This window comes from Pan paniscus, chromosome 6, assembly GCF_029289425.2.
Source record: "Pan paniscus chromosome 6, NHGRI_mPanPan1-v2.0_pri, whole genome shotgun sequence".
Taxonomy (NCBI): Eukaryota; Metazoa; Chordata; class Mammalia; order Primates; family Hominidae; genus Pan; species Pan paniscus.
The window spans coordinates 77394665-77466753 of NC_073255.2; the positions used below are offsets into that span (position 1 = coordinate 77394665).

General features: G+C 38.2%; 2 protein-coding genes and 2 pseudogenes across 2 annotated transcripts; 1 reads left to right on the forward strand and 3 right to left on the reverse strand.

Moving 5' to 3' along the window:
* Positions 1 to 26081: 26081 nt before the first annotated feature.
* Positions 26082 to 26322, reverse strand: LOC117980973 (short transmembrane mitochondrial protein 1-like). The gene has a single exon (XM_034964183.3). The coding sequence runs from the start codon at positions 26239 to 26241 to the stop codon at positions 26098 to 26100; it is 144 nt and encodes a 47-aa protein (XP_034820074.1). The 5' UTR covers positions 26242 to 26322; the 3' UTR covers positions 26082 to 26097.
* Positions 26323 to 31104: 4782 nt separating this feature from the next.
* LOC117981228 (insulin-like growth factor 2 mRNA-binding protein 3) lies at positions 31105 to 32136 on the reverse strand (annotated as a pseudogene).
* Positions 32137 to 49618: 17482 nt separating this feature from the next.
* Positions 49619 to 55695, forward strand: LOC117980975 (14-3-3 protein epsilon-like; annotated as a pseudogene).
* A 5263-nt stretch (positions 55696 to 60958) lies between these two features.
* Positions 60959 to 64458, reverse strand: LOC106634680 (vomeronasal type-1 receptor 48-like). Its single transcript, XM_034964163.3, has one exon. The coding sequence runs from the start codon at positions 64456 to 64458 to the stop codon at positions 63538 to 63540; it is 921 nt and encodes a 306-aa protein (XP_034820054.2). The 3' UTR covers positions 60959 to 63537.
* Between the last annotated feature and the right edge of the window lie 7631 nt (positions 64459 to 72089).

Here is a 72089-nt window from a genome sequence, read left to right on the forward strand (position 1 = left end):
AATAGTGGAACTGAAGCCCCAGAATAGTCAAGGTCCAATGAAAAAGTGGAGAAGGGGCACCTCAGCAGCCTGTCACCCTGTAACAGAAACAGACCCTATCAACTAAGAAACCATCTCATAAACTTAGACAACTGTACCAGCAATGTGCACACACATCAGGCCTTTTAGTAAACTGTCAACCCAACGATTGAAGAAAAAGCAAAAGCTTTTTTGAATCGAGTCTTAGGAAGAACCTCCACTGCCTGAACCAGCCTGTATAATGGATGCAACTGACAGTGTTCACTTGACTTGGGCATACCTGGAGACTGACCCTGTATTAAAAAATGCTTCTGAGTGTTCAGAGTTCCAAGCTAAAAACTCTAGTAGAGGCCAATCTGGAGATTATTTTGTATCTATGAGGAACATCTGAGCCCCTGGTCTGTCCCATTCTGTGGAATGGAATACAGGCCACACGGGATTGAGGCCATTCCTTTTTTGTTAAATGAAGGCTGATAGGTGGAAGGCTGTTCAGAAAAAAATGTGCTAAATAAAAATGCTATACAAACTACACACTTTTTGCAAGTGGGTGTGGTTATCCTGCTAAGCCCACAGACACTGGACATTCTCCCCTCTATGTAAAAGTCCCCAGTAAAACTCCACATCTCATTCACTGGTTCTGAGTTTCTTCTTTGACATCTTGAACATGGTGCCATTTCCATGGGAGTCGAATTTGACACAACTTACCCCATAGTGAGGAAGGATTTCAGACTGCTCAATGTGCTTCAAAGCTCACCTTCCAAAGGCATCAGCTGTGGAAGGATGCATTTGTTGTCTTTACCGCTCTCATCCAGGCGTCTTAGGTGCACAATCAGTGGAACACCAAAAAACATGACTAAGAAACACATCGTGGTCAGAAGCAAGATTAATGCCAGAATAAGCAGTGACCATTTGGAAAGAAAAGGGAACATTTTGCTTTCTCCTCTGGCAGCCCTCAACTTCTGTCATCATGTTCTGGCTTCATTGATGGTTTTTAAGCTCATCCTGCCTCTGGAGGAACCATGGGCCCTGGGTGGTAAACACCTTCACTTAATCTTCGTGCAACAAAGCTTTCTCTTGACAAATATGACCTCTGTGATCATGAGCTTCTAAGCAATCTGAACAATGCACAACCTGAAAACCTATGAAAGGGAGATGAGTAGGTCTGAGGGAAACTATTTTCCACTTTTTCCTTTGGCTATTCTAAAAGTTGTGACGGTAGACAAATGTGCAGAAGAGGACAGCATAGTATAACTCCTCATCATGTGAGTTTACAACCAAGAGGTTTTAATCCCAGTTGTGAGAGCTCCAAATGAAAACCAGAAGTTACTTCACTGCATCTATCAATGATTGATTGTGCACATCATTTTGTCTATCATACTGAGGAGTCTTCACTGAGGATTTTCCCAATGAAAATATAAAGACAGGAAAAGGTAAAATAGCAACTCCATGAAATCATTAGATAAAATGTAGAAATGCTCGTCTTCTTACATCATTAGCATTTTTGCACATATTTGCATGTATATCTACCCATAAAGTTGACATTTTCATAATCAGTTATATGTCAAGTTAAAATAAAAAAATTTTTGACCAGGTGTGGTGGCTCATACCTGTAATCCCAGCACTTTGGGAGACTGAGGCTTGTGGATCACTTGAGGATAGGAGTTTGAAACCAGCCTGGCAAACATGGTGAAACCCCGTTTCTACTAAAAATACAGAAAAAATGGCAGGCACCTGTAATCCCAGCAACTTGGGAGGCTGAGGCAGGAGAATTACTTGAACCCGGGAGGCAGACATTGCAGTAAGCTGAGATCATGTCACTGCACTCCAGCCTGGGCAACAGAGCAAGACTCCATCTCAAAAAAAAATTGTTTTTTCAGAACAAAAAGAGACACGTATGGTCCAGGCATGCCCTGTGGAGTGGAGTGTGTGGCCCTGTCCTTGAAAAGAAGGAAGAACAGTCAGTGCCATGCATTATGTGTGGGGGATTCATTAGGACACAAATAAAGAGTCAGTCAGGGCCTCGGCCTAGAAACACTGAGGCTTGAAGGGGGTTTCTGAAAGCAACAGAAATGGCCCATGGCACTGAATGCTAGGTGGGCCTGTAATAATAAAAGATCTGTGAAGGGATCTTAGCAATCCTGCTAGAAGGCCCTGACTATACCCTGGATTGGAGACTCCTGGGGTAGCGTGGCTGCCAGACAGCCTCAGCAAACAAGTCTTGACCAGTATGGCTGGGCTAATCTAAAATAGCTCATCTCTTCTGTTTTACAAAGCAAAATATAGAAAAATAAAGTGAGAAAAAATGAAATCAAGAGAAATATAAAAATTTAAAGTAATTGAAAAATAAACTGAAATAAAATAGAGAAAAATAAAGAGAAATGTAATTAAGATCAGTGAAAATAAAATGAAGATGAAGAAATACAATAAAATTAAGAGAAATAAATGAAATAATTTGCAATAAAATAAAATTTTAAGAATGAGATAAAAAACTAAAAAAAATTTGGAGAAAAAATAATATGAAGGGATATGAATGGAAATAAAAGAAACTAAAAGAAATTTTAAAATGTTACAAGCAAGACAAATCTAGAAAATTTGAAATGAAGGAAATGTAACGAAAATAAAAAAATAGAAATTAATAGAAAAAAAGAAAGTAAATAAAGAGAAACAAAATAACGATAAAGACAAATATGCAGAGAAATACAGGTTAAAAAGAAAAATAAGACCTGAGGATAATCTACAAAACATTTGACCCAACAATAACATAATACATAATATTTCTAATAGCATATGGAACGTTTTCTAAGATAGGCAAACTTCTAAGACAGAATGCAAGGTTTAGCATATTTAAACAGATGGTAAGCACAACAAATATTATTTCTGACTGCAATAAAACATAACTGGAAGTTAAAAACCAAAAGAAAACTAGCATGTCTGCATATGTATGAAAACTAGACAAATTCTTGAACATACTCTTTTTCAAGATGTAGAACATGCAAGTTTCTTTAGATGTTAATGGTATTTGAAATGATCTACAGATGAATGAGATATCTTTAACAAAAATCCAATGGTACGTTTTGCAGAAGTACTAAAATATTCTAAAATGTTTGAGTCAATATCTAGCTGTGTCACCTAGGCTGGAGTGCAGTGTTGTAATCATGGCTCACTGTAACCTTGACCTCTCAAGCTCATTTTATCCTCCCACTTGAGCCTCACAAGTGGTTGGTACTGCAGTTGCATGTTACCTTGCTCAGCAAGTTTTTGTAATTTTTGTAGAGACAGGGTTTCACCATATTGCCCAGGCTGGTCTCAAACTGCTGGGCTCAAGCAATTCACTTGCCTTTGTTTCACAAAGTTCTGGGATCACAGGAGTGAGCCATCAAATATTGCCCTATAATTTCTATATAAACTCAAAAAACCACAAGCAGCCAAACAACCTAGAAGAAAAGAATAAACTCGGGCATCATTCTTTTTTATTTCAAAACATATTGCAAAGTTACAGTAATCAAAACAGTGTGGTGCTGGCATGCAGACAGAAAAATACATGTTGAAACAGATAAGAGAAGCCAGAAAGACACCTACATGCATATCCTCAGCTTATTCTAAACGAGGGTTCCAAATCCTCATGTTGCAGAACTTTAGCAAAATTGGGTTCTTGTCACATGACAAGGAAAGATTAGGTCAGGGACACTCTGAAGGATGAAAAGTAAAGTCGATTGGGTAAAAAGAAAAAAAAGAAGTAAAGAAAAAATTTGTTTACAGGCCCCCACCTCCCAGATTGCTGAACACCAGACCATCATACAAGAACTGAAGTGGCCAGATTCCTCCTCCCTGCGCAAGGGGTGAACTTCCCATGGCTCCAGTCCCTTCCCCCAGTGTGCATGTGGACATTATTCAGAGATAATCAGTTGGAAAAAGCCAGGCCTCATCTGGGACCAGCAGTCTGATTTTTCAGCCTTCAGGAGGTTTTAGGCTTGAAGGTGGGGTTTCACCCAGGACCCTTGGCTGTTTCCTAACTGTGTTATTTCCCCCTCTAAAGAAATACATCTAACTGCAGTTAGAATAAGGATAAGGATGAGAACAAAAACCACTTTTAAGTGCTTCCTGCTGACAGGGGTCACTGTTTTGGAAAACCAACAGTTAGATCTCCCTAAGAGGCCTATCTAAGTGTCCCCAGTGAAAGGAGCCATTGTTCAAAGTTCTGGTTGCATGACTGTTTAAAGTTTGGTAGCCTGAAGGTGAGAAGAATCAAACTGGGTTATTAAAAAACATGTATTAAAACGAAACAAGGGGAAGGTGTCAAGGACAGCTAAAAAATTCCTATGTCCTTTATCAGTTTGCATAGGGAGAGGGAAGCCAAAAGCCCAACTGGAAAAGTATATTTTTGACTTTTTGCCAGCATGTCAAGCTTCCGGGTGCTTTTGCCCTGAGTTCAATCTTAAGCCAACCAGTCTAAGGCTTGGGAAATTAACTCTTCCAAGTTTGGAGGATGCATCTGAGGGGATGTATGTAGACATCAATCATGTATGAAGACATGATTACCTATCTGTAAAGGGAGGACAGAGGAGAAAAAAGGAAAAAAGCATTTTTTCAAAGGAGTCCCAAGAGTCCAGGATGCATTCAAAAGTGGTATAGACTGAAGATTAATGGCTACTCATTTATAAAGAAAGGAGCAGGTGTCCCTGATTTCTTTCTCTTCATAGCAAATACCCAGGGTATGTTGAGGGATAGAAGAAAGAATGTTCTCTTTCCCACTTCCATTCTTGTATCTCCAAGTCCCAGTGATTGTGACAGGGTGCCACCCATGGGTGTCAAAGCAGCTTTCACCCATGTTAACAGGGAGGCCTGGGGGGTGGAAATATCTGCTGTTACCCATATATGCCCTATCTCCCCTGCTGCCAGTAGTTCTGGAGTTCACTAGACCTCATTTATGCCACAGATCCTAGCATGATCTTTATCCATGAAATAGGAGGCTTGACTTAATCAGCTGGAATTAGTCATGCTCACCTTCACTGTGCCTTTTAGCCTCCATTATCATCTGCCTCTGAGTTTCTCAGATCCAGTATTCTTTCCTAGGGCTTCAACCTGAAGCTTGGAATTGAGGTTGGGATAAAAATGTGTGTCAGACTATTGCACAGACTACTTATCATGAGCTGAATGCTAAGATGAAGCTGTTGAATTGAGTCCTCTTTCCACGAGGGAGAGAAAAGAAATGTCTTGTGACATGCCCAGATAACTAGTGGCTATATTTATGCTTGCTAAGATTTGGGTGGGCACCTGATTCATTCCCACCATTCTACAGGATTTGCAGGATAATTGCCCAGAATTAGAATATTAATCCAGATTTTTACATTACCTGTCCTTTTTTGTTTCTTCTGAGCTGCAGTTGAAGATAACTAGTTGGTTCACAGGAATAAGCAGGGTTGGTCTAAAATGTAGGCAAAAATTCAAAACTAGTAAGTTAAGAATTTAATGACAAATGTATAATTTTGAAACATAATCTTTTCTGTCAAGTTCTCTTTTTTGTTAAAAACAAATCATGATAGTACTGAGTTGTTTGTAAAATAAACTTTAGTCTTATACTTGGCCTGATTATTTCCATAAAGTGCAGCAAGAATATTTCTACATAGGTCTTTTACATTGGCTTTGATGGAACTCTGTTCCACAAGAAATTTCAAATAGGACTTTCTAAAGTCAAGCCCAGCCAGGGGTTTGTGTCATCAAATATTTGTAGTGTGATCCTCTCCTCTTATGATCCCAAGATAACCTTGGAGCTCCTGGGCCTGTCAGAAAGTGTCATTCTTTACTTACCACAGATCAGGAACCCTGCACAAGGACTGCATAGATAAGGTATGAGGTCAGTTTTTCCCAAGGGGTGCTTACTGGCTCTGCAAGTTGAGATTGACTCCTTAAAGGGAAGCATACCCTTTCAGTCAAGGCCTTGGTAAAACAACCAGTTTCTCCAATTGTGTCCTGTTGCAAAAGAAAATGGATTATTATTACACTGATGCAAACAGCTATATTGCCATAAGTTAAGAATACTCACAACTATTTCTCAAACTCTGGAGAAGCAATGCAGAGAGAGACAAACAAGCTCCAAATCTTGTTCACAGGAGTACAGCTTAGTCAAATATTAAAGGCTGTAAATAGCTCATAATAAGTTTCCTTGACTCTGGTAAACAATACAAGGATCAGTAATGTTATAAGCAAAAGTCAGAGTACCTCAGTTTTCTATTAGTCCAGTCCATTCAGTTAACTCTTTTATGTTTGATATTCATGAACATTTTAGCTTTTCGTGAGTCCTGTACATTTATCCTGTATTCCAAATGTCACAGGCTCCAAAGTTATCAGAAGCCTGCATTTGAGAATACCTGTCAAAGTTCTATAGCTGATTAAAAAACATTTTTTGAAAAAATCAAAACAGGACAATTGTCTGTGTATAACAAAATGTCTAGAGTAGTTACAGTCAAAAACATGATTGACAAAAATTTAACATAAAACTTAACATACAAAAGCTTAACATAAAATCCTTAATTGTGGTTGATAGCATATACTTCAGAAATTAGAATTTTAGAAATCCCATACAATTTTGGAACATATATTAGTGTTATTCACCAAAATATCATCTAAAGAATATTAAACACCATTTTGGCAATTCCATGTAACTAAACATGTCATATAATCCTGTTTACCTCTCTTGTGGATACTCCAAGGGCCCTCTTTAGCATCCAAAATCTGGGAATTAGGAAAGACAATTTTGTAACTTAAGTTTGATTTTGAGAAGGATGTTACATGTTACGGGTTTAAAATACTTCATGTTATGAAATAAAATTCCAGATTGCCATAAATTACTTATTTAACCAAAATGATGACTTAGAAACGTAAAAAGCAAAAGCCTTTTATAATTCTTTACAAATTTTGCTAAAGAGCAGATTAGTGCCTTAAGAGTACCTTGTTGCGCATTTATTTCAACGCTCAATTTTACAAAAAAAACCATATAATACCTTTTTGAATTTAATTAATGTTCACACACGTAATTTCTTTGGCAAGATTTATTTTTTGCAATCCTTCCACAACTTGTTTGAATGTTTAGCTTTGTCTTATCTAACTCAAAACAATTATTTGACCCTAGGCAATAATTTATATTTCCAAGCCTTCTTATAATCTTTTATTATAAACACATTTTACTGTTCTTACACACCTTGTATGTAAATCTACTTCCAATGGTTTCAATTACATGTTACAATGGTAATTTCTAGCAATTTTAACTGTAATGTAAAACCAGGTAAATTGTTTTAATTATGTGCTAGGTGCAGCCAAGGGTTTGACACTTTCAGCATAATTAAGGGTGTGGTTAATTCCATTTGTCCTTCAGGTCTTTCCAGTTGTGAAGCAAAGTTTAACTGTTCTCAAAAACTTAAAAAGCAGTTTATAACCTTAAAACATATAGCAAACCTAGTGTCTAACCTGCATAATTTAGTTCACCTACTCATATATTGATGACATTTGTGTTTTACCCATAATATTTAAGGCTGCTTTTATTTCTCAAAGATTAAAGTCATGTGAACTAAAAGGTACATAGCTTTTATCTTCATTTAAAAAATATTTGATCCAAGTTCTCATCATTCTTTAAGTAAATTTATTAGAGCTTTTTTTATAGTCACTACACACACAACACATACATAACTACACAGACAGGCAGAAGAAAACCCTGTAACCATAAGATTTTTTATTTGCCAATTTCCTGATTGAATTACTGGCCTCTTATGCATGCATTAGAGTGGCAAGACGAAATGAAGAAAAAGAATTCAACTGGCTAAGAAAAAACCTTTTCCCAGCAAAACAAGATCCCAGAAGAGAAAAACATAAAGGTCTTTTAAATATACCTATAATTTGGATATCCACTTTTAATTAAGTTGAGCACTCTTTAAGAAAATCCTGTTAAATTCTTTATTTCTTGACTCTAGCAGTGCCAAGCAGCCAGTATTTCTGGCTTGCAAACTTTACCAAAGGTAGCTTACCAGGTGCTCAGAGGAAAAAAAAAAATTAAGGCAGTTTGGGAAGGGGAAGAGAATCCGCAAATGGCAAAAGTTACATGCTGGTATGAAACCAGAAGGGATCCATTCCCGAAGCCAGGATTAAACCTGGGCCACCATTGTAAAATGGCAGAGGCCAAAACAAAACATTGCCACGTGGTGACAAGTCCTGCTCCTAAAAACATAAAACAAAATGGAGGCCTGCAGCAAAATTTCCTAACAACCTTAGAGAATGACATACAAAGCACACCAGATTGGCCAACCTCCCAAATACCCTTTCACAATTAAATCTCTACAGAGAATATAAACAGTGAACGTTTGGGTCCAAGCCCAGCAAAACATTTTCTAAGAAGAAGAAAAAAGACTTTTGCTTAAAAGTAAACTACTGAGAGGGTGAAGAAAAGAAAAAAAAAAAGGCTTAAGTGTAGGGCAGGGAAGAAAATTTTCATTCTTACGCAAATGGGTTTCTTCAACAGAGAGAAAAACTTAATTGTTGTTGGATGAGGCTGGATTCCTTGGCAGGTGAAGGGTAGGACACCATGAATGCCTGGCATTTTCCAGCCCAGAGGACATGGGGGTGAGGAGCCGCCATTCACCTGTCCATCCCGCATGTGCCTGGGGCTGTTGGGGTGGGGTGGTGCACAGTTTCCTCTACCCCCGGGAGAAGTCCAAGGATGAAAAGGCTTACAAACAAAAGAGAAAATGATTTTTTGGTTTACATCTTATCCTTCCTGAAGCCCCACATCTAGTCACTGAAATGTTCTAGAACTTTTTCCTTAGTTCAGCTAAAACCAGCATCTTGTCACATAACCATGAATGAATAGGCTATCGGACACACTGAAGGGTGAGGAGTAAAGTTTATTGGGCAAAAAGGAAAAGGAAAAAGAGAAAAACTGTCAGCAAAGTGAGAGGGATTCCTGTTAACAGACCCCCACCTCACATATTGATGAACACCAGGTCACCACATAGCAACTGAAGGGTCCAGGCTCCTCCCCTGCCAAGAGGTGTGAATTTCCCTGGCTCCACCTCCTTTTCCCAGTGCACAGGTGGGTATTACTCAGAGAGAAACAGTCAGGAAAGGGCGGGCTTCATCTGAAACCAGCCATCTGGTTTTTCAGCCTTCTTGCTGTTTTAGGCTTGAAGGTGGAGTTTCGCCCAGGACCGTAGACTGTCTCCGGTCTCTATCACTCAAAATGAGAAAAGGTCCCTTGGCTATCTCCTGTCTCTGTCACTCAAAATGATAAAGGAACAGTCTTTTTAACAAATGGATTGGAGAATACTGAATATCCAAATGATAAAAAATAAAGTTGAACCTTAGCACAAGTATGAACTTAAAATGAAGTAAGACTTATTTTTTATAGATGTTGTAAATAATTTTTTCTTGAATTTCTATTTCAGATGGCTTATTCTTGGCATGTAAAAATGCTCCTAGTAATTTTTGTATGTTAATTTGGTATTCTGCCACTTTACTGAATTTCTTTATTAATTCTCAAGATTTTTAGTATAGTATTTAAGTTTTGCTATATAGACAATTACATGATCTGCAAACACAGACAATTTGACTTTCTCCTCCTTTATTTGGATGTCTTTTATGTCTTTGGATGTCTTTTATGTCTTTCTCTTTCATGTATGATCTGGCTGGGACTTCCAGTACTCTGTTGAATAAAAGTGATAAAAGCAGATATCACTGTCTTCTTTCAGGTCTTAAATAAAAAGCTATAAAGACACATGCACATGTATGTTTATTGCGGCATTATTCACAATAGCAAAGACTTGGAACCAACCCAAATGTCCAACAATGATAGACTGGATTAAGAAAATGTGGCACATATACACCATGGAATACTATGCAGCCATAAAAAATGATGAGTTCATGTCCTTTGTAGGGACATGGATGAAATTGGAAATCATCATTCTCAGTAAACTATCGCAAGAACAAAAACCAAACACCGCATATTCTCACTCATGGGTGGGAATTGAACAATGAGATCACATGGACACAGGAAGGGGAATATCACACTCTGGGGACTGTTGTGGGGTGGGGGGAGGGGGGAGGGATAGCATCGGGAGATATACCTAATGCTAGATGACGAGTTAGTGGGTGCAGCGCACCAGCATGGCACATGTATACATATGTAACTAACCTGCACAATGTGCACATGTACCCTAAAACTTAAAGTATAATAAAAAATTAAAAAAAAGAGAAAATACATAAAAGCATGAATTAGGAAATGAGGTTTACAACTGCAATTTCAAAGAGGTTTGCTTCCCTGTGTTTACTAGTTTTAGGGAAAATAAAGCTTGCATTAAATGTTTTACTTCCTGAAGCAACTCAGGAAAAAAAAAAAGCTTTCTTCTTTTTCAGTTCAGTGTGATATCAGCTATTGATTTGTCATATTTTGCCTTAACTGCATTGAGGTACATATCATCTAGACCTAATTTGTTTTGTTCAGTTGTTTTAATCACAAAAGCATGTTAAATTTTTCCAAATACTTTTTCTGCATCTAGAATAAAAAGTAAACGTGTCTAGCAGTAAACTTAATTAAAAAGATAAACACTGTCTACACTATAAATTATAAAACATTGATGAAGAAACTGAAAACATAAAAAATTTGAGAGTTTTTTGCTCATGAGTTATAAAAAATTTTGTTGCAATGGCTATGCTACTCAAGGTAATTTACAGATTCAATGCAAACTCTAAAAATACCAATGACATTTTTTCACAGAAATGGAAAAAACAGGCCTAAAATGTATGGGGAACCAAAAAAAAAAAAAAAAAACACCTTCCCAAATAGTCAAAGTAATCTTGTGAAAAAATAACAAAACTGAAAGTATCAAACTGTCTGACTTCAAAATATACTGCAAAGCTATAACAAGCAAAACAGCATGATATTGGCATAGCAAACAGACACAGAGACCAAAATATTCAGTGATACCAGTAATAAATTCATAAACATAGAGACAAATAATTTTTAAGTTGTTTAGAACACATGTAAAAAAGACAACATTTTCAATGAATGGTGCTAGGAAAATTGATTTTTTTTAAATACAGAGGAATACAACTAGGTGCCTACCTGTTACCATATTAAAACAACTTAATTAAAAATAAATAGAAGATTTGAATGTAAAACTTAAACTCATAAAACTATTTGAATAAAACAGAAAAATTCTTTCTCCAATAGGACAGGGAAAAAAAATTTAAATAAGACCTCAAAAGCACAGGCAACAAAAGCAAAAGCAGAGAAGTGAAATTACCAGAATTAAAAAAAAAATACATAGCAAAAATAACAGAGTGAAGAGGCAACTTACAGTGTGAGAGAATATATTTGCAAAATATATGACAAGGGATAAACATACAGAACATATAACTTAACAGCAAAAATAACACACAATTTAGTAATACGCAAGAGACCTTAAGTGACATTTCTCCAAAGAAGACATAAAAATGGCCAAGTACATGCAAAGATGCTCAACATTATTATTAGAAAAATGCAAATCAGTCACAATAAGATACCAAACCACTCCAGTTAAAATGACTATAATCAGAAATGATACGTGCCTGGCCCTTTCAACAGAAGGCATTGTGACATATCTCTGGTCCTATCATTTATGTGACATGACTCTCCTCTTCTGCCTGGACACTGCCCACAAGGGGCATTGTGCCATACAGTTGGGCATAGCCCCGAAGTTATGTTACTTTTCTGCCAGGAACTTGCCTACAAGGAGAACATCGGAACATTTCTGCCTCAGCATATAAGTTATATGGCTGTCATGCCTTTCATTACCACAGAGTAAATTTTGACATTTACCTAGGCACAGCTCACAGGCATGATAATGACTCTCATATGTGGACCCCACAAGTAGGAGTAATTTTGACTCTTGTAACTTGCTTTAGAAACATAAGTGATGTCTTAGATCTCTTTCTGGCAAAAAGGGTCACAGAAGATTATAACAGCCTCAGATAATTTGCAGCCCTTGGCTTGTACAGAGAGTGTCAGAACAGAACCCAGCAGAAAGGAGAAATTGTGAGTCTCATATGTACACCCAGCTGACTGTAAGGACTGTCACCATCTTACATACATGAAGCCAACTGTCACACATGAAAAGAGGACATGTGTGGTATTGTAAATCTCATCTTGAATATTCTCTCAGTGTGACTGTGATATAAATCTTTGCCAAGCATCTGTGTGATTTGACTCTCCAAACTGGTTCCAGCCCATATATACGGGATTGTGATCTCTACCTGGGCCAACCTCTAGATAATGTGACTCTCCTGCCTGGGCCCTTCTCTCAGTAAGGGTTGTGACATATCACTGGATCTAACACCCAGGTGATGTTACATTCTTGCCTGGACCATGCACAGAGACATCATTGTGACATATCACTATGTCCACCACTTAGGTGGTGTAACTCTCCTCTCTGGAATGGACCCTGAATACGGAGTGGTAGTGACATCTTCCTAGGCCAGACACACAGGTGTTGGTACTCTTTTTCCAGGGCTATGTTTCAAGGAGGGCATTGTGACATATCTCTGGACCTATCACCGAGGTGATATGACTCAACGCTTGGGCCTCACCGACGTAGAACATTGTGACATAAAAGTTAAACCTGCACCAAAGGTGTTGTAACTCTTTCACCTTGGTCCTGTCCTAAGGGAGCCCTGCAACATATCTCAGGACCCAGCACTCAGGTGATGTGACTCTTCTGCCTGGTTTCTGCCCATGTGTTAGACTGTGACATATACCTAAAGAAGTGCCTAGGTGATATGACTCTCCTATTCTTCCTGAGTCCTGCCTACTGGGGACATTGGAATATGTCTCTGAGCCCATGGCCTAAGTTATAGGACTCTCTTCTTCTGCCAGGGCCTTTAAAATGGTGGGGTTTTGACATATTCCTGAGCCCAGCATTTAGGTCATCTGACTCTACTCTTTTATCTGAACCATGTCAAAGGGAAATTTTGACCTATTGCACCCAGATGATGTTACTCTTCTGCCAGAGTCCTGAATAAAGAGGGAATTTTTGCATACTGGTGGGCCCAGCACCATGATGATGGTACTGTCCTGCCTGTGCCAGAGCCATAGAGAGTATTTTGAAATATCTTCGGCCCATTCTGTAGGTGTTTTGGCTCTCATCACTTGGCTAAATTTTTCCACATGTGGAATTGTGTCATATTGTTGGGTCCAGCACACAGTTAATGTGACCCTCCTTCTTAGGTTCTGCCTAGAAAGGGCATTGTGACACGTTGCTTGGCACATCACCTAAGTGATGTTACTCTTTTTCTTAATTTTTTGCCCACAATTGGGATTATGACATATACCTTGCTTCAGTCCATAAGCATGATGGTCAAACTTATACTGGGATGCAGCCAATAGAAGGTATTTTGCCTCTCATTGCTAGGCTTAGGGCAATAGGTAAAATCCTCGGTTGCATATTTGTGCAAAGCTCACAGAAGTTTACAACACTGATTCATATTGTATAAACTCCTTAGGTGGTACAGAGAGCTTCATAACGAGGCCCAGCAAAAGGTTAAGATTATGACTGTCAATTACACACTCAAGTGAAAGTAACAGTTGTCACCATCCCACATTTAAAAAGCCCACTGTTGAGGTACTGAGTCTAACAATTGAAAAGAGTGCAAAGATGGAATTGTGACTCTCATATGTGGATCTGGCCACAGGTGCAATCGTGACTCTTTTTTGAACCCAGCTCACAGGGATAAAAATGGGTCTCATTCCTGAACTCAGCCTGAATGAGAGATGTTGACTATCATGCCTGTGTTTAAGGCAATATATTAAGATCGTGAGTCCATATGAGCATGTGGGCCTTAGAGTAGTTTGCAACTCTCATGCATGCCGTATAAAGCCCTCAGATGTTGTAGAGGATGTCATACGATGGCCCAGCACACACGTGACATTGTGACTCTCATATACCCACCTAGCTAACAGTTAAAGGTGTCACCCTCAAAGATGAGGAGATTGTGTCATATCGCTGGGCCTAGTACCCAGCTGTGAAAACTTTTGCTTAAATTGTTTCCCATGTGTGCATTGGGACATATTGTTGGGTCAGAATCATAATAATGTGACTCTTCTGCCTGGGCCCTGCCAACAAGGGATATTATCACATATCTCTGAGCCTATCAGCTATGAGATTTGCCTACTTTTCCTGTGCTTTGCCCCCAAGGAACATTGTGACATCGTTGGACATAGCATCTAGGAAATGTGACTCTTCTCTCCTGCCTAGGTCCTGCCCACTAAAGGAATTGTGACATACCACTGAGTGCAAAACCTAGGTAATGCAACTCTCCTCTTTATTCTGGAGTCTGCCAAAAGAGGGCATTGTTACATATTGCTGAGCCCAGCAGCTAGGTGATGTGACTCTCCTCTTCTTCTTCAGCCCTGTCTACAGTGGACATGGTACCATATGACTTGAGGCTGTATCCAGGTGATGTGACTCTCCTGACTTGGCCCTGCCTGCAAAGGAAATTATAATGTATCCTGAGCTCAGAATCCAGGCGATGAGACTCTCCTGCCTCTTTTCTGCCCACAAGTGAAATTGTGACTTATACCTGCGTTCAGCTCACATGCACAAATATAACTATTATACCTGGACCCAGAAAGGAGAGATATTTGGACTCTTATAGCCAGTCCTATGGCCATAAGTAAAGTAAAGGGTCCCCTGTTTGTATAAAGCTCACAGAGGATTATGACACTAAAGCCTGAGTGGTACAAAGAGTGTCATAGCAGGGAACAGCAACCAGGTGTGATTGTGACTCTTGGATGCTCACCCAGCTGACCCAATTGTCATTCTCTCACAAGAACAGGGCCTACATATAAGGTACTAAAACTCACACAAAAGAGCAATTGAAGGTTGAAATTGTTCCTCTCGTACACAGATCTGACCCACAGGTGGTTTGGTGATGCATATTCAGCACACCTGTGAGGTTGGGGCTCCCCTACTGGAACACAATCTTCAGGTGGGATTGGGCATCTTATACATGGATCTTGCCCATTGTTGAGATTGTGACTCCTCTGCTTTGACCCAACTCACAGGAGGTGTTGACTCACATACATGAAGCCAGGACCTGAGTGGGACTGTGAAACTTACTTCTGAATATTTCCAAGTGTGTGATTAGGACATAAAAGTTAGCCCAGCTCCTGAATAATTTGACTCTCCTTTTTAGGCCATGACCATAGATGAAATTTTGACATACATGGACCATACACCTAAGCGAAGGTGCCTGGGCCTGCCTACAAAGGGCACTTTTACATATTACTAGGACAAGCACGCAGGTGATGTGAATTATTTGCCTGATCCCTGCTTATAAAAAGTATTGTGGCTTATATCTAGGTCCATCATGTAAGTGATGTGACTCCCTTCTACTGCCTTGTCCCTGCACTTATGCTGCATTGTGACACATAACTGGGTACTGCACCCAGGTGATGTGACTCTCCTTTTTGGGTTCTTCCAACAGGAAGCTTTGTAACCTAGGTGATGTTTCTCCACTTTTGCCTGGGCCTTGACCACAGGGAAGATTTTGACACATTGCTGGGCCCAGCACCAATGTGAGGTCACCCTCCTGCCTTGGTACTGCACATAAGGGCCATTGTGACATATATCTAGACCAATTGCCTAGGTGAGGTGAGTCTCCTCTCTTGCCTAAGTCCTGAACAAAGTGGGGATTTAGATGTATCACTGGAAGCAGCATCCAGGTGATGTGATTCTTCTGCCAGGTTCCTGCCCATAAAGAGGATTGTGACATCTCACTGGACCCACACCCACCCAGGCGATGTGGCTGTTCTGCTTTCTCCTTGCCCACAGGTGATATTGCACCATAAATCTGAGACCAGTATTCATACCTGAAGCCAGGACATGTTCAGAATGGTGACTCTCATCTCTGGGCCTTTCCACAGGTGTTTTTGGGGCATATACCTTTGCCCAGCTCCTGAGTGATTTAATAACTCTTCCTAGGTCTAGCACACACATGAGATTTTGACATATACCAGGGCCAGGCTCCTTAGTGATTTGACTCTCTTGTTTTAACAGTGTCCTCAGGGGGGATTGTAGCATACCTTTATACCCAGCATCTAGGTTACATGATTCTCCTCTCCTGCCCGAACGCTGCTTCCTGTGGAGATTGTAGCATTTCTAAGCACTGCTTCCAAATGATATGACTTTCTTGCCTGAACCCTGTTCGCATGAGGCATTGTGACGTATCTCTGGGCCCATAATTTAAGTGACATGAATTTCCTATCCTGCCTGGACACTGCCCACAAGAGGTATTGTGCCTCAGAGCTGGGCCTAGCACCCATGTTATGCAAATTTTCTGCCAGGGCCTTGCCTACAAGGATAATATTGGAATATTTCTGGCCCAGCATTTAGGTGATGTGGCTGTCCTGTGTGTCTCAAAACCACAGAGGGGATTGTGACATATACCTAGGCACAGCTCACAGGCATGATAATGACAGTCATATGTGGACCCAGCCAGTAGGAAAATTTGGACTCTCATAACTAGGTTTAGGGACAGGAGTGATATCCTGGATCTTTTTCTGGTAAAAAGGTCACAGAAGACTATAATACCCACACATATTTTATAAAGCTTTTGGATTGTATAGAGTGTCATAACAGGGCCCAGTACACAGGTGAAATTGTGAGTCTCGTATGCACACCCAGCTGACAGTAAAGACTGTTACTCTCTCACATGAATGAAGCCAACTGTCATATATAAAAACAGGACATGTATGGTATAGTAAATCTTTTTCCTGAAATTTTCTGCCATGTGATTGTCATATAAGTTTTTGCCAAGCGCTTGTGTGATTTGACTCTGCAGACTAATTCCAGCCCACATAAGGGATTGTGATATCTACCTGCACCAGCCTTTACGTGATGTAACTCTTTTTCCTGGACCCTTCTATCAGTAAGGATTGTGACATATCACTGGATCTAGCACCCAGGTGATGTTACATTCTTGCCTGCACCATGATGACTGAAATCATTGTGACATATCACTGTGTCCACCACTTAGGTGATGTAGCTCTCCTCTCTCGAATAAGCCCTGCACACAGGAGAATAATGACATCTATCTAGGTGAGGCAGAGAAATGATGGTATTCTTTTGCCTGGGCCATTCCCCAAGGAGGGTGTTGTGACATATCTCTGAGCATATTACCTAGGTGATGTGACACCCTGCTTGGGCCCTGTCCACATGGAGCATTGTGACATAAGGGTGGAACCTGAAGTTAGACAATGTAACTCTCTTGCCTGGGTCTTGTCCTAAGGTAGCCTGTGACATACCTCAAGACCCAGCACCCAGGTGATGTGACTCTTTTGCCTGGTTTCTGCCCACATGTTACATTGTGACATACATCTAGAGAAGCACCTAGGTGATACAACTTCCCTTTTCTGCCTGAGCCCTGCCTACTGGGGACATTGGGACATATCTCTGAGCCTATGAGCTAAGTGATGTGACTCTCTTCTTCCACCTGGGCCTTTACAATGGGGGGATTGTGACATACTGCTGAGTCCAGCACTTAGGTAATGTGACTCTCCTCTTTCCTGAACCATGCCCACAAAAGGGGAATTTTAACATATTGCTGGGCCCAGCACCCAGATGATGTCACTCTTCTGCCTGGGTCCTGCATAAAGAGGGAATTATGACATATTGCTAGTCCCAGCACCCTGATGATGTGACTCTCCTGCATGTGCTGGAGCCACAGAAGGTGTTTTGACATATCTTGGGCCCATTCTGTAGGTTTTTTGTCTTTTATCTCTTGGCTGGGTTTTTTCCACATGTGGAATTGTGTCCTATTGCTAGGTCCAGCACTCAGTTAATGTTACCCCCCTTCCTAGGGCCTGCCTAGAGAGGGCATTGTAACATGTTGCTGCTTGGGACAACACCTAAAGGATATTACCCCCCTGCCTAGTATTTTGCCCACAAATGGGATTATGACATATACCGCGCTTCAGTTCCCAGGATTGATGACTAAACTTATACTGAGATTCAACCAACAGGAGATATTTGCCTCTCATAGCTAGGCTTAGGGCAATAGATAAGGTTCTGAGTTGCATATTTGTACAAAGCTCACATAGTTTAAAACATAAACGTGTATTGTATAAACTTTTTGGGTGGTACAGAGAGTTTCATAACAGGGCCCAGCTAAATGTTAAGATTGTGACTTTCACCACCTCTTATGATAGTGTTTGTTTTTCTTGTGCATTTGATTCACATCTTTAACCATTGTTTTCAGAGCTCCTGCTTGCTTTCAGATGGAGGCTACTCAGAGACAGTACGTTCCTCCCACGGGCCCAGGCTTTACTCACCTCCACTGTGAGGCTAAAGACAAAAGTGCTACAGAGCTCAGAGGCTGCTTTTAGAGAGGGTTTATATGCACAAAACTGAGTCTTGTTGTGCGGATTGATCTAAATTACATTTTGAATTTATTTTCTCTCTCAATACTTGTAAACCTGGTGTTTGTAAAATAATATCTGTGCCTTTTTTGGTGGTGCCATACATTCCAGAAAGTTTGTATTTCTTTCCATATAGATTTTCAGAGTTGCTATTGCTTGCTTTGGTTGCAATGATCTAACATATGAAGGTGAGCTTTTGTTATTGGTGATTTGGTGTTGTGTTTTAACTAATTTCAGTTCTCACAGTGTTAATCATAATTCCAAGAAGACTATGTTATGATAATATTTATGGACTTTGAAAATCTAACAAAAAGTCCCCTTTTCAGCAGCAAGTAAACATTAATTTTTAAAGGTTAATGGTTTTAGAAACTTGGACTAAACAACAGTCTGATTATTGTTGTTGAAATATATCCCAAGTATTATTATTATAGCAGCTGTCCATGCTCAGTTTTGTGTCTATATAATCATATCTTTATGTAATATTTTTATCTATAACTTTAAAATTTTTTTCTTATATTTTTCTCATTTTTCCAAACAGTGCAGGCATATTTTTGGATATATTACACAAAATGTATGACAAAATTCTAAATATTTAAAAGAAGAGGTTGGCTTCCTGACCATTGTAAGTTTGTATTTATTATCTCCATTTTAAATTGAATTATACATTTCCGGGTAAAGTCCTGTAATTATTTTTAAAAAATATTTGCAATGTTTTTGTCAGATAAATAAAAACTAATAGTTTGGGTATCAGATTTCCTTCCTACAGTTTAAGTTGTGTAATGTCCTGTATAGTAAATAGCATCTTTTTAAAGAATACAGTTTGCTGACTTTTACACATAGATACAGCAATGAAAGCACCATCATATTCCAGATTCAAGATAATAAACACACCCCTCCCTCTCCAAGCTTTTCTCCTCCCCCTTTCTAATTCATCTGTCCTTCTCCCTCCATTCTATTATCCTTACCCTGAGCTGCCATTTCATGTAATGCAATCATACAGGACAGGTATTTTTGTTGTTGTGGATTCTGTAAAGTCAGCAGAATCATTTTCACATTGATCCACATTGTTTTAAATATTAATAGTTTGTTCTTTTTTATTACTAAGTAAAATTCTTTTGTATGGTCACGTGACAGTGTGTCTATCCTCTACCTTAGAAAGAGACATGAGGCTTAATTTTTCCTTTTGGTCTTTGTCCTGAAAACCAAAACCCAGAAAGCAGCACCTCTGCAAGATTTCTCTGTGTCTCCTTGCATTTTGCAACTCCATGATCAATTGACAGGGAAAACATCCAATTGATGTTGTGTTTAAAATTGTTCAAACATATAGAACATTAATAATAATTATTTTGGAACTCATGTTAAAAGGAAAAATTACTGACATGAGACAAGTGAGTTTTGCAATTACCATCAACATTTTATTATAAAAATGTTCATACGTACAGCATTGATTTGTTAACATTTTAATGAACATGACTTAACACATATCTACCCATCTTTCCATTCCTCCATCCACTCATCACCCCATCTTATTTTAGATATATTTCCAACTAAATTGGAGACATCAACATACTTCATGCTGAATAGTTTAGCAAGACTAATGTTAACTGGAATTCGGTATTTTTTTTAAATAAAATTTTCTTCTAAGGAACAGTGACACAGAAGAAAATATACAAATCTTAAGTGTGAGTTTACTAACTTTGAAACCAGCATACCTTCACCCCCTTTCAAGATCTACAATATTATGTCACCCCAGAAAGTAAACTCTCCTCTTCCCAGCCAATCCCTTTCTCATCATAGGTTAATTTTGCTTAATCTAGAATTTCACGTATATAGCTGCAGGCCATGACATAGATACTCTTTTCTGTCTACCTTATTCTGCTCAACACAATGTTTCTGAAATTATTCCCATTGTTGCATGTATTTCTAATTCTTTCAATTTAGGACTCAGCATATGTTTAGTCCTACCTATTGAATGGCTATCTCTGTTTAATTCACCATCTTGAAAGAAATATTTAAAATTAAGATGTTTCCAAGGACATACAATTAAATCCTGAGCAAGCTATGTAAGAATCTTATCAGAAGCCATTATCATTATGAATATTGGGTTTTTAAAAAAAAATCAGGGAAAAGATTTATTAGCATAAGAATTATTAAAAAACTGCCATTAACATTATGAAAATTAAATAGGTTGGTGTTCATTTAATAGAATGTCAACAGAGTTTTTGGTTAAAAATAAGTTTTTTTCCTTTGTGTTCTTTATCAGAAATGAAATATGAAGTTTCACCACTTAAACAGAAAATTATTTCTAAACTTTTCTGCCTTATAGTTCTATAGTATGGGTGGAAGGAAAGCTTCTACTCTCTTCTCTAAAGGTTCACTGCAGTAATAAACTGAAAACAGACAGCTTAACAGGAGAAGAAAAACATACAACCTTATTAATAGGCATAAACATAGCCAGCCAAAAAATGAGACTGCAAGAAGAGCCAGATTCTTGATGCTTAAAGAGCACCCTCTTCTCAGGGGAGAGGGAGATGAAGATACAGGTAACTTAGAGGAGCACCACTTGATTTTTCAGGGGAAATGAAAGAACTCAAGGAACAAACAATTGGCCTGAGACAAAGTTCCTCTGAGATTGTAGGGAAGAGGCGACAAACTGCAGGAAGGTAAAAAAAGAACTGCACTGCATCTCATGAGGAAGAGAAAACCCTCCAAATAATAACTAAGAAGTGTGTCTGGACAGGGTAATAAGTGACCATTTCAAATGACATTATTCAAAGTGCATGTTCCCGGTTGCAACTGGAGAGAGATCAGTATGTCAAAAGTCTGTACTTGGTAAGAATTTGGCTGCTAAGTTGTGCCATAATTTGGCTCTTAAGCCTTTTGTTTATTGGATAAACTGAGCTCTACATTTTCTCTTGCTGTTCATTATAGTAAGAGTGTCTGGGTGTCTGGGGGCTGAACCTTCTTCTGAACAATGATCTATAAAAATGTACTAACACCACAGTGATTTTTTATATTCAAGGGAAGAGGAAGTATGTTTTATATTTACAACCCAGATAATTGTACATCATTTAGCACTGCCCCTCAAGATATGTAGAAAACAGAAAATATGTAAGTTATAAAGATATCTATGCACATTAAACAGTCTTTACCCCACTTACTTCTGAACAGAGAATTTTCACTGTAAATTGGAGAAAGCTTTTTATTGTACCACTTTTTAAATATTCCATTAAGAAAAGTTCAGTCGAGCAGTTTGACTTGGACATCTTTGCACCTTCTCATCTTTCTCCTTGTCATCTAGTCATCTATCCCATTATCTCCTAAGCAGGGAGGTTGTGGGTGACTCACAATGTTTCATCACTTCTCATTTCTTCATGTGTTTGACATTTCTCCTAGCTCTGAACTGGGCCAGGTACTTTTCCCATGAAACCAAGCAGTGGCTGTGGGATAGATGTGGTTGCTCTTTCATCTTTTTAGATCACCCATTGTTTCTATCAAAATCCTAGTACAGTTTTTGTTTCTATTCTTTGTGCAGAAATCAGAAAAAAAGTTTCTACAAAGAACTTGAAAGATGCTATTTCAATAAATAGCTTAGGAATTTCAGAGGTATATAACCTACATCTGTGATAGGATTTACATTGCATCTTGCCTATGATGAAAACAAATATTTCATGTCTTAGAAGATTAAGATCATACAATATCTATATGGAATTCCTTGTGGGAATTCATTAATTAGTGAGAATGTTTTGTGTTAGGTTTAAACCAGCCTCAGTGAAGCTGGTTGTCAGGGAAGGGAAAGTGGACTCTGAGCAGAGCAGAAACAGAAGATGCTCTGCTGCAGACCAGGAAAAAGCAGGGGGTGAAATGTTACAAATTCTAGAAATCAGGGAACTGAAGGTAATTACTTCCTTTTCAAATTACCATCTAATTGAGGTAATTCTTTTCTTCCTACTCAGAGAACTGAAGGTAATTACTTCCTTTTCAAATTACCATCTGATGATCCAATTGAGGTCAGATCTAATGGTGGGAACTGCAGTCACTCAGCCACAAATTTTAAATGCAATGGGAATAATTGGATCCCGAGGTGGCAGGGACCAAGTGGTGACACTCAGCCATCAAAGGCAAGGTGGGTGTAGTTACCATAATGGACAGCAGAGGCAAAATGGCAGTCAGAATAGTCTGACTTGTGTAGAGCTCCGGCATTGGCTAATTAAACACCGTGTTCCTAGAAGTGAAACTGATAAGATGCCTACTGCATTCTTACTTAATTTATATAAGGAGAAAACTTCTAGGGCAAATGGACAAATGACTAATTTGAATTATAAAATCAGAGAATCATGGCGCCTCAATCAATTTCCAGACTTTAGCCAGTTTACAGACCCAGAACCCCTTGAATGAAAGGGAGGCCGGGTTGTCTTGAGGGGGGACTCCACTACATTACGGACAATTTAAGCAGTGAATCTTTCTCCCATCCTTCTCCAAGGAGACCTCTGGACCTTTACCAGGGTAACTGTGCATTTGGGAAAGGAAAATGTCCAGACATTTTGGGGACTACTGGACACTGGCTCTGAGCTGATGTTAATTCCAGGGGATCCAAAACGTCATTGTGGCCTTCAGTTAAAATAGGGGCTTCTGGCCTCCCAGAATACTAGGGTGAATTTATATTTTTTTGTAGGATTCGATGGTGCAAGTCTTGTAGGGCAGAAACATCTTCCTGACGCTACTCCCCGGGGACCTTCTGTCCTGGCATCCTTCCCCTGTGGAAGGAGGAACTTTTCTCTTATGTTCTTTCCAGTCCCTCCCTGACAGGGAAGCCTGGAGACTAGGGTGTCTGCTTTCCACTGCAGCCACAAAGTATCGGGGTGCCAGCTAGGAGGCGGCCTCCTGGGGTGCTCTTGCGAAGGTGCTTGGTAGGAGCATCTGCTGTGCTCTGCTCTGTGGACTTTGATCCTCCTGGGCAGAGGACATTGGCGGCGCCAAGGGGGCATCAGGCAGCCCTGCATCCTGGCCCTGTCCTGGCTGGCAGTTGTGGTGTGACTGACTACCACCTAAGGTACCCAGGAAAGAAGGGGGGCCAGGGCCTGGTCATGGGGTCACCTATTGTTCTTTGAACTTCCATTGGCAGGGTGCATGTTTTACTGAAAACTGTTGGTGTGGAGTGCACCTTCCTTGCATGAGGTGGGGGGCTAGGTGCTAGGTGCCATGGTGAACCCGGAAAAAAGGCAGGTGTCTTTCTCCCACTGTTACTTTTGTTTTTTTTTTTTTTTTTAGGAGGAGTGTCACTCTGTCACCCAGGCTGGAGTGCAGTGGTGTGGTCTTGGTTCACTGCAACCTCTGCCTCCCGGGTTCAAGCGATTCTCCTGCCTCAGCCTCCTGAGTAGCTGAGACTACCGGCGCATGCCACCATGCCCAGGTAATTTTTGTATTTTTAGTAGAGAGGGGTTTCACCATGTTGGCCAGGCTGGTCTCCAACTCTTGACCTCAAGTGACCCGCCCACCTCAGCCTCCCAAAGTGCTGAGATTACAGGCTTGAGCCACCGCCCCCGCCACGCTGGAACAATTTGTCGCTGGTTGCGGGGCTTCCCTTCCTCCTCTCATACCGGCCCACAGTCTAGTGTCGCTACCTCTGCCCCTAGCAACAGCCTTTGCCGGTGGGGGGGCCCCTCGCCCCCTCCCCACTCTTAGAAAACTGCGACCCTAATGTTTGCTAAGAAGCAGGGGTGAGGTCCTTCCTGTCGCCGACTCCCTCCCTGGGAAGCGGCATGTTTTCTGAGCCAAGAACGCATTGAGGATGTGACCCACTACCCGGCCAACTGTGAGGCCGGGGCTTGGCGGCGGATCCCACTGCTCAGCGGGGCGCTATCCTTTCCAGGAAGGGAGGAGACTTAACCCAGCACGGAACACACTTGCCAGCGGGCCGCTTGGCAGGTGCCATGTGCTGCTGGCGACCCTTGTCAGCTTTGCATTAGTCAGGTTATGTAGAGAAGGAAAGAAAATTTCCTTGCTTAGCCGATTTGTCCTCCCTCTCTGCTTATTGCTTAGGAGATAGAACCGAAATCCAGATCCGCCATAGCAATTCACATTCCATTACAAAACTCTGCACAGCTTCCGAGCTAGCACCAGCACATACTTGGGGAACATCGGAGGGATTTTCTTCTTCTTTTGTGGGTGGTGATGATCGTGGTTGCAGAGAGAGATAGAAGGGTGAATTAAAAATATAACTATTTGATAGGTTGAAAAACCTGTCCGGGATTTTTATTAATAGAAAATTGATCTCTCGTTTTTAAGAGTTTAAATTTAAGCTTAGCCCTTTCAAAGTCAATGGAAACAAACTGCCCGTTGAATAAGGATGCTGAAAATAGTGAGAAATTTCTGTCTTAACTTAAAATGATTTCTGCAAAGGCAGAGCTTTCAGTGCACCCACATATATTTGAGAGGGTTTTTGTTGTTGTTGTTGTTTTGTTGTTGTTGTTTTTTTTTTGACAGAGTTGCGCTCTGTCGCCCAGGCTGGAGTGCAGTGGTGCGATCTCGACTCACTGCAATCTCTGCCTCCCGGGTTCAAGTGATTCTCCTGCCTTAGCCTCCCAAGTAGCTGGGACTACAGGTGCATGAGAGGGCTCCCCCCCGCCCCCACCCGGATACATACTTGTCTCTAAATCTGTGCACGATTATTCTGAAGGAAGTTTAATAGAAGTGGAAGGTGAGGGAAAGAGAATTGCAAAGAGAAGGATGTGATTGTGTTTCATTTTTTCACACTCGTCAAAAGCATCCTCTAGATTTGGTGCTTTTGAAAAAGCACTTGAAATTAGGCAGGTACAGTTTTGAAGCCATAGTTTAATTAGGGAGTCTGAGGTTAGAGACCAAAGTCTTGGCTGAAACCTCTTTGAAAAAACAAAAATCACTTAGTTCAGTGCTACATTCAAGATTCCACAGAACTTCTGCAGGAATGGGTATGAATTCCTTTGAAAGGATCCTGTGGTCCATTTCAGGTACATGAAGTTACACTGTCTTATCATTCTTAAAAATATGGCTAAACTGGTTGCATATTAGGGTGTCTTGTTTTTTAAAGGATTTGCTGGATGTGTGATACTTTAAAAAATGCCACCGATGCTATATATACTGGTATATAGAATGTCATTCTCTGAGGTTTTCTTTTCTTTTTTATTTTTACTCTAGATATTAATTTTAATTACTTTGCAGCAACATAATTTAGTACCAAATGTTGAACAAGTACCCATTATAATGGCTAAACTGTGAAGTCAAAGTCACTATTATTTGTATCTGACCAGCTATACAAAACTCATTAATTTTTCTCTTGACAAAATGTAGTAAAAATCGGAAACAATAAAGAAGATACTACTCATTAAAAGTCATGTTTACTAATCTAACACCATAATTCCAGTCTTAGAACCTCCCATGCAGTTAGAAAGGGAGAATGGGAAGAGGTGAGTATGTTGGAAATGTAGGGTAGTTCTCAAATTGGGGCCCCATTTTGCTTGCGCTAAAGCAAAAAACACAGAGTCTAGCAAAGAAGAGGAGCGCTGAGGCTGGAGATAAAAACAAAAGCTTTTAGTTCAGATGGTAAAGGAGGCCCTCAAGAGCAGTAGAATCAGCATATCCCGAAGGCAGTGCTGGAGGCAGCCTCATGAACTAGGGAGTTTCTTCTTGGCATCCAAGTCCTTTTTAATTTCTTCAAGTTTTTTAGCCAGGTTTGGTATGTCATAGTTCTGAGCCAGATATATTCCAACCACGTTGCCCAATGTAAATCCAAGCAGGAACTGGAGCATGATGTCAGTGGGGAGGGCGAAGAGGGCGCTAAGGACTGCTGCAGCTCCGTGGGCCTGGCCGAGCCTGCCTCCCCATGCACCAGGGGAGGAACCCTCTCTGGGGTTTTCTAGATACCATTTTATTTCTCATCAGAAATTCACACTCTAAGCCCTTATGGCAGACACGTGTTTGCTATGTGATGGGAACATGAATCTCACTGAGCTGGTACAGGTGCTGCACCCATTCCTAACTTGTTACACCATCCAACAAGTGACCTTTTGATGAAAGGATCTTTTATTTTAAGTTTCTTCAGGCAGACTCCTGAGGTCTTATTTGCATCTGACTCAGGTACACCATGTGGCCTTTATCTAAAGCATTTTTTTCTTTTTTAAGAGAAAAAATAAGTCTTACCTTATTAGTCCTGCATTTGATCAATAGCTGTTTATTGGCTACCTGGTGTATGCCAGGCACTATACAACATAGGTGCACTGGTAATAAATGCAACTGCCCTACATCAGGGGTCTCCAACCCCTGGGCCACAGACTGGTATAAAGATAAGACAGTTGCTAGTCTCATAGATGATATGTCACATTGAAAGAGACTCATCCAGCCATGAAGAGGTTATTTATATCTGTGTTAACTGCTAAAAGTTAAGTATGTGCTGGGATGCAGGTCAAGGAAGGCATCCCGTGGAAGTGACATTTTAACTAATATCTGAGGGATGGGTGACAGGAGGTAAAGAATGCTTCCGAGAACAGCTGGTACAGAAGCCCTGAGGTTGAAAAGGTGGATGTGTCCAGGGAAGTGAGAGAAGTACAGTGTGTTTGGAACAAGAAAAAAACACTGAATGAAGTAAATGACAGGAATGGTGAAGAAGGTAGGGACTAGAGCAGGCTTGTAAGAACTCTGGAAAGCTGCGAAAAGTGTTGGGCCAAAAAGCAGCATGATGATCAGCCGGGTGCAGTGGCTTAAGCCTGTAATCCCAGCACTTTGAGAGGCCGAGGCAGATGGATCAGCTGAGGTCGGGAGTTTGAGACCAGCCTGACCAACATAGAAAAACCCCATCGCTACTAAAAATACAAAATTAGCCAGGCTAATACAAAATTAGCTACTTAGGAGACTGAGGCAGGAGAATCACTTGAACCCAGGAGGCAGAAGTTGCGGTGAGCCAAGATCATGCCATCGTACTCCAGCCTGGGCAACAAGAGGGAAATTGCACCTAAAAAAAAAAAAAGCAGCATGATGAGATTTACATGTTAAGGACTATTTTTACCCAGAGTAGAAAATGGACCTTGTAAGAGGAAATAATAATTGGCCTTCTCTTTGGAAGATCAGTTAGAAGGCTAGTTTATGAAAACTTTGAAAAGCAGTGGTGGCTTAGAGCATTGAGGCAGTAAAGATGGGAGGTCAGATGGATTTGATAGAAGAGGTAGGAAAAGCTTGCTAATGGAATGGTGTTGGGAAGTGCTGGATGACTTTCTGATCTTGGCTCTTATAGCTGGGTGGATGCTGATGCCTCACTGATATTGGAATGCTGGATTAAGCAATGTTTATGAACAGGGCATGTTCCCTACCCTTTAAAGAGTTATGTACATGTTTTTTATGTTTTTAGCTTTTTCTTTACTTGTAATGTGTTTTAGTTGGTTAAAAATTATGTACCTGGCATGGATGAAGCATGAAAAGTACTTATGTAACAGAGAAAAATCAATGTTATTATCTTACCTGTTAAAATAATTAAATGGTTTCCTCCTACCCACTTCTTTTTCTTCTTTGTTTTTAATTTCTTGATACTAAGAGGCAAAGAAAAGATTTCTTATAGATTGCCTGAGCTTTTGAATAATTTTCTTTTCTTTTTTTTGGCACCTAAATGATGAAAAACTTTATCCTGCGTCAAGGTATCTGGAAAATGAAGCTGCATTTGGGGCACATTATAGATGAGGAATGATCCATATATGATGAGTACAAAACTCAATTATAGAATTATTTCTTAGCTAGTACCAGATACTCTAAATTACAAATGCTTAAGTAAAAGTAAAATATCATTTGCCATACTAAAAGGCTATAAGTGAAATATAATAGAATTTAAACCAGCAGATATAAATGCAGCACCTATGTGTATATTTTTTTAAAATCAAATATTGGGGGGAAAATCAAATATTGAGAAAAGCTCTGGCCTTAAACACATCTCACCTGAAATCCAACCAGAAAGCCAGTCCATGATTTTAGTAATTTTAATTCATTGTATGAAAAAAAATTATGAATGCTAGGTGAATCCAGTGACAAAAAGGGCACTTTTTTGATTAAAACTACAAAAGAAATTTGTTTTCTGAGAACATTAAGGAAAACATTTTAAATCATTTTCAAAATGTCTAATTGATATGATCTTCAGAAAAACATATCTAGTCTGTATAGAAATTCATCTTGAAATAAGAATGAGGCAGAGTGATTTTTTTAAAGGGATATATATCCTTCAGGTCAGTGTAACATGACTGTGATCATCTTACAAACAAAACTCAAAGTCAATTCAGAGAGTAGTGTGGCCTTGGAGACCACCCACACCCAACACAATTGTACATACTGGACCTTTGCTGTCCAGTTAAGGAGTGAGAAAATGAGTTCAGTATCAAAGGTCATGTTTTCACAGTCATTCAAATTATATCCCAAAAACTTTTCTTGTATTCTCTAGCTTTTGACTTTTTTAAAAAAAGAACTGATTGCAGAGTATGCAGAAATCCTGCTATACTTTATATACTACTTTAGGCAGAGTCTAATTTTTTTAAAATTTATCATTGCTTAAAAATCTTCAAAATAGCTTAGTGAGGCTCATGACAGTGCCAGCCACATGGAGATGTAGCCTTTTGTTGCCTTTAAACACTGTCACACCATCTATGACTATCCCATTGGTCTGAAGTGTACTGGCAAACTAAGCATCCTGTAAGACAAGCTAAAGCTTGCTTTTTGCCAATCAGTTGAAAGTCCTGCATCTCTTCAATGATGTACTTTCTCTAGGTATTAAGGGTCAAAAGCACACAGCATTTATTATGCATTCAATCATGTAGCTAAACAAAAAACTGAAGTCTCCTAAAGCCATTTAAACCAGCCGTTCCAAAACCTCCTGCCACCACTTCGTTAGTATCATCAAAAACTTTTTCAACTATAAATGAAAGAATAAATGGTATTGCTGCTCTCCAGATATTAGGCACCGCTCCATATCTTTGAACATTTGATTTTTTAACTAATAACTGTGTCAAAAGCCTCAAAAAACTCTGAAATTAATTTTCCAGCTTTACTGTCACCAGCCAGAAGTAAAATTCTTAATTTGCCTGTTAGCTGATTCTGTTACATTTTAAATTTATTTTTTAAAAAAATGATTGGACTTCTATCATTATAAAGTATATAAAATTTTCAAAAATTAAGGAACTGTTGCAGGAAGTCAGGGACCCCAGATGGAGGGACCGGCTGAAACCATGGCAGAAGAACATAAATTGTGAAGATTTCATGGACATTTATTAGTTCCCCAAATTAATACTTTTATAATTTCTTATGCCTGTCTTTACTGCAATCTCTGAACATAAATTTTGAAGATTTCATGGACACTTATCACTTCCCCAATCAATACCCTTGTGATTTCCTATGTCTTTAATCTCTTAATCTCATCATCTTCATAAGCTGAGGAGGATGTATGTCGCCTCAGGACCCTGTGATGATTGTGTTAACTGCACAAATTGTTTGTACAGCATGTGTGTTTGAACAATATGAAATCTGGGCACCTTGAAAAAAGAACAGGATAACAGCAATGTTCAGGGAACAAGAGAGATAACCTTAAACTCTGACTGCTGGTGAGCTGGGTGGAACAGAGCCATATTTCTCTTCTTTCAAAGCAAATGGGAGAAATACCACTGAATTCTTTTTCTCAGCAAGGAACATCCCTGAGAAAGAAAATGTGTCCCTGAGGGTAGGCATCTAAAATGGCCACTTTGGAGGTGGCTGTCTTTTATGGTCATAGCTGTAGGGACGAAATAAGCCCCAGTCTCCCATAGCACTCCCAGGCTTATCAGGACGAGGCAATTCCCGCCTAATAAATTTTGGTAGGACCGGTTGTCTGCTCTCAAACCCTGTTTCCTGATAAGATGTTATCAATGACAATGCCTGCCCGAAACTTCATTAGCAATTTTAATTTCACCCCAGTCCTGTGGTCCTGTGATCTCGCCCTGCCTCCATTTACCTTGTGATATCTTATTACCTTGTGAAGCATGTGAGCTCTGTGACCCACACCCTATTCATACACTCCCTCCCCTTTTGAAAATCACTAATAAAAAATTGTTGGTTTTACAGCTCAGGAGGCATCACAGAACCTGCTGACATGTGATGTCTCCCCCGGGCACCTAGCTTTAAAATTTCTCTCTTTTGTACTCTGTCCCTTTATTTCTCATACCAGCTGACACTTAGGGAAAATAGAAAAGAACCTACATGAAATATCGGGGGTGAATTTCTCCCAATAGGGACAATTTTGCTTTTCATTGTATTACTGAATACCTGAGGTAGTTGAATAAAAATGCATGTTTAATACACCTGCCAACACCATTCAGCACTTCCCTTAGGTTACTCATGTCAGTGTTAGGTAAGAATAAAACTGAGAACAGTTTTTCTATGCTAATGACTTAACATTTAAGTTCTTGTGATAATTATTCTGATCCAATTTTAACAATTGAATTTAGGAGCAATCTATTTGATGAATTTAGTGAAAGCATCACTAAGCCAATTTCTGGAATTATGGGGGAATATTAAGAATTAGAATATTTGTTATACTGTGAGACTACAACAAAGGGAAGTGCAGAGCTCTTCTCTTTCCCTCCCCCACCCTCTTCTTGTTTTGTTTTAAAGCTGGGTGTCATACATTTCGGAAAGCATAAAGTATACATTCTCACAGAGACAGGAGTTCAAAAGTTGCCTGGTCCTCAGAAACAACTGGCTAGGTAAAAACTTGTGCATGTGATTCTGGATAGGGGGTCAGCGCCCATCTGTTGGTTAAGCAATCTGTCTTTGGTTTGGCATCTGCCTCTGTGGTGGGCTGTTTCCTGAGTCTTTACTTCCATCTTGACTGAGGTGGTCCACTTTGCAGAGCCTTCTGTTGTTGTGCTGTTTTACCTGAGTCAGAATTGCCTGAATTTTTCTCTGAGCAACCTGGCAAGCATAGAAGTGACCAGTTATTTTGACAACCACTTGGTCATTCTCATCAGGTGTCTGGTCATGAGGGACAACAACTTCTGCACTTGACAAATTCTGAAGTTTATTCACCGTTTTGCCTCCTTTTCCAATAACTCTGCCAGCAACCAAGGATGACACTGTGATATAAGCTTCAAGTTTAACCTCTTCTTTAGGACTAACAAAATTTTCTTCTTTAGTTTTTCCATAAATTCTTCCCTGAGCCTTGAACTGAGCCTCTGGTGGTCCAGTGATCATTACCATCCTCACTTTAGCATCTGGTGCTTCTGCTGGCAAAGCGAGAAAGCTGCTTGATGTGCTTGGCCCTGCTTGCCGATGATGACACCGACTGATAGAGCCTGGATAAACAGATGAACAGTCTCCGTTTCTGATTGCTCAAACTGCGGGTAGGTAGGAGTCATGGCTGAAGGCTGCCCTGAGGTGGGAGGTGGCATCCCTGAAGTGGGTGGGAATAGACCCAAGGCGTTCAGATTTAATCCAGGAATTAAATGTGCTTGAAGATCCACAGAAGCAATATCATTTTCATATGACTCCCTTATTTGCTTCATGATCTCTTCCTCAGCTTTGGCACATGCCTCAACATTGCCTTTAACTGTAATGGTGCATTCTGGATTATACAGCATCAATTCCTGAAAGCACCTTGATGGCCTTGAGGGCCCAGCTCTCCTCTGGGCAGTCCATGAACGCATAGCCAGTCTTCACCAGGAAGGATCCCGACACTGGGATCTTGGCGTCCTTGAAGATACTTTCTAGGTCCAAGGGGGCGGCGTTCTCACGGAGGTTTCCGATATACAGTTTGTTCATTGTGAAGAATGGTTGTCTAAAAAAATTAACGAGAAGAACGAGAAATTAAAACTACCCACGGTGATGGATGGATCCAGCTGGTTTTGTTGCTCTCATCTTCTCACCTTTAAAATACGCAAACACAGAAAGAAGAACAAGAACAAGGACAAGACAAGCACAAGAACAAGGAGTGAAAAATCAGATCCGAGGCTTGTTTTTCCTTGTCCTAGATATGTTTTAAAAGAGAAAGGAAAGAAAAAGCCTAGCTACAACCCAAATGCATCAACCAGTCTTCCTAAGTCTCACTTTTGAATAATTTTCAAATGAGATGTACACCTAAATTTTAAGAGTGTTGGAGTTTGTGTTTGCTTTAGTGGTGCTTTATCTGTCTGATTGTAAGCATAATGTTCATGGAAAGAGACTTTTGGTAGGAACCAAACTGGGACTCTTACAATGGCTTAAGTCCATCAGAATAGTTCTGATGCTACTTAGGAGCATCAGAACTCCTTTCTTTGCCTGATTTTTCAACTTATTTCTTAATTGGAACCCCATAAAGAACATGAATGGTCTTGTGATATCCTTAATGTCTTAGAGTTATATCAATATTTTGCTTACCAGTAATCTGTGTGAAAATAAAGTTTATTTAGTAAACAAAAGTTGCTGTGTATCTACTGTATGCTAAGATCTTCACTAGATCTGTGGGTGTCAAAGAAAAAGATTTACCCCTTTTACAAAGAGTGAAACTTATTCCCACAGTGTGATTGTCTAGCCAGTATTTAAATATTTCTGGTGATGGCAGACTTACTACCTACCCTTAGACAGTCCTTGGGTTCCTACTATATTCATTCACTTTTATTTTTTTTGAGACAGAGTCTTGCTCTGTCACGCAGGCTAGAGTGCAGTGGTGTGATCTCAGCTCACTGCAACCTCTGCCTCCTGGGTTCAAGTGATTCTCCTGCCTCAGCCTCCTGAGTAGCTGGAATTACAGGCACCCACCACCGCGCCCAGCTAATTTTTGTATTTTCAGTAAAGACGGGGTTTCAACTATGTTGGCCAGGCTGATCTCGAACTCCTGACCTTGTGATCCGCCTGCCTCGGCCTCCCAAAGTGCTGGGATTACAGGCGTGAGCCACCACACCTGGCCTAATTCACTTTTTTTTACCCCGGCAAATAAGATCTTTCTGGAATGAGATAGACAATGATGTGTTTTCTGCCGAGTTGGTAAATGCTAGAAGCTGGAGTGCAGACATGTTGTTCTGTGCTTTATGCAACTCAAGAGACAGTGTGCAATCTGACCCCCAGAGAGTTCCATCAGGGCGTGCTTCAACTACTCAGCAAGTGGCCATCTTTTACATGAAGATTTCTGCTCCTGAGAGAAGATATCTGTCTCCCTGGGCTGCACAGCCATCCTCTTATGTGTGAACTGGGCCACAATCCTCTAAGACAATCTCACATGGAAGTCTTAACGTGACTCTCATTTGGGGTAATGCTTGTCTCTGATGTCATCCAAATGACTCACCAAAACCTCAAGTAAGCCCCACTGTGCTCCAAAGAAAGTTCTCTTTTATGGTGTCAATCCTGAAAGATGCAACCTGAACATCCCTTTGGGCCCCAGTGAGCACTAGTCTCTCCATTTTAGGGAAAATTGTGTATTTGTACTGTTCTAGTGTTGGCTTCCTCAAGGCCCTGGTGTGTTGAGTTTTCTATGCTTTGGGTATGGGCACACCTTATATACTCTGTCTTCTAAATATGTTAGATCATCTATTGTGGTAAGATTAAATGAATGAAAGTTGAATATGTTTTCTGTAAAGTCCCTGAGAAAATTAATGAAATAAGTTACTAAAGAAATACATGTTTTCAAATTTTAGTGAGTTTACTTTAGAGAAATTAAAAATTGTATCAGGTAAGCCAGGCCATGTAATGTGTCTTAAGCATGTCTGTGATATGCTCATTCTTTGCACACTCAAAACCACTGTTGGTTAGGTGCGGTGGCTCATGCCTGTAATCTCAGCACTTTGGGAGGCTGAGGCAGGTGAATCACTTGAGGTCAGGAGTTCAAGACCAGCCCGACTAACATGGCGAAACCCCATCTCTACTAAAAATACAAAAAATTAGCCAGGCATGGTGGTGCACACCTGCAATCCCAGCTACTCATGAGGCTGAGGCAGGAGAATCAATTGAACATGGGAGGCAGAGGTTGCAGTAAGCGGAGATCACGCCCCTGCACTCCAGTCTGGGTGACAGACTGAGACTCCATTTCAAAAAAAAACAAAAACAAAAACAAACAAAAAAACCCACTGTCATCTTGCTAAGAATGTGGCATTGGGATACATGCTCAAGAAAAAGGGAGAAGTATATGTATATTGGGAAAGTGGAGTGGTTAGCACTGATCAAATTATTATGTTTATAGATTCTGATTTATTGCATTACTATCTTTACAGTAAGTGATTTTTTTTTTTGAGACAGAGTCTCATTCTGTCGCCCAGGCTGGAGTGCAGTGGGGTGATCTTGGCTCACAGCAACCTCCGCCTCCTGGGTTCAAGCGATTCTCCTGCCTCAGTCTCCCAAGCAGCTGGGATTACAGGCATCCACCACCACACCTAGCTAAGTTTTGTATTTTTAGTAGAGATGGGGTTTCACCATGTTGGCCAGGCTGATTTCAAACTCCTAAACTCAGGTGATCCACCTGCCTCGGCCTGCCAAAGTGCTGGGATTACAGACATGAGCCACCATGCCCAGCAGTAAATGAAATTGTGTAAAAGCTCATTGGACCAGCTTGTCTCCAGGAGGTCTGATAGTAGCTAGTGCTGTCTTTTGTGTCTCTTCAGAAAACTAAAAAAACCCAGAAATCCTGGCCAGGCACAGTGGCTCACACTTGTAATCCCAGAACTTTGGGAGGCCGAGGCAGGTGGATCACCTGAGGTCAAGAGTTCAAGACCAGCCTGGCCAACATGACAAAACCCCATCTCTACTAAAAATACAAAAATTACCTAGATGTGGTGGCAGGTGCCTGTAATCCCAGCTACTCAGGAGGCTGAGGCAGAAGAATTACTTGAACCCAGGAGGCAGAGGTTGCAGTGAGCTGAGATCATGCCACTGTACTCCAGCCTGGGTGACAGAGTGAGGCTCCATCTCAAAAATCAATAATTGGACAAACAAACAGAAATCCAGTCCTAAACGCCAGAAACTATGACATGCTTATATTACAAATGAATCTGTCTAGACTACTTTTAAATAAGTTTAACCTACAACATCCTAGTTACAGACAAACTTTGATGAAAAGCATTTTTTAACCAGCCCTGCCTGTATTTGCTTTAAATCAGATAAATCAGAAATAAAGTATTTCATTTTCTCTTCTGCCTGTGCTAGACTTATTACCCCAGTAGGTTTCCAGTTTGACAAGTCAAGAATCTAAACTCATACTTTAATTTTTACCCTTTGTTTGTTGTTAGCTTTTTTATGTAGAAACACACTCAGCATGATAGCAGTAGGAGCAGAAGTCAGAAGATCTAATGATTATTGAGCGCTAGCTACCAGCATCCTAATTTTTTTTCATGCATCATCTCATTCATTCATCACAACAACTCTTTAACACAGAGATGTAGATGTAATTATTATCCTCAGGATTCAGATGAGGAAAGAGACCCAGAGAGGCAGCCAGCTATTAGAACTCAAACTGTTAAGTGTGTCTCCAGGGTTGTGCTTCTGACCCTTTCCAGACTACCTGCCATAGAGTCATGATCCATTCACCAAGCAAACACTAACTGATAACCTCCTGTGTGCAGAGTCCTCCCTCTGAGGCACATCAAGGGAAAAGATGGACACACCAAGAGAGAAAAAGAAGTGTGCCAGCACAGGGTTCTGGCTTCCAGAAATAGATTACAGCACATTCTAGCTAGTATTTGAAAACATAAGTTAGACCTTTACTTCTGTGATGGTCAGGAAGTGAGAGGGATGTTTTGTGGAGTGAGGGGCTTGCAGAGGTGGTGTTAGTACATGAAAGAACTGACTGGGATTTGTGTGCCCTTAGAAATGGGGAGGTCAACAAGATACTAAAGCAGAAGGCTGGCAGAGTGAGATCCAGTGGCAAACTAGAGTGAAACCTTGGACAAGTCCTGCCAAAGACTGAATTTTTACCCTGCTCTTATTGGAAAGGCTAGAGTGTGGAATGGAGATGGTCTTTCACATGGTGGGAGATGTCCTAGAAGTGGAGAAGTGGGCGTGGACTCTAACATTCTAATGGTCTTCTGTGTGGTGGATAGTGGGGGACTCTCCTGTCTTTCAAAACCTTCCCTGTGGACACTGACTTTTAACCTCACTGAAAGTGCTCAGCCCTGTTCAAAGACTCATATATAGCCTACTTTTGAAGAGATTTGAAGCTGTAAACTTTATAAGTGTGTGGGAAATTTAGTTATGTTTGGGTAGGGCCAATGCCTTGAAAACAGGTCCATTGTTCTACGTTATAAGAGGTTATTGTGATTTTACATAATAAGAAACTCAAAGTTTTGTCTCAGAATTTGTATTGGGATGATCCCAAGAGGTTTATAACATGTGATATGGGTCAAGTAAGGGCAACAACTGTATTGACCTAATTACTAATCAAATCTAAAAATTTGTCCAAGTTCAAGTGTGATAGCCTCTGGGAGATATTATTTTGTTGTTGTTTTTGAAGCAGGAGGAGTCACGTATAGTGGAGGACAGTGAGAGGAGACCTTCTATCTCTCTTAGAGTGTGTCTGAGATGGGGGTCACCAGTGTGCCTCGTTTATTTTATGAATGTGCCTGAACAAGTTTTAGAATTGGAAGAGTTTGCATTGTGATAGGCACTTGAGGGTCTGTTTCCTGTTTTTTCCTATCTGTGGATAAGGACTATTTTGAAACTAGCAGTAAATAGAGAATTTAAGTCATGCATGCTACCAGCTCAGTTATAACTGACTTATCTTGTGTATTTAGTACTAGTATCATTATTATCATTGTTATTTTGCTGATGACAATGGGGGAGTTTTAGCAAAATAATAGTGAAAAGCAATCTGGATTAGTAGACAGGCATTCTGGCTCATTTTCTCATCTGTTGAATATCACCATCAGCAAGCTTGCATTGGGAACCATTTTTTGACAATTACCCCTGGTGCAAGGCTCTAGAACTGCAAAGATGGATAAAATATGGTTCCAGTTCTAAAACTCACCAGTGCCTCACAACCAGCAAGAACAAGTGGAGACCATTCAAGTGGAAAGAGAAAGTGATGCCCTCAAATGTGCAGGGTTTGCCATGTGGAGGAGAAAGATGTGGGACAGGGAAAATGTACATTTAGGAAAAAAAAAACAGTTTAAGTATAGGCCTTGGAGTATAAAAATATGAGGCTTATTCGAGGACAGAGTAGGACAAGAAGTGGAGTGTGAGTAGAGAGTAGAGAGTTTGGAAATATTGTGTAGAGTTGTGATAGTAAGAGGTGTTGACCTTGGAAAAATGAATGGGGGATCAGTTGTGTTGGCTGCTATAAGCCATCAAATGTTTTGGAACAAGGCCGTGATGTGAGCAGCTCTGTGTTTCAGAGAGAACACAGCCAACACAAAGGCAATGTGTTTAGCAAAGTGCAGTGTGAACTTGGAATTTGGTACCCTCTTTGACAGAATACATTTTCCCTTTTTTAAAAGAGAAATTTATCAGCCCAGAATGTATGGGCTCCTTTCTATACATGGTTAAATAATAATGGAAAGGTGAGAACATTTATTTTCCACAAATAAAGTTCAATTAGACAATGTTTAAACTTCCCTAATTGTGTTTTAGTAATTGGTAATTATTTAAGCTCTTTAGAGAGTGGAAATCTTTAGAAGGGAGGAACTCCTTTTCTCTCAAAAACACTGAGAATGAACACTGGAATCCAATGGAGATATAGATATATAGATATATAGATATATATATATAAATAAAATTTTGGACAAGTGGTTACTATAATGGGGAGCTCATATGAATCAGTAAAACATTAAATAATTGAATAGCAAAATAAGCAGAAGACATGATTAGGCAATTCAAAAAGTAGTACACTAAACATATATAAAACCAAGTTAACTAAATAGTTACTAAAATGCATATCAAATTAATGAGATGCCAGTTTTTTACATACCAAAATGAAACGTTTCTAAAAATAACATTTCATTAAACTATTCATAAATGGTAAGTGTAAGGAAACAAGAGTTTTGTAATACTCTTTTTTTTTTTTGAGAAGAAGTCTCGCTCTATCACCTAGGCTGGAGTGGTGTGATCTCAACTCACTGCATCCTCTGCCTCCTGGGTTCATGCGATTCTCTTGACTCACCCTTATAGGGTTACAGGAGTGTGCCACCATGCCCACTAATATAAATGTTTTTTTTCTACTAAAAAAAAAAGTTTGTATTTTTAGTAGAAATGGGGTTTTGCCATTTGGGTCAGGCTGATCTCAAACTCCTGACTTCAAGTGATCCACCTGCCCCCGGGATCCTAAAGTGCTGGGATTACAGGTGTGAGCCACTGCACCTGGGCTCCTAGTATAAATTGGTGTGTTACTTGTATATGGCAGTTATTGCACTGTGCATCAGCAGCCTTAAAATGTGCTATATTTCTTAATATAGCAATTTTAACTAATAAATTAATCACTTACAACACAATGAAGCGGTGTCATTTGGGGTAAATACCTGAGTTTTGTTGTCTCATGCCAAGGAAATTGAGTATGTGGACATGCAGGAAGTGGGTTTAGAAGTGGAGCTTTAATAGGCAAAAGAAAGAGAAAGGAGAATAGCTCTCTCTACTGGGAGGGAGAGGGTTGCCCGAGTGGACTTCTGGCCTGCAGCAAAGTGCACCAGATTTTATAGACTGGCTTGAGGAGGCAGTTTCTGATTTACATAAGGCCCAAAGATTGGTTGGGCCAGGTGTGATGTTTACACAGTGCACGAGAAAGCTGGCTGCCCCCACCACTCTTCTATTATGCAAATGGGGTCTTTGCCTGGCTGATGCCATGTTGCCTGCCACCACGTTTCCTGCTTCTTACTGTACGCATGGTTTACAAAGGAAAGGGAAGATAGAGCCACCCTTCTGAACATGTCTTGTCCCCAGGTGGCACCTTTTCCTATTGGCACAGCTGCCGGCATTTATTTGTACAAGCTTCCATCTTGCTTATGTATGTGTGCAGCTCAATTTTACAGGCTGCTCTATGTTAGAAAAGAAATAATTTGGGGGTTGCTTTTGATTAAAATTAAAATTTCTTTTTAACTCCTGTATCAGTAATAGTTAATGTCATGGGAAACATCCATAATGTATTTGTATTTATGAGCAAGCAAGATAGCAAACTCTAATAGTTCTTTTTAAGTTATTTATACAAATGTGTGTGGCACAAGTGTAATTCAATTACATGCATATATTCCATAGTGGTGAGGTCAGGGCTTGTAGGGCATGCATCACTCAAATAATGTACATTATAACCATTAAGTAATTTCTCATCTTCCACCCCCATCCTAACTGCTCACCCTATTAAGTCAGGTGTCATACTGTGCTGGACCTCAATGACCAACACAACAAAGATACATTAATTGTTTTCTGAGATACAGTTTTGAAAATCAACCTAAGATAACAGATGACTCCTAAGCCAATAAAACATTGCATTTGTGTGTGTGTTTGTGTATTTGTTTATACTCAAGAAATGTATACAGAGTCTTTCCCACTGCACAAACTTAAAAGTAAAGCCAAATGGCCCTATGCAATAAACATCATGGTAATAACTTCAAAAAATAAGCTTCCTCCAATGAATGTAAATTCAAAATAAAAAGAAGAAACTGTTACTCCAGATGTGCAGGAATCAATATAAAGACACAGGAAGCATGAAAAAGCAAGGTTTATGACATGTTCAAAAGAACACATTAATTCTCCGGTACTCTAACAAAAAAAAATTCATTGAAATGTCAGACTTTAAAAGACTTAAAAAAAAAAGATTTTAAAGAAGCTCAAAGAGATGCAAGAGAAATCTGAAAACCAATACAATAATAAATAAATATAGAGAATGAATGAGAAATGTATCAAGGAGATAGATATCTTTTAAAAGAAATCTAAAAAATTATGGAGGTTTATTGAAGGAAAAAAAAATACATTTAAAGATTCAATAATAGATGAGAAGAGGAATAAAATGAATTTTCAGAACTTGAAAACAGATCTTTCAAAATAGTCTACTCAGACAAAAATAAGGCAAAAAGAATGAAAGAGAATGAACAAAGACTTTGAGATGTTTGGGACTAAATATGTAAAGATGTAAGTGACTAAGCTTACAAATTATCAGTGTTTTTGAGGGGTAAAAAAATCAACATTTTAGAAAACTTATTTAAGAAAATAATTGAAAACAAAGTTTAAGAAAACTTCCCAAGTCTAGCAGCAGAGATAGACATCCATATACAGGAAGCCCAGCAATCACCAGAAAAATACATTGCAAAAGGGGTTTGTCATGGCATACAATAATCAGAATATCTAAAGTTAAAGTGAAAGAAATAATTCTAAAATCAGCAAAAAAATAGCATCTAGTCATTTATAAAGGAAACCACATCAGACTAACAGCAGACCTCTCAACAGAAACTTCACTGGCCAGAAGAGAATGGGATGGCACTTTTAAAGTTGAAAGAAAAAGAAACTGCCTGCCAAAAATTTTACATTAAGTTAGATTAACCTTCAAAAATGAAGAAGAAATAAAGTCTTACCCTGACAAATAAATGCTGAGGAAACTGATTACCACTAGACTGGGCCCGCAAGAGATGTTCAAGGGATTTCTAATATAAGAAAAAAAGACTGATATTCACCATCATTAAAACATGTCAAAGTATAAAACGTCTTAAAAAATAAAACAGAAAAAGAAAAAAATCAAATCACAACATGACAGAATTTTATCAAACCACAAATATAAATAGATAAAAGAAAAAATAAAACAACTAGAAAACACATGACAGAAACAAAACCTTACATATCAATATTAACCTTGAATACAAATCAATTAAATTCTGCATAATGTATAGATTTAGGAAACGGATAAGAAAAGTTGATCCAATAGTATGCTGCCTACAGGAATCTCACCTTACTTGTTAGACACATATAGACTAAAAGTGAAGGGAGGAATATATTAACACAAAGAGAAACCAAAAGCAAAAAGGTGTATCTATACATATATCAACCAAAACAGACTTTAAACAAAAAACAGTAACACAAAGAATAAAGAAGGTAATCATTCAATAATAAAGAATCAATTCAGCAAGAGGACATAACAATTCTAAATATATATGCACCCAACATCAAAGCACCCAGATTTAAAGAATAAATATTACTAAACCTATAGAAAAAGATAGACAGTAATACAATTAATAGTGGAGAAAATAAAACTCTACTCACAGCATTGGAGAGATCATTGAAATAGAAAAGTTGGCAAATAAATATTGGACTTCAATTGGACTTTAGACCCAATGGACCTAAAAGACATCTACAGAACATGCTTCTCACCCAACCATAAAATATACACCCCTGTCATCAAAACATAGAATATTCTGCAGCATAGACCATGTGGTAGGCAATAAAACAAGTCTCAAAAAAGTACCCTCAAAAATCAAAATTATATCAACTACCTTTTAGGCCACAGTAGAATAAAACTACAAATCAATATCAAGAGGAATTTCAGAAACTATAAGATTACAAAGAAATTAACATACTCTTAAACAGTCACTGTGTCAATTAAGAAATTAAGATGGTCAGCCGGGGTGGTGGCTCACACCTGTAACCCCAGCACTTTGGGAGGCTGAGGCAGGTGGATCACCTGAAGTCAGGAGTTTGAGACTAGGCTGGGAAACATGGCAAAACCCTGTGTCTACCAAAAATACAAAACAATAACTAGGTGTGGTGGTGTACACCTGTGGTCCCAGCTACTCAGGAGGCTGAGGATGGAGGATTGCTTGAGCCTGGGAGGTGAAGGTTGCAGTGAGCCAAGATTGTGCCACTGCACTCCAGCCTGGGTGACAGAGTGAGACCCCATCTCAAGTAAAAAATTAAGATGAAAAGTAAAAATTTGTAGGAACAAATTGGAAATAGAAACACAATACAATAAAACCTGTGAGACACCGCAAAAATAGTACTAAGACAGCAGTTTATAGCACTAAATGCCTGCATCAAAAAAGTAGAAAGCTTACATATTAAAGACCTAACATCACACTTCAAGAAACTAGAAAATTAATAACAAACCAAATTCCAAGTTAGAAGAAGAAAAAAATAACAAAGAAAAGAATCAAATGAAATAAAGACCAAAAACAATACAAATGATCAACAGAATAAAGACTTAGTTCTTCAAAAAGACAAAATTGATAAATTGCTAGCTAGAATAACTGCAAAAATAAGAGAGATCTAAATAAACAAAATCAGAAATAAAAGAATAGACATTACAATGGATACAACAGTAATAAAAAAGATCACTGTGTTTCTATATGCAAACAATGATCCAACTGAGAACCAAATCAAGAAGGCAATCTCATTTACAATAGCTACAAAAAAACAATAAAATACATAGGAACATATGAGAGATCTCTACAGGTAAATTACAAAACATTGATTAGACAAAATGTAAATGCCACAAAAAGGAAAATATCTCATGCTCATGGATCGAAAGAATTAATATTGGTAAAATAACCATACTGCCCAAAGCAATCTACAGATTTACTGCAATCTCTATCAAAATATCTGCATTATTTTTTACAGAATTAGATAAAAACTACCATAAAATTTATAAGAAAGGGGCCCAAAGAGGCAAAACAATCCTAAGCAAAAAGAACAAAGCTGGAGGCATCACTTACCTGACTTCAAATTATACTGCAACGCAATAGTAACCAAAGCAGCATGGTACTGGTATAGAAACAGACATGTAGATTAAGCAAACAGAATAGAAAACCCAGAAATAAAGTCACATATCTTCGGTCAATTGATATTTGACTAAACTGATCAGAACATACACCAGAGGAAGAATACCCTGTTTAATAAATAGTGCTGAGAAAATTGGATTACCATATACAGAAGAATAAAAACAGACCCCTATCACTTACCATATACAAAAATCAACTCAAGATGAATTAAAGAATTAAAGTAAGACCTGAAGCTATAAAAGTACTAAAAGAAGTTATAAGAAAAACTCTTGGGCATTGGCTTATGCAAAGTATTCATGACTAAAGCCTCAAACATGCAATAAAAAAAAGTACAGGAAAATAGACAAATGGGACTCAAACTAAAAAAATTTGGCACAGCAAAAAAAAAAAAAAATCAACAGGTTAAACAGGCAACGTACAGAATAAAAGAACATATTTGCAAACTATGTGCCAACATGGAACTAATATTCAGAATTTACAAATGACTCAAATCATCATAGTAATAAAAACAAAGAATTGCATTAAAAAATGGGCAAATAACTAGGCATTTTTCAAAAAAGACATACACAGCCAACATGCATATTTTAAAAGTGCTCAATATCACTAATTAGCAGAGAAACAAAGTAATACCACAATGAGATATTACATAAGCCATAGTGGCTACTATTAAAAAGAAAAAAACATAATAAACATTGGCAAAGATGTGGAGAAAGGGGAACACTATACACTGTCAGCAGAAACATATAAATTAATGCAACTTCTATAAAAAAACGGAAATTTTTCAAATAACTAAGGATAGAACTACCATTTGATTCAGAAATCTCATCACTGGGGATCTACCCCCAAAAAGAATTTATTGTATTAAAATGATAGATACATTTGCATGTTTATTGTTTCATACTCACAAGAGCAAACCATATATACAATATGTTTAATATTCAAAATATATAAGAAATTCAAAGCAAAGGCAAATATAATAATAATGATGATAATCCAACTGAAAAATAGACAGAAGACTGACAAAATATTTTGTCAACAAATATATACAAATAGGTATATGAAAGAATGCTCAATATCACCTACCATCAGGCAGTTGCAAATGAAAACAATGATGAGCAATCACTTCAAATCTGTTAGGATTGCAAAAATCAGAAAGAAAAAAATAGAGAAATAACAAGCAACTTTTGTCATTGATGTTTCTAAGATTCCTGAAACAAATCTTAATATCAGCACTGCTCTCACACGTTTCAGACATGATGGAAAAAGAAAACTTTAAAAATGATCTAATATGCAGTTCCTTAAAAATAAAGATATTCTTGTATCCCCCCAAAGCAATGGAAGAACAGGCATATCATGCAGTACCTTATAAGCCATAAAGGAGACTCTGGCTCTCATGGTAATCCCAAAGGAAAATCACAGAATGGGAAGTAGAGTCCTTAGAGCATTTAAGGGTATGGGACAGAAGATGCTCCTATTTGAGAGCAAGAGGGAAAAAGGCTTTTTAGGAAACATTTCCATTGAAGCAGTGTCCCATATCACATTTAAAGGTCTGGCATTCTTTTTGACCTTTGTACCTCTGGTCTGTGTTATCTGCTTCATTCATGCTTACCTATCTTAGTATTTGACTACTGTCTCATGTCTCCTCACATTCCAGGGCTCTTTTATTTGCTTCAGGCAGCAGATCAGATGAGGGTTAGAGACAGCAAGACCTGTTTTGTTAGAAAAAGTAACATAACTTGCTGGGATTCTCCAATTACCAACCTAGTACTATGTTCAGTAGAGAGGAGAGAATATTATGAAAGATTCTAGAAAATTAATTTCAAAATAGTGTTTTCTGACAGAACCTTTAGAATATTTAAAATATATTTTACATTTCTGGGTCCACAGCTCTACTATCCAACACTATTGAATTTAAAATTGGTGATGAATATTGGATTTCAATATTTGGGCAACAATATTTTATGCCACTGAATTTCTAGATTTCTACTAATCTAGAGTGAAGGATACAGATTAGCTCAAGAAAGGGGAAGGTTTCTGTTAAGATAACATATCTTGAAGACTTCTTTTATTCCAAAAAACCTTCAAGTTTTCCTTAAAAGTACTGACCTAGGCCGGGCGCGATGGCTCACGCCTGTAATCCCAGCACTTTGGGAGGGCTACGCGGGCAGATCACGAGGTCAGAAGATCGAGACGATCCTGGCTAACACGGTGAAACCCAGTCTCTACTAAAAATACAAAAAATTAGCCAGGCGTAGTGGCGGGCGCCTGTAGTCCCAGCTACTCGGGAGGCTGAATCAAGAGAATGGCGTGAACCCGGGAGGCGGAGCTTGCAGTGAGCCGAGATCGCGCCACTGCACTCCAGTCTGCACGTCACAGCGAGACTCTGTCTCAAAAAAAAAAAAAAAAAAATTACTGACCTAAAAATAATTTAAGCAGACCCAAAACTCCCAAAACCGTTCTACTAAGGGAGAAAATAGAAACCTTAGGGTGTATTAGGAATTCTAGGGAAAAATTATTCTCACCTAGGGAAACCAGGTTTCTGTAGTTTTCTAACATCACATCCCTATACAAATTCCACTGAGCAGGATTCAGACATTCCCACTCCTTCTAAGATAATTCTATGGCCACATCCTTCAATGTTAGCAGTTTCTAAAAAAACACACACACACACATATTTAGCAAGTGGCCATAGGCAGAATTCTTAATTTGACTCTAGGTGTTTGAGAGTTAAGAGAGTTGGCTGTTTTACATGAGAGACTTGAATTATCCAATAAGATACTGTTTAATACAGAATGATTCTCTAATGTATTCCCTCATTCTGAGGTACTATAGTTTTCTGAATGATACAGCATACAATTCTTGGCATAAACACAAGCATATACAATTTTGAGTGCTATATTTACATTATACAGAGTAAGTTGTATATAGTTCCCATATGGAGAAGTCACATTAAGTTAGAAGGTACTGCTCATATGTTAATGTGTACATCAATAAACTGGAAATTTTGTTAAAATGCATATTCTAATTCAAGAGACCTGGGATGAGACTTGAGTTTCTGCATTGCTAACAACTCATCAATGATGCCAATGATTCTAGCTAAGAAAAATATTTTGTAAAACATCTAGTAAGTGACAGAACCTGGGTTTTATCCCAGTGTATAAGACCAGTAAACAATGATGAGAAGCTTCATTTTCTGAAGCAAGATATAAACAAAGAGAAACTAATAAGAAAGGGACACTTCTAGATTAAATGTGATTGTTTATGCACATTAATCAGAAAGTCTCTCCAAGATACCTGCTAATGACAGAGTTCAAAGAAAAAGTAACTTTATTGTGGAGGAATCCTTTAGAGAGCACCTTAACCAAGTGAATAAAATTAATGGGACAAATTGGTATCAGGTGCTGATACATACGGGAGGATTCAACATGACTTCTGCAAGATTACTGGCCAAAAAACATACACCATAATCTGAATCTAATCATTAAAAACATCAGTTTTATGTAAAGTTCAAGCCATATATGTTTCCCATGTTTTGTAATTTCTAATAGTGTATTTAAATGCTCTCTCTTTAGCATCCTAGAAGGCACATTTGTAAAAATTAATCCCTTTTCCTATCTTCCAAATTATCCTAGGCAATTAATTCCATCCTTTTTAAGTGTTCATTTAAAAGTTATGTTCTTCATAGAGCTGATGGAGCATCCAGATGGAACATAAACAGTGGACTTTTCTCACTCACTGATATCTGAGGACCCAGCACCATCCCCCAAAAGAATGTTTTATATCCCCACCTGCCCAGACTGATCTGTCAACACACGGAATACTGTCAATATTTCAGAGTATAAATTCAAGGTAAGAATTATTTGTGATATATACGAAGCCTGGATGGAGAGAATGAAGACAAGGCTCTGGTATAGAGGGGAGAATTATTTAAAAGAGGTCCTTTCACTGTCATGAGAAGAAAAGGAAAAAAGTAGTTCAAATAATCTTGTTAGGCAGGAACATCAGAAGTAGAAATGGAAATGATTGCAATTCTAGGTACATGACATCCTAGAAGAAAAAGTGGACACATTTTTTGACCTGGGACACTTATCTGAGAATCACCCATTTTTTCTCTTTTCTCTGATTCCTTCTCAGGAGAGATTAACTGAACAAATCTCACCTTCATCTTGAGAATGTGTCCTTGAAGGCATCAGGACAAACTTTTTACCTGGTACCACCACACCCACAGGCAGAAGGACTTTAAAGTGCAGAAAATGTTCTCTCCTTCTGGCCTTTGTTGTAGAATTCAGAAACAATGACCTGCTAAATAAAGATGAAACTGTGACTTACTCATTTTTCTGCCCTGTGGTACTCTCCCTTGCCACAGACTCCAGTGGTTTCTGTTACAGCAATGGGAATATGGGCTAAACTGACCTGCTCCCTGCCAAACGCAAGCAGAGCAGCCTCTGTGATCTCCCTTCAGGGAAAAAGCTTAACTCAACTCTCCTGAAAGGATTTGGGAGCCTGTGTGCTTTACCCTGGCCTCACCTTGGAATCACATGGGGCAATTAATTAGAACAACATGAACGATTCCACCCAGAACAATAGGTAGAAGCAGTGGCGAGGGCACAGGGGATGGCATTTCTTCAAACTGGCCACACGCTCTTAAATGGAAGTTCAGGGTGAGAGCCACTTAGCTAAGCATTGCCTTTCAAGCTTTCATGTGCATATAAATTATTTGATATTCCAGATCTCACTCACTGTAAGAAAATGCGACTCTGTTGGTTTGGAAGGGAGCTCATTAGTTAGCTTTTTTTTTTTTTTTTTTTTTTTTTGAGACGGAGTCTTGCTGTGACGTGCAGACTGGAGTGCAGTGGTGCAATTTCGGTTCACTGCAACCTTCGCCTCCAGGGTTCAAGTGATTCTCCTGCCTTAGCCTCCTGAGTAACTGGAATTACAGGTGCCCGCCACTACGCCCGTCTCATAGTTGTGTGTGTGTGTGTGTGTGTGTGTGTGTGTGTGTCTGTACATACATACACATATATATATATATATATATATATTTTTTTTTTTGTCTGAGACAGAGTCTCGCTCTGTGGCCCAGGCTGGAGTGCAGTGGCGCCATGTTGGCTCTTTGCAAGCTCCACCTCCCGGGTTCACGCCATTCTCCTGCCTCAGCCTCCCGTGGAGCTGGGACTACAGGCGCCCGCCACCACGCCCAGCTAATTTTTTTTGTATTTTTAGTAGAGACGGGGCGTAGGCGGGCGGATCACGAAGTCAGGAAATATTTGTATTTTTAGTAGAGACGGAGTTTCACCATATTGGCCAGGCTGGTCTCGAACTCTGCCCGCCTCAGCCTCCCAAAGTCCTGAGATTACAGGCATGAGCCACTGCACCCAGCCTTAGTTAGCTTTTTTAAAGTCCCCTGTTAATTCTGGTGTTTTCCCTCTAAACCCATTTTCATTACTACTCAGCTAGAGAAAGGCAGAGCACACAGAGTCCTCTACACCCAACTATCTTAACACAAGCTCTGTTGGTTCTCAGTGAAGACCACAGATCTTCAGCATTGAATGACCTTGACTTTTTTTTTTTTTTTTTGAGATGGAGTCGTGCTCTGTGGCCCAGGCTGGAGTGCAGTGGCACAATCTCGGTTCACTGCAACCTCTGCCTCCCGGGTTCAAGCGATTCTCCTGCCTCAGCTTCCCGAGTAGCTGGGATTACAGGTGCCCGCCACCACGCCCAGCTGGTTTTTGTATTTTTAGTAGAGACGTGTTTCACCATGTTGGTCGGGCTGGTCTCGATCTCCTGACCTCGTGATCCACCCGCCTCGGCCTCCCAAAGTGCTGGGATTACAGACATAAGCCACCGTGCCCAGACCTTTGACTTTTTTTTTAAGCCTAGGCTTGAAGGCCATGCTGCCAGTCGGGTTGCAGTCACCACTCACAGCTCAAGATGCTCACCTGCCCCAACTTCCTGTGGCAGTAGTAGAGACTGTGCCTGCAGTGGTGTGCGAAGGGGGAAGAGGGGTCTCATTCTCTGTGCCTGAGCCGCTGCACAGAGGTTGTGCAGCTGGTGGGAGGGCATTTCACTCTTTATTTGCAGAGCTGAAGACAGTTTCACACCTGTTGAGAGCAAAATTACTTTTCACAGTCCCCAAGCAGGCAGCTCTTGGACTCTGAAAGTACAATGCTTTCATTTGTCCTAGTTTTGCCTTCTCGGTTCACTGAACTCTCCTCTTTCCCAGGAGCAGCACTCTGTAAGGGCCAAACTTCTGGGGAACTGCGTCATTCCTGGGTCCAGCCAGCTCTGTGCCACTGCAGCCCTCCAAGCTGGCACTGGCCAATGTCAGCGGCAGCTCTTGAGATGCAGAGATAGGGGAACTGAAGTTCACAGGGCTGGAGTCAGTCCCCTGATACCTGCATTTTCCCAGTGGCATCCTGACACAACCACTTGCATCTTGGTGGAATGTGAGTAGCACAGTATAAGTCCCCAGTCTGGTGCTATGCTCTCAAGAGTTCTTGAAATCAACAACCATGCTAGTGTCAAGGTTTATGAGAACAAAGGAGCTCTCCCACAGTTCAGACTCTGGCAGTCCACAGGAGAAATGTAGGCTGCGGAAACATTTCCCACGTACCCATCCTCAGCAATGCTGAGTCCCTCCAGGTTCCTAGCAGCTCTCTGCTGAGTTGGCCTCTTGCTTCCTTTTCCTTCGGTTCCTCAGGTTTTCTCCGTGAGTTCTCAGTTAGGTTCTAGTGTTCTTTCCTTGATATTCTGTTTGAGGTAAAATTACCAGTTCACAATATTTATTGTTCTTTCTAAGGAGAATTGGCATCCAATGTCACTAGTTTACCATCTTGAGCCCCTTTTCTTTTTTAAATATTTTATCTACATGTATGTTTTCACAACTACCATGCAATGTAACAATTATTTGATGTCAAGTTGTACAGATGTGCTATAATTTTTGTTACAGTTGTTACTGAATAATCTGATTTTGTTTCCTTTTTTGCACATTATTTAAAATATTAGATAGTGGATGAGATACTATCTCACACCAGTTATAAAGGTTATTATTAAAAAGTTCAAAGGTAACAGATGCTGCTGCCAGGCATGGTGGTTCACACCTGTAATCCCAACACTTTGGGAGGCCGAGGCAGGTAGATCATAAGGTCAGGAGATTGAGATCATCCTGGCCAACATGGTGAAACCCCATCTCTACTAAAAATACAAAAATCAGCTGGGCGTGGTGGTGCACACCTGTAGTCCCAGCTACTAGGGAGGCTGAGGCAGGAGAATCACTTGAACTCTGGAGGCGGAGGTTGCAGTGAGCCACCAAGATCGTGCCACTGGTTGCACTCCAGCCTGACACTCCAGCATGGCAACAGAGTGAGACTTCGTCTCAAAAAAAAAAAAAAAAAAGAGCTGGTGTGGTGGCTTATGCCTGTAATCTCAGCACTTTGGGAGGCTGAGGTGGGCAGATCACCTGAGGTCGGGATTTCAAGACCAGCCTGGCCAGCATGGTGAAACCCCGTCTGTACTAAAAATACAAAATTAGCCAGGCATGGTGGCGGGCACCTGTAATTTCGGTTATTCAGGAGGCTGAGGCAGGAGAATTGCTTGAACCTGGGAGGCAGAGGATGCGGTGAGCCAAGATTGTGTCATTGCACTCCAGCCTGGGCAACAAGAGTGAAATTCGGTCTCAAAAAAACAAAAAGGTAACAGATGCTGCAAAGGTTGTGGTGGAAGTGGAATGCTTGTACACTGCTGATGGGAATGTAAATTAGTCCAGACATTGTGGAAAGCACTGTGGTGATTTCTCAAAGAACTACAAACAGAAGCACCATTTGACTGAGCAATTTCATTATTGGGTACATAACCAAAGAAATATAAATTATTTTATCATAAAGACACATGTATACACATATTCATTGCACCATTATTCACAACAGCAATATCATGGAATCAACCTAAATGTGCATCAACAGAAGACCAGATAAAGGGGTACATAGAACACCAGATAATGTGGTACATACACCATGGAATACTACATAACCATAAAGAAGAATGAGATCCAGTAATTTGCAACAACATGAGCTGCAGATCATTATGATAAGTGAAATAAGCCAGGAAAGAAATGCAAACATTACATGTTCTCAATTATTTGTGGAAGCTAAAAATTAAACTCATGGAAATAGAGTAGAAGGATGGTTACTACAGGCTGGGGAGGGTGGTGGTGGGGGTTGGGAAGAAGCGGGGATGGTTAATGAATACAAAAAGTAGTTAGAACAAATGAAAAAGACCTAGTATTTGATAACACAACAAAGTGACTATAGTCAATAATAATTTAATTGTACATTTTATTATATCTAAGAGTATAATTGGATTATTTGTAACACAAAGAATAAATGCTTGAGAGGATGGATACTTCATTCCCCATGATATAATTATATATTGCATGTCTGTATCGACATCTCATGTATCCCATAAATATACACACAAATATATATTTTAAAATATTTTTGGCCAGGTGCAGTGGCTCACGCTTGTAACTCCAGCACTTTGGGAGGCCAAGGCAGGCAGATTATGAGGTCAGGAGTTAGAAACCATCCTGACTAACACGGTGAAACCCCATCTCTACTAAAAATACAAAAAATTAGCCGGGCATGGTGGCACACACCTGTAATCCCAGCTACTTGGGAGGCTGAGGCAGGAGAATCCCTTGAACCTGGGAGACGGAGGTTGCAGTGAGCAGAGATCATGCCACTGCACTCCAGCCTGGGCAACTCTGTCTCAAAAAAGAAAAAATTATGAGGAATCATAATAATATTTTCATTGTTACAGCTACAAAATTTCTACAAATTTAACAATACAGATTTTTATATTTCCTTTAACATTTTACCAAAATATGGAGTTAATAATTGAAAATGAAAGACAAAATAATGGCTGGAGCCTTGTGATGGGTACTCATGAATTTTTGTATAATTTCCATATCTTTGTTTACATTTTTAATTTCCATAATGAGTTGTAAATAAAAAATTTAAGTTATTTTTAATAAAAACCTTCAAACACTGAACATTAGCCATGTTACATAATTTAAAAAATAGGCAGATATCTTCTCATAAATTGTAGTAATAAATTTAGAGATTAGTATCAGATTTGGGTATTGAGATTGGTTTTGAAGAAGTGACGAATGTGCAGCTTTTGCATTAGCAATAGGCTACTCTAACTGTAGAGACGGGTGCCATCAACCAACTTTATATTAGATTGCGTCTCTGAATATTTTTAATTAATTAATTTTAATGATTTTTTAATTTAAAAATTTAATTAATTTTTAATTTTTAAAATGAATTGTTTTAATTCTACAATGACATAACTTGTTTCTAACCATCTGTGAGTTACAGTAGTCTTCTGTGAATGACTTCACTTTTCTAGTCTAGTAAAACCAGATGGTTCCTGTTCATAAATACTCCTTACAAACTGTTTTCTTTTTGCTTACGTAACCTCTATAATGTTTTTGGTTGCACTTGTGTCCTTTTGTGATATTTAAAGTATCTTCTTCTTTCTTTAATATTTATTAAATCAGCAGAAATAACTTTGGTGTTAAAAGTCTGTTACTTGGATTTCTTAAAGTCAGAAACTATTTTAATACTTTTGGCATGTTTATTTTTGATAGGCTTTAATGGGATATAATTTATATAACACAATGACATTGTAATTGTACAATATCAATGTATTTATTTATTTATTTATTTATTTATTTATTTATTTATTTAAGACAGAGTCTTGCTCTGTTGCCCAGTCTGGAGTGCAGTGGTGGGATCTTGGCTCACTGTAACTTCTGCCTCCTGGGTTCAAGCAATTCTCCTGCCTCAACCTCCCGAGTAGCTGGGACTACAGGCATGCGTTACTACGTCAGTCTAATTTTTTTGTACTTTTAGTACAGATGGAAGTCTCATCATGTTGGTCAGGCTGGTCTAAAAATCTTGGTCTCAAATGATCCACCCGCCTCAGCCTCCCAAAGTGCTGGGATTACAGGCATGAGCCACCGCACCCAGCCTGTTTTTAATATTTTAACAGAGTTACATACTAATAATCACAACTAACTTTAAAATATGTTCATCATCTCAGAGTAAAATCTATCTTGTTTTCATTCACTCTCCACCATCACCCAGGCCTTAGACATCTATTAATTTATTTTCTATCAATGAGCTTTTTATGGACTCTTTTTATATATGGAATTATACATTACATAATCTTTTTGAAACCTAGTTTGTTTCACTTAGTTTACTATTTTTGAGGTTTATTTCCAATGTAGCATGGATTATTGCTTAATTCCCTTTGAATGCTGAGGATTTTATTGCATAAATATGACACATATTTTTTCACTAGCTGGTGGACATTTGGATGGTATTCCCCTTTGGCTCTTATAAACATTGCTGCTGTGAACATTCACATGCAAGTCTTTGTGTGACTTAGGTTTTCATTTCCTTTGCATACATATGTGGAGAAAAATTTCTGGGCCATGTGGCAATTCTGTGTTTAAAATTTTGAAGAACTGCCAAATTGTTTTACAAAATGACTACATTATTTTACCTTTCCAGCTGCAATGCATAGAAATTCCATACTTTCCAGATTTGCTGACGCTTGTTATTTTCTCTTTGTCGTAGCCAATATAGTGTGTTCATTGTTATCTCATTGTCATTTGATTTTTATTTTCCTAGTAGGAAATTATATTGAGCATATTTTTATGTTCATATTAGCAATTTGCCTATCTTCTTTGGTAAAACATATATTCAAGTCCCTTGACCATTTTTAATTGGTAATTTGTCCTTTTATTTGACATATAAGAGTTTTGTTTTGGTTTTGTTTATATTCCGGATACTAGAGCCTAAGAAGATATATAATTTGAAATATTTTCTCTCATTATGCAGCTTAGATTATATATTCTTCTTGGTGTTTGAAAAAAATGTTTCTCAATTTGATGAAGTTTATCAGTTTCTTCTTGATTATGCTTTTTTGTGGTATTATTTAAGAAATCCTTAGTTGCCAGGGAGCGGTTGCCATAGAGCTGAGCAGTTGTCCGCGTGCTCAGGTGGAAGTCCCGGATTGAGGTGCCACCATTTTTGCTGCCCAGACATGGAACCAGAGGCTGAGAGAGTCAGAGACACTATCTGCTTCCGTCCGTCGCACAGACCCTGTGGGAGCCTCTGCCACTATGGGTGATCAAGAGGATCTGGTGGCTGGGCGCGGTGGCTCATGCCTGTAATCCCACCACTTTGGGAGGCCAAAACGGGCGGATCACGAGGTCAGGAGACCATCCTGGCTAACACGGTGAAACCCCGTCTCTAGTAAAAATACAAAAAGTTAGCCGGGAGCGGTGGTGGGTGCCTGTAGTCCCAACTGCTCGGGAGGCTGAGGCAGGAGAATGGCGTGTACCTGGGAGGCAGGGCTTGCAGTGAGCCGGCGCCACTGCACTCCAGCCTGGGCGACAGGGCGAGACTCCGTCTCCAAAAAAAAAAAAAAAAAAAAAAAGAGGATCTGCTACCAGGCAAAGCAGGCCAGCAGGCTGAGCAATACAACGTGCTTTGGAAGTGAACCCGCAGTATCTTCCAAGAAATAGTGTAGTCAATGAAGAAAGTAGCAGGGATGGATGTGGAGATGACAGTTGAAGAAAAAAACCTCCTATCTGTTTCATATAACAATGTGATTGAAGCTAGAAGAGCCTTCTGGAGAATAATCAGCATTGAACAGAAAGAAGAAAACAAGGGAGAAGACAAGCTAAAAATGATTTGGGAATATCAGCAAATGGTTGAGACTGAGCTAAATTTAATCTGTTGTCACTTTCTGTATGTACTGGACAAAACCTCATTCCAGCAGCTAACACTGGCGAGTCCAAGGTTTTCTATTATAAAATGAAAAGGGACTACCACAGGTATCTGGCAGAATTTGCCACAGGAAATGACAGGAAGGAGGCTGTGGAGAACAGCCTAGTGGGTTATAAAGCTGCTAGTGATATTGCTATGACAGAACTTCCACCTGCGCATCCTATTCGCTTAAGTCTTGCTCTCAATTTTTCCTTATTCTACTACGAAATTCTTTGTTTTTCTGTTTGTTTGTTTGTTTGTGTGTTTTGTTTTGTTTTGAGAGGGAGTCTTGCTCTTTCACCCAGGCTGGAGTGCAGTGGCACTATCTCGGCTCACTGCAAGCTCCGCCTCCCGGGTTCACGCCATTCTCTTGCCTCAGCCTCCCGAGTAGCTGGGACTACTGGCGCCCATCACCGCTCCCGGCTAATTTTTTGTATTTTTAGTAGAGACGGGGTTTCACCGTGTTAGCCAGGATGGTCTCGATCTCCTGACCTCGTGATCCACCCGCCTCAGCCTCCCAAAGTGCTCTACTATGAAATTCTTAAGTCCCCTGACCGTGCCTGCAGGTTGGCAAAAGCAGCTTTTGATGATGCAATTGCAGAACTGGATACGCTGAGTGAAGGAAGCTATAATGACACTATGGACTTCAGGCATGCAGGGTGATGGTGAAGAACAGAATAAAGAAGCGCTGCAGGACGTGGAAGATGAAAATCAGTGAGACATAAAAGCCAACAAGAGAAATCATCCCTGACCCCCCCACTCTTCCCCATCCCACCCACCCCTTGGAAAGTCCCCATTGTCACTAAGAACCACCAAATCTGACTTTTACATTTGGCCTCAGAATTTAGGTTCCTACCCTGTTGTTTTTTGTGGGATTTGTGTGTGTGTGTGTGTGTGTGTGTGTGTGTTTTGTTTGTTTTTTTAACAGTTTTCAAAAGTTCTTGAAGTCAAGAAGTGAATTTCTGTGGATTTTACTGGTCCCAGCTTTTAGGTTCTTTAAGACACTAACAGGACCGCAGAGGCTTTTTCAGCATTACTGTATTGTCTCCGTGCCAGATGTGGCAAGATTACCATTAGAAATGGAAATTACGTTTGAAAGCCATTAGACTTCTAGGTGATGCAAGCATCTAAGGGAGATGTTAATCACACTATAGAGGCATTAAGTGGTATCATTTTTCAGTTTTTCTAATTGTTTGAACCGTATTTTATACCAAATGTTTCAAAGTAATTGGGTGTTAGCTTGAGATGGTTAAACGTTGTTTGCGGAGGGAGGAGTTGTAATGGTTTTGCTGTAAAAAGTGTTTCAAACTCTGCTGAAATATTACTAGAAAGCATGGTGCTGGTAACAGTTCAACAATCGTGGCTGCTCATTCTTGCCTACTTTTACTTCACTCCTCCCCTCTGCTAGCTCAATCTCTTTTGTTCAGTATATGTAACTGGATATCAGTATACTACTGGATATCTGACTGGAGCCACAGACACAGAATCTGTATCGTTCTTACTGAAACACAGTATGGAATTAACATTAAATAAAACAAACCTAAATGTAAAAAACAAACAAAAGAAATTAATACAAGATTATAAAAATTTACTTCTATGTTTCTTGTGAGAAATTTGTCATTTTAGCTCTTACATTTAGCCTTACAGCTTACATTAAGTACTTCTGTATGTTTGATTTGAGATAGGGGTCTAACTTTTTATTTTAAATGTTTATAGCCAATGTTCTTAGAAAAATTCCCAGAAAAGATGTTTCTTCCACATTTAAATTTTTTGGAACTTTTGTGAATATTAATTTGCCATAAATCAATGTGTTTTTTAATGGATTTTTTTTTTGAGATGGTCATTTTTTTTTTTTTGATACGGTCGCTCTGTTGCCCAGGCTGGAGTGCAATGGTGTAATTGCGGTTCACTGCAACCTCTGACTCCCGGGTTCAAGCGATTCTCCTGCCTCAGCCTTCCGAGTAGCTGGGATTACAAACATATGCCACCACACCTGGCTAATTTTTTTGTATTTGTAGTAGAGATGGCATTTCACTATGTTGGCCAGGCTGGTCTTGAACTCCTGACCCCAGTGATCCACCTGCCTCGGCCTCCGAGAGTGCTGGGATTTCAGACATGAGCCACCGCGCCCAGCTGGATCTTCAAATATATTCTATTAATTATGTGAATCTATCTTTGATAATAAGAATTTATATCAAAAAGTATAAATTGTTTTTAAAGACTTTTGTGTATTTGGTATTCTGTGCACATTTATATTGTTTTTTAAAATCATTTTTTAGAGACAGGGTCTCACTCTGCCACTCAGGCTGGAGTGAGGTGGATCAATCAAAGCTCACTGTTACCTCAAACTCCTGTGCTCAAGCAATTCCACCACCTCAGCCTCCCAAGTAGGTGGGACTATACGCATGCACTACCATATCCAGCTAATTTTATTTTTTTATCATTGTAGACACAGTACCTTCCTATGTTGCCCAGGCTCTTTTTCAACTACAGGCCTCAAGCAGTCCTCCAACCTCAGCCTCCCAAAGCCGCCAAGCCCAGCTTATCTATATTTGTTTTTTGGAAGAACTTGTCAATTTCCACTAGAACTAGTTAAAAATTTGAAGAGATTTTATTGAATCTGTAGATCTGTGAGATATTATAATCTTAAAATTGGTAATTGATTATTTAATGTATGTTAATGTATTCAGTTCTATGATTTTTCTGAATTAAGAAATCGAGTGTAATACATTTGTACTTCTTTTTAAAACTTTGTTAATATTTCTGTTTATTGCTATTATAAATGATTTTTTTCTTTATTTCATTTTCATTGATTTATTTCATCTATAACTACAACTTAATTTTGTTTTCTGATCTTTCATTTTGTGACATTAATTAACTTTATAGTTTTAGGGATATTTTATTGAACCCCTTATATATTTTTATATAGAAAATTATATCATCTGCAAAAAAAGACAGTTTTGTTATTTTTCAATCTGGAGAATTTTTTTCATTTTTGTCATATATTTTGTTGTATAATAACTCTAGTGTTGTGAGTTAGAAAGTATAAATTTCAGTTTTTGAAAGTTTTTTAAACAATTGATATTATTTATTAAATGTTCATTGAATTTGACACATAAGATATCAGGCTGTAAACTTTTCTTTGTGGAAATATTTTTAATTAATACTTTACTTGTTACATGATTATATATACATATATTCATATCTACTTTCTTTTTTATTTTTAATTGTTACAGATCCATAATAGTTGTATATCTTTATGTAATACATGTGATAGTCTGATACAAGCATATAATATGTAATAATCAAATCAGGGGAATTAGAATATGCATCACCTAAAACATACTTCATTTATTTTTGTTACAGACATTCTCTGGGAAGCATATTTTGTTTCTTAATTTTACTTTCATAATTTGTGACTACCAATTTATTCCTATTTTGTGGCATTCTATGTGTAATAAACGTTTAGGTAAGTAACATAAAAATAGAAATAATAATATAGAATAAGTCTTTTGTCCAATAAATAACCCAAAGATTGCTTTGTTGTAAGATGAAGAACATAACTGTATTTTTATCCTTAATGCTTATACTTATTATTTGAGGCAATAAAAATCTCAATCAAATCCAAATTAGTAAAACTGACATGTAACTTTGGCTTTTATCAAGAGGGCAGATTGAATTGGCCCCATAAATTTCATAAAAATTTTTTAAAGACAGGAAATTAATTGTAATAATAATAAATGCAAAACAATATTGTATTTGAATAATATGGAAAAGATAATTTGATAAATTACAGAGGTTACTACCTAGCATAGATGAATATATGAAGAAACTAATATATGTAATTTATCTTTAATAAAGATGAAAATTCCGCCTTTTTCAACAACATTGATGAACCATGAAGACATTATGTTAAGTGAAATAAGTCAGATACAGAAAGACAAGTACTGCATGATTTCACATTTATGTGAAATCTTTAAAAACTCAAACTCATAGAAACAAGAATAATGATTACTATAGGCTAGGATGTGGGAGGAAATGACAAGGTATCAGTCTAAAGATACATACTTACAGCTATAAAATAAATAAATGCTGAGAATGCAACATACAGACTGGTGACTATAGTTAATAATACTGTATACTTAAAATTTTTTCAAAATCAAATCTCAAGTAATCTTACCACTCATATCCACTCACACACAGACACACAAAGTAACTATGTAAAGTGATAAATATGTTAACTAGCTTAACCGAGGTAATTAAAAAATATATAAACATGTCTCAAAACATCATATTCTACATCCTAAATATATATACTTTTAGTTTGTCAATTATACCTCAATAAATGTAAAAAAAAGTTAAAGGTAACAAGTACTATCTAGCCACGGGTAAACTCCACTTAAAACCTTTTTCAACATCTTCTGGATTAAATAAAAAATCTAAATCCAACTACGTTTTTGATATCAGGGAAGTGCTGTGAGAAATAATAGTAATTGTAGAAAAAAAATCTGAATTAAGGTAAATAACCCATATTAGCTTTCTATGATATAAAACAGTAATTCTGGCTATATATTCATTGGAGTGTTTCTGAAATTTGTGCATAATACATATACAATACATACATAATAGTAAAAAGTAATCACACTTCACAAATTACTACAATATGATGTATTGGGAAGGAGGTCTTCTACATCAAGAGACTTGAGATTTCACACGAGATGATGTTTTATGTCATAGACTATGCCACATTTTACTAATGTATGCAACTGTTGCTATTTATGCTTTTCAGGAAAATAATATATATTTTTTAAACATTTAATACAATTAAAATTGTCAAGAAGTTAAAACAATCCATATTATGCTAAATATAGTTGAAGAAAAATATAAATTCCCAGGACCAGAAGTAAATGAAGGGAATAATCCCAGTGGAGTAGTCAACCTAAGAAGCACGTGCTCTATTCAGACAGGACTAATCACAAGAACGTCAGATTCATGTGGGTTGTTCAACTTCCAACAAGGCAAATGGAATCAGCGAAGAAATATACAGACTGGTGACATTCCAAGTATGATATCTTCCATATGTGAAAACTAAGTTATGCATTATGTTGCACATAATTAGATAAACCACCAAGATGAAGGGTCGAAAGAAATTATATGGTACATAAACATCAGATATTTAGCTTATGTTTAAATACTTGTCAATACAATGGAAAAACAGCCAAAGTAATGGGCAAAGAAAAAAAACGATAAGCTTCTCAAGTCATATCTGAAAAAAAAAAGCAAATTGAAAGTAAGCTATTACAAATGTGGTGAAACAGTGTGATGTACAACATATGGGTTACATATTAAAATACACTGAGCTGACGAGAGGCCAATAAAATTGAATACTAAGCAAAATTGATATAGTTACATATTTTACAGAAGGCAAGTTAATAGAGAATGAAATTATTCATATATGAAGATTGGATTGAGAAGAAATGAATATCTAATTCCTTTACTAGACTATATAAACAAAAAATATTTAAAGAATTGGTGATTAAATAGTTTCTAAAACTGAAAATCTTTAAATCCTTTAAAAGTTTACAAGTGTAATGTGTCAAAAAGAGATGAAAAAATCTTAAGTGAAGTAATAGTTTGGCTAGCATGATTAGTGCTGCAATAAACAGCCTCTTTGACATACTGATTTTATTTCCTTTTGAAATACATTGATTGAAATTGCCAGTATTGAAACTGCTGAATCATAGGGTAGTTCTATTTTTAAGTTTTAGAAGAATCTCCATACTGTTTTTGCTAAAACAGGATAATAACCTGTCATTTGCAGCAACATGGATGTACCTGGAGGACATTATGTTAATTAAAATATGCCAAGCATAGAAAGACAAACATCACATGATATCATTTTTATGTAAAATTTAAAGCTGATCTCATGGAAGCAGAGTAAAATGGTGGTTACCAGAGGCTGGAAATGATGTGGAGAGGAAGGGATGAGAACAGGTTTGCCAATGAATGCAACTTACCATTTAACAGAAAGAATAGGCTGGGCGAGGTGGCTCACACCTATAATCCTAGCACTTTGGGAGGCCGAGGCAGGTGGATCACTTGAGGCCAGGAGTTCGAGACCAGCCTGGCCAACATGGTGAAACCCCATCTCTACTAAAAATACAAAAATTAGCTGGTCATGGTGGTAAATGCCTGTAATCCCAGCTACATGGAAGACTGCGAGACAAGAATTGCTTGAACCCAGGAGGCGGAGGTTGCCGTGAGTCGAGATTGCACAACTGCACTCCAGCCTCAGTAACAAGGCGAGACTCTGTCTCAAAAATAAATAAATAAATAAATTTTTGTGTTATATTACACAGTAGCTTGACTATAACTAATAACAATATATTATTACATGGGTTAAGTTAGCTAGAAGAGAGAATTTTGTGTGTTATCAGCACAGAGAAATAACAAATGTTGAAAACAATGGATATGTTAATTATTTTAGTTATATCATTATACAATGAATAAATGCACTGAAATATCACACTGTATCTATAAATGTGTACAATTATATGTCAATTTTAAATAAAATAAACCTTAATTTTAAAAAGGTCAAACTTCATAACACCAACATGAAAAAAAAAGCTCATAAAAGCAGTGAGAGCAAAATGTCTCACTTCATATAAAACCAGAAAACAGAAAAAAAGTTAATAAAATATTAATAAAAGTTTCTACATGGCATAGAAAACCATTAACAGAGTGAAAAGACAAACTACAGGCCAGGCGTGGTGGCTCACACCTGTAATCCCAGCACTTTGGGAGTCCAAGGCAGGCAGACTACTTGAGGTCAGGAGTTCGTGACCAGTCTGGCCACCATGGTGAAACCCCATCTCTACTAAAAATACAAAAAATTAGCCGGACATGGTGGCAGGTGCCTGTAATCCCAGCTACTCCGGAGGCCGAGGTGGGAGAATCGCTTGAGCCCGCCCGGGAGGCAGAGGTTGCAGTGAACTGAGATCGTGCCACTGCACTCCAGCATGGGCAACAAGAATGAGACTCTGTCTCAAAAAAAAAAGAGAAGAAAAGAAAAAAGACAAACTACAGAATGGGAGAAAACATGTGCAAATGACAAGGGGTTAATATCCAAAATATGTAAAGGGCTCAAATAACTCAACAGCAGAAATAATAATCATAATCACCCAGTTTTAAGATGAGCAAAAACCTGAATAGATATTTCTCAAAACAAGATATATATATAGTCGACAGGTGTATGAAAAAATGCTCAATATCACTAGACATCAGGGAAATGTAAATTAAAGTAATAGAGTTGTTAAATTAGCGTGGTCATTATAAAAAAGACAAAAGATAACAAGTGTTGGTAATACGTGGAGAAAAGGAAACCCTCATGCACTGTTGGTTTGAATGCAGATTAATACAGCCATTACGTAAAAAAGTAGAGGTTTCCCAAACTAAAAATAAAACTACTGTATGAACCAGCAATTCCACTACTGGGAGTATATACAAAGGAAATAAAACCAGTATGTTAAAGAGATATCTTCACTCCCATATTTATCACAGCACTAATGACAATAGCCAAGATATGGAATAATCATAGTGTCCATCGAGGGACAAACAGATAAAGAAAACATGGCATAGAAACCCAAATGAAATGCTATTTATCTACATAAATAATGAAATCCTGTCATTGAAAACAACATATATGGGCTGGGCATGGTAGCTCACGCCTGTAATCCCAACACTTTGGGAGGCTGAGGTGGGCAGATCACCTGAGGTCAGGAGTTCGAGACCAGCCTGGCCAACATGGTGAAACCCCATCTCTACTAAAAATACAAAAATTAGCCAGGTGTGGTGGCAGGAACCTGTAATCCCAGCTACTTAGGAGGCTGAGGCAGGTGAATCACTTGAACTCGGGAGGCGGAGGTTGCAGTGAGCAGAAGTCACACCTTTGTACTCCTGACTGGGCAACAAGAGTGAAACTCCATCTCAAAAAAAAAAGAAAGAAAAATTAGTGTTTCCTGTATAAAGGTAAAATTAAGAAGTGAGAGACATGCTTGGGGAATATTAAATCATGGGGGAAACTGAACTGAGGACACCAAACTGAGGACACCATGTAGTTCTTAGCACCAGGAAATTTTAAAAATATTGAGATAGGCTGGGCATAGTGGTTCACACCTGTAATTCCAGCAGTTTGGGAGGCCGAGGTGGGCTGATCACTTGAGGTCAGGAGTTCAAGAACAACCTAGCAAACATGGCGAAACCCTGTCTTTACTAAAAATACCAAAAAAAAAAAAAAAAAAGAAAAGCTGAGCATGGTGGCACATACCTGTAGTCCCAGCTACTCGAGAGGTTGAAGCAGGAGAATTGCTTGAACCTGGGAGGCGGAGGCCGTAAGGAGCCGAGATCACACCACTGCACTCTAGCCTGGATGACAGAGTGAGACTCCATCTCAAAAAAAACAAAAATTAGATATTACAAAAGTGCAATTCCACATGTTTTATTTAAATCAGATAGCAAATTTTGTTTTTGAATAATTTAATTGATGACGACAAAATAAATATCACCAACTTGTTAAAAATGGATGGCACTTCCAATGAACCTTTGGCAGAATACTGATGATTCTTTTGTCAGATCTGATTAGCACCATAGGACTGACAGTGGCATAGGCATTGACCATAAACTTGTGGACACTGTAGATGGCAGGACTGAATACCCATAACAACATTGTGGAGGATGAGACAATTAAGTCCGATGAGTACATAACCAGAAAGAAACTCACCAGCAGCAAGATGGTCTTGGTGGCCCTTTTCTCTGGGGAGGTTCTTAATAAAAAGCTAGTGCTGTGAAGGTGCTGGGAGCACCTCTGATGCCTGGACAAGAGAATCACCATGTAGGCACTTGAGAGCAGCATGATTCCTACAAGGAAGACATCTCTGGATAACGACAGAGTAACAAACAGCCTTCTGATGATGACATTTATTGGGGAAAGTGAGCAGTATTTATTGACATTCAGGATTATCTGGGTCACATTGGAAAAACCTACAGTGTAACTTATCATGTCACTGTTGAAAGACAACTTGAGGGACCAAAAAAAGAGTAAACCCAGGATATTGTGTTTCGTGATTTTATGTTTAAATCTCACCAACCAGGAAGTGCTGGGGCTAATGGTGATGGCCTGAAGCATGCTCAGGAGAGAGGTGTTGCAGATAGAGAGGACCCTCATTACCTTGTATGTGTAGAACACAGCCTTACATCTGAAGTTATTCTGAAATTTCAGTGATTCAAACACGTCTGGAGACAATAACTCTGCTGCAATGACTAGCATCACTATGTGGGCAAAGGCCAAGTGACAGATGATCAGGTCATGGTTTTTAGGCTTGTGATCCTTAAAGAATGTGAAAATGTGCCAGAGAAGAAGAAAGATGTTGGCTGAGATTCCAATGCCAGCTTGAAAATAAAAGGCCTTTTTGAAAGATAACATGTGAAATGTGTGTTCATCCTAATGACATAGAAGAAACGTTTTGAAGACCTGAAAAAAATAGATCTGTGTCATCAGTGTTCTTTTGTCAGCGTTCAAAATGATTACCATTATCATTATTTTTATTTTACTCTCATTTTCTTGATAACCCCATCTTATATAAATTCTTGATAATGTGTCTCCTGTACTATTTTCTAAACCAAATAAATGTATACATATATAGTGATTATGAATCTCTATATATAATAAATACGTTTTCAATTTTGCCTGTCTAAGGTGCATACTATCTATGTTCCTCATGTACCTTGGCATTCATCTGAATAATCATATCCTTATTCTATGTTCTCTCATTTAATATTTAGCACTTCAATTGGGCATATAAAATGAATAGTATTTGTACAGTTGAATTAAATGTATGTTAATGTGAAAAGACTCACTACAACAATTAAAAATACATTCGAGTCTTTCTCACGATCTATCATTTGATACAATTTATTCGTCATCACTCTTCCATGATTTTTGACCCTTGTGATTTTACTGGACTCACCATGATAAATACATGATATTTCATCAGCATAATAGCAATTTTCATCCTGTCTGCACCCTTATATTCTCTTTGTCATGAATTGTAATGTGTAATGTGATATCTTGGAATTCAAATGTCAATATCCTTCTAGGGACTGGGGGACATTATTCTGCTTAATCAAACCCTAATTTACTACATATAATATAGAAATGGTTCTGGCTATCTCAGTTTAGTTCACAACCCAGAGATTTATTATGTGATCTCTCTTTTCTCAGAACACATTTTTTAATATTTTCCTCTCAGGTACCAACAAAATAAACACACCCCCTTTTTTTTTTTTGAGACAGAGTCTTACTCTGTCACCCAGGCTGAAGTGCAGTGGCATGATCTCTCCTCACTGCAAACTCTACCTCCTGGGTTCAAGTAATTATCCTGCCTTAGCCTCCCAAGTGGCGCTCACCACTACACCAGCTAATTTTTGTATTTTAGTAGAGAAGATTTCACCATGTTGACCAGGCTGGTCTCAAACTTCTGACCTCCTAAAGTGCTAGGATGACAGGCGTGGGCCATGGAGCAGCCACCGAGCCTGGCCACTACTTTTAATTACTTTGTTTCACCATAAAGTTGCATCAGAATGTCACATGTTGGTCTTCTTCCTGAGATTTCACTTAATACAGAGGTACTCTACCATGCCTAGAAAAATACTTAAGTCTTAGTCTGAGTATTCAATAAGAATACTAAGTCTTCGGTTAGACTTAGTATTCAATAAGATAAAAAATACTTCAATAAGATCTTCAATAAGATCAAAATACTTAGTCTTCAATGAGAAAGATAATTCTGCTCAAGTTTTCTTGGGATAACTTCAATAATATAACACCTTGTAAAATTTTGCGGAACAATTTTGCAGTCACCATTTCATGTTACTTGGCCAAGATTCAGAAGTCATTTATCATTTTACTTTAATCCAGGGCTAAGAACAATTTAGCTTCATGACATTAAAAAAGTGAAACACCATTAAATTCACTCGGATTTGTTTTAAATGAAAGTGTGTCTGATTCCAGGTCACTTATCATTATACAATTCCATAAATAAAAATATATGAGATGATGCAAAAATATTGACATTGAGAATCCTTAGTTAATAATAAAAAATTAGTGACTGAGAAAAAGTTGCTCTAAAACCACCAGATATGTTTGATTTTATAAAGGAAACATCTAGTTGATTAAATGGTTATTACTCTTTCTACAAAACATTAATAAGTAAATGCATTTATCTTAGAAACAATGAAAGATTTCCACCAGCACACATCTACACCATCAGCGCAGTTCAGTTCTCCTGTCAAGTTAACATCAGGAAAAAAAAAATGAAGTAATTTTAAATTAAAGGCTTAATGGTATCCAAATTTTAAGGATCACATTTTAGTACTAGAAAAATATATTTGAACATGAGACAATAATATATGTATAATGAGTTATTAACTATATATCTGTATAGTTTTATTAATATAACCCACATATTATGAACCACACACCAAAATAAGATATAGGACAAATAGATTAAATAACATAGAAAAGAATTTTAATACTTTATTTTTTCACCCTAAAAAACATCCAGCTTATGCTCTCTAATTCATTCTCCTTACTCTGTAAATAACCTAAACACACTGAAACAGAATAATCTTCTGCTTGATCAGATGGTGCATCTTCCCACTGAGGCTCTTGAGAGCATTGATGCTGATCCCAGACGAGATCAGCAATCTTGATTGTCACAATCTTGGTTGTCATAAATTAGAGGACACAGATAGAGTATGATTGAATTGATTATATCTTCAAAAATTTTTCTCACCTGCCAGAGCTAAACAATTGTTAATTGCCTTTAACATATTGCAGAAGTCATTTTTAATTCAAATATTAAATTCAGCTGTACTCTATATTGTTATTTCATAAGTCTGGCAACTACACCGTAGAAGAATTATGGAATTTGCATTAATATGATGCCAAAGTAGATGAAACAAAATAGGGTAAAAATTCATAGATGCTACTTTTAGGTTGTTCAGAGTGCAAAGAAAAATTTTGTTCCATGTGACCCATTAAAAATTTCAAAATCTAAATGTACAGCTTAGCTCTTGGCATTAGAAGTGACAACCTAAGGCTGCTGGGGCTGAGGGTGAAGCTCCTGAGCACTCTCCGTAAACACATAATGCAGCTCAAGTTTATTCTCATTATACTGCCTTTCACTTTAGTGTATTTCAATGTTCTTAAGTCCCAAAGTGTAAAAATAATAATGTATAATAGGGGAATAACACACCATTATACTGACCAGGAATGAAAATCTGATCATAAAAAACAGAAGCTTAGATCAGACATCTGAACCAAAGATAAAGGGTATATAAAAGGAAAAAGCCACTTAACAGGAATCCAAAAGCTGTTTTTCATATGATGGATATGTTATTTGTAGAAAAAGAAGTTTGATAAAATAACTTCCTCATCTTTATTATAAAATATAGTTGTTTAGTATTGTTATTTTATTAATAATATTATTTGAATAGTGATGTTTGCACTGTCCCTTGTGTAGTTTTAAAATATAATCTATATAAATCTAAAATGTTTTTATTATATTAATAAAAAATGTCATTTTTATCATACATTTCACAACATTCATTGAGCAGCCTTGTTGGACCTAAAAAATTTAGGTGCCAGGGAGAAGGGGTTTGTTGTTAAGTGGCAATAAATGGCAAACTGAAAAATACAGCCAGCAAATTTAGAAAAGAAAAAATGTTTCCACCAAGATTAGGCCTGTTAAAAGAAGTTTTATAAAATACACAAAGACTAAAATAATAAATATGGTAAGTATCAGATGCATTGAATGATTGTAATGCATCTGCCACTCTTTGGAAGTTGAAATTAGTGTAGACTGCAGCTAGAAGCACAGTGCTTGCTGACACGGGTATTTATAATTTTAAGACATTTAATTCCCAGCTAGCTCGAAGGAAAAAATAAGTAGGAAAGTTATTACTTTAAATGTAGGCAATAGAAAAATACTGGAGGGTCTTGATCACAAATTCTACACTACCAATTTGGAAAAAGCCTAAAATCCTTTTGGAAGAGTGTTTCTTTCTGATTATTTCAGCTGAGGAGATATCAGCTAAGTGTAATGCTCATTTTTTTTTAATTTGAAAGGTCTTGTACAATCATGCCACTGTGCATCACAGTATAGATAAGAGTCTTACCAAATGTGTCAAATATTGAAATTGGAGGAATATTTCCAAGTTGAAAATTGCAATTTGGAAAACCGCATCTTCTATTCATCATGTACACTTACTATGAGCAGTTGAGGTCCTTCCTCCCTAAATACATAAAATGCAGATATTTGAAGCACTTAGAAATGCTATTTTTTTCCTAATGTTCGGAGACATAGTGATTTTGTGCTATTATATTTTCTTGAGGGCTTCGTGCCCTTTGAGCCACAATTAGACAACCATTATTATTATCTTTTTCTTTTCTGACTTCTCCTTACTCCTTTCTTTTATATGTTAAAAATCGCAGAACTAGAAAACATTATTTCCTAATAAAGTTAGACAAAATTAACATGTATTTTAACAGCAAAATTAAAATTTACTGGCCACACTCATGAATGCATTTTTAACATGTAAATTATAAATTTGAAACTTACAGAAAAACTGTAAGAATGCAAAACTTGGACAATTTTTTATAATAAGGAGATGCTATTTTCTTCAAATTTCGAAGTTTATTATTTTCTCATTATTTAAAATGTTACCCAAACTTATAGAACATTTTATAAGTTTTAGCTTATTAATAAAATAACATTATATTAGCTATTTATATTAATAAAATATAATACACTAAAGCTGAATTTGTTTTACAAATTTGTAATTATGCTTAGTATTACAAGCTTTTAAATGTGTAATGTAGTGATTAACTCTACAAAATGTGATAAAAGACAAAAGGAGATATTTGTTTACAGTTTCATGGTAACCAGAACCAAATCCTGTATGTGCAATAACCACACCACAATAAAACAAAATAATTTCATGGTCATTCACTGAAAGCTAATTAATGTAAAATATTAAGTAGGAATCAAGCTTTGAGATGACTCTAAACATTATAATATATTTAAGTGTTTTCAAATTTAAAAGAACAAAGAAGTATGACTAAATTCTTATGAATTAGTTCAGGTTTCTTGTGTTTCAAAATATAAAATTTTACCTAGGTATATACAGTAAGTTAAACTGAGAAAAAGCTAGTATAATAACAAAATACAATTACAATTCAAATACAATATTAAAAAATTGTCAAAGTATAAGATCGATATATTATGGCCTCAGTATTCATAAAGTTGCTTTTTTCATTTGGAATCACCTATTGTACTTAGATATGATTCACTGAGACATGACTGAAATTAGGAAAAGACAATGATCCTAGCTCTTCATTGAGAAAGTTCTGCCTCATCCTACCACTCACCTGAGTCTTGAGCTTTCACTGTTAATAATGCTGACAAACAGTCAGTCACCCAGCTGAGTCTTTGGAGTGAGTCCATGTTTGTAAGATGAGGCTCACGATATGTGGTTATAAGGCAGCAATGCCATCAGCCCATCCCCTCAAGGCCTACAATTTTCATGTCAAATATAAAGATAGTACAAGCTCTGGTTTTGTGATTTTAAGAAAGGGAACCACCAAGGGAAAATGAAACTTTTTGATTCCTAGAAAATACATTAGAAACAGCTGTGCTCCAACTTTTCCATGTGTAAGCTTACTTCCCCAGGTATATTCAGCCAAGTGGGTTGTAAGGTGTCTGTTCTTATAAACGAAACAGTGATCTCCCAATTACCCAACCTTCAAAACTAGTAAAACACAATGTCAGATTTTCCACTGCATTAATACTGGTTCAAGTAATTCATGGTTGCCCTCACTAATGTTCCCTACTAATCTCTGATTTTCACGGTAAGAAGTAGACCAAAATCACCTTTGTGAGAATCAGAAAAATGCCACCTCTATCAGACCTAAATGGGCAAAGTGCTCCATTTTCCTGAGGACACAGTTCTGAGTCAGGGCACTAGACATGGGAGCAAAATGTAGGCTGCTTTATACCTCTCACTACTTTGTCCAGGTACATTTATAGAGTATAGAAATGCACATCTATTTCAAGCAATGAGTGTTTGGATACAAACTGTCCATGCCAAGAGATTTTTTTTTAGATATGAAGTATCAAAGGGTTATTCTACCACCCTGACCCTCAGGTTTCTTTGTGGCTTCCACTCACAGGAGTGTTTTACACACTCAGTAGTAGAGCACACATTTTATAGCAAAGGCCTTTTTTTTGGCTTCTGTGACACCCATCAAATACGATTCTATTAAAACTAAAGTTAACATTAATCATAATTATCACTGCCTACTTGCTTTCTTAGTCTAATAGTGTATGTTAAATTGTTGTATGTTAACATAGTGACTTCTATTTCAATAAATCTGTGGATCTTAGCACAGTGCAGGCACTCAGCCTCTTTAAGCATGACTGTGCTCTCATGAAACATCTTTAATTCTCTAAAAAGCGTGCCCTTCATTTGGCCTAAGTCAGAACCAAACAACTCACAGATTTCTGTTGTCCATAGTTTAATTCTTTCTGGTGTCTGCATCCCAGTCCAACATATCATCAGCTGCCATAAATATAATTTTATTTTCAATTCAATTTAAAAACAATTTCATTTCCATTTTCTAGACCACAGTTTAGTTGCCCTTTCTAAGTCTTTCAATTCCATTTAAATCTTTGTGTCTACTCATCGAAGAAAAACTGTCAAGAAGTAATTATCTAAATGGGAAAGCTATCAATAAAAAATAAAGGCAACATAAGGCCTTTCCAGGTAAACAAAACTGAGTTGATTTCAACTAGACAAAAATACAAAAATTAGCTGGGTGCGGTGGCAGGCGCCTGTAGTCCCGGCTACTCAGGAAGTGGAGGCAGGAGAATCGCTTGAATCCGGGAAGTAGAGATTGCAGTGAGCTGTTATTGTGCCACTGCACTCCAGCCGGGGCGACACAGGGAGACTCCGTTTCAAAAAAAGAAAGAAAGAAAGAAAGAAAGAAGAAAGAACGAAAGAGGGAAGGAAGGAAGGAAGGAAGGAGGGAGGCAGAGAGGGAGGGAGGGAGGGAGATCTAGCAGGGGAGGGGAGGAGAGGGAAGGAGGGACGGAGGGAGGGAGGGAAGGAAGGAAGGAATCAAATAACCAAAGAGAATAATTTGAATCTACATGAAATGACAAGAGCACCAGTAAAGATAAACATGTCATTATAAAAGACATCATGCATACATTTTTAAATTTCTTATATTATTTTAAAAAATGAATGCATAACAATATAAATAAAAATGTATTGTTGGACCAAGTACAAATATGTGTAATATACTCACCAATAATGGAACAAACAGGTGAGTGATAACATGTTTTGCAGTAAAAATTAGCTGAATATTCTGGAACAACTGAGAAAATTCAGAAATGGGAAATAAAAAGGTCGATACCAAACAATTTGTAGCTATATCTTTGCTCTTTTTTTTCTCATCTTGTTTTTATTTTTATGTTTTTGTTTGTTTGTTTGTTTTTGAGATGGAATTTCGCTCTTGTTGCCCAGGCTGGAGTGTAATGGCATGATCTCCGCTCACCGCAATTTCTGCCTCCCGGGTTCAAGCGATTCTCCTGCTTCAGCCTCCCAAGTAGCTGGAATTACAGGCATGTGCCACCATGCCCAGCTAATTTTGTATTTTTTTTAGTACAGACGGGGTTTCTCCATGTTGGTTAGGCTGGTCTTGAACTACTGACCTCAGGTGATCCGCCTGCCTCAGCCTCCCAAAGTACTGGGATTACAGGCGTGAGCCACCGCGCCCGGTCATTTCTTATATTATTTAAAAAAATGAATGCATAACAATATAAATAAAAATATATTGTTGGACCAATTACAAATACGTGTAATATACTCACCAATAACTGAACAAAACAGGTGAATGATAACATGTTTTGCAATAAAAATTAGCTGAATATTCTGGAACAACTGAGAAAATTCAGAAATGGGAAATAAAAAGGTTAATATCAATCGATTTGTAGC

Coding starts and splice junctions, on each gene's coding strand:
- LOC117980973 (XM_034964183.3), bottom strand. CDS start 26,241: ATGCTCCAGTTCCTGCTTGGATTTACATTGGGCAACGTGGTTGGAATA.
- LOC106634680 (XM_034964163.3), bottom strand. CDS start 64,458: ATGTTATCTTTCAAAAAGGCCTTTTATTTTCAAGCTGGCATTGGAATC.